This window comes from Protomyctophum parallelum (genome assembly GCF_964188405.1).
Source record: "Protomyctophum parallelum genome assembly, chromosome: 8".
NCBI lineage: Eukaryota > Metazoa > Chordata > Actinopteri > Myctophiformes > Myctophidae > Protomyctophum > Protomyctophum parallelum.
In genome coordinates, this window is record NC_139703.1 from 29883841 (window position 1) to 29938514 (window position 54674).

Sequence of the window (54674 nt, forward strand, 5' to 3'; positions counted from 1 at the left end):
TGCGGTCTTGTTTCCATTTAGGCCCTATGCCTAATCAGTCATCACTCGTTTCCTGTAGCTTTTCGCCTATAAGCAAAAATCCCCAAATAGGCATACATTTTTAATATCTTTTACATTATTTGTTTATAATAGATTTACTGCACCCCTTTTTAAAAGTAATTAGCCAGTAGAGTGCTAATGTTATCCATAATGTGCTGCTACAGTGCAGTGCATGCAGGGCGGGGAGACTTGCCTGCCACGGTAACTAACCAGATAATCACCTAATTCCTCTGGGTGGCCTGACTTCAGCTCATTCCGTTCTACCCAGTGCCAGAGCGGAGCCACTCCCGTTGTTTTCACATCATGTGGCCTTTTTTATTTGATCTGAAAAGGACCGCAAAGACACGGCCTGGATGTTCAACCACATGAACCCTTATAGCCGCCCTATTTTTGGCCATGTCATAATATAGGCCGGTGGTTCTCAACCTGTGGGGCCGGCGGCCCACTGGTGCTGGGCCGTGACGATGGTGCAAAATGGGCCCTCAAATAATTGCCAAATAAATGCTAATGTAACATTAATATATTGAAGAAATGAATGTAAAAAAGAAAACCTTCGTGGTATGTTTTCTTTTAAAACCTCATTGTGATAAAAACGTAAGGAACTTATAAAACTTAAGGAACTCATAAAGCGTATAAGACCACTTAACACGGCAGTGAAAAGAAGTGCTCGGACGGGTGGGCCGCGAAAGCTTGGACATTTTTCCAGTGGGCCATGATCCAGAAAGGATTTGGAACCGCTGTAATACGCAACCATTCTGCAAAAAATAGGCAAACGTTCCGCGAAAATAGCAGATCAGAGGGACTAAATGAGGGGGGCCAAGTGTGGACCCCTGGGGGACCCCGGGCAATGAAGTATATAAGGTTTAAGTGGTTAAAGATGTTTAAACCTATACGTATGCTATGCTCATAATTGTGCACGCACGTGTGTGTGGCGCTATGCTGTGAGGCAAGGCCCTTGAAAAAGAGAGAAGCAAGGACTCAGACAAGTAGTTCACAGTATACATGGTTGATGGTTCTGGTACAAATGGGACTATAGAAAGGAATACCAGCACTCACTGGTATTCCAGTGAGTGCTGGAATACCAGCAGCAGCAGAACATGCAGATGTTTCGGCCCACAGGCCTAATTCAGCATCAATCATGAGGCAAGGCCCGTCGCACACTATCCTGTGGCAAGTTGCCCTAACCGATGACTGTAGGCCCTGAACGCACGCACGCGCACGCACACACAAAAATTTAGTGACTCTAAAAAGTCACTCAATAACAATTCACAGTCAAAACAGTCCATAGCAGTGGTTCTCAAACAGTGGGTCGGGACCCATTTTTATAGTTCACAAGTAAATATCCCTTTTATTTTTGAACAAGTGATGTTGGAAGTGATTAAACAAAAAAATGAGCGAGGGGGGGGGGTAATAACTTAACCCTGTTACTAAACAAAAACTATAGCAATTATTCCTCTCAGTAGCCTATAGACTTCATCATACTCAACTGTACAAGGGTGTCACACAAAAGTGTAGTGAAAATAGCAGATCTACAAGCTCACAACACGTCTCAGTTTTAAAATGTTTTTTAAACAATAATAAAAAAGGAACGGTTTAGGATATACAAGGTTTCCACCCGACATATTATAACTGGACCTAAATGGACCACTTTCAGGCTAAAACAAACACTCCCGGAGTTTACTGTGAAATGTTGAGTTCCACGGCTCATTGTATGAGAAATAATAAGCATACAGCAGCTGCTCTTATTATGGGAAAGGTACATTTAAAATCAATTATAAATTCATAAATCCCCCACACCACAGCGTGAATGTAGGTCAGTGCATTGCCAAAACGTATACACATTCAGTAGCCTACTGACTAAGGTATGTGGTCCGTCAATCTTGACTGTAGTATAACAAACGCACAGACACAGACACACACGCGCACGCGCACGCACACACACCCCTCCTCCTGTGTAAGTACTATACTACAGCGGTTCCATTGACTGGCTCTTCCAGTTAGTCTGACAGGGCAGAAGGCTGCTGGTGACTCAGACCACCTCGTCTCCGATCAGCACTCTCAATTAAAACACACGCCCTCTGCTGGTGGATGTTTTGTGCATGCTCAAGAAATGCATGTGTGACATTCTATATAAGTAATACATGAGTGAAGCAGGGAACATCTCTGTTAAGCCTACAGGGGGAGTTCAGTTTCAGTTCATGAGGAACGAATGAATTGAATGAATGAATCTGGTCTGCTTGTGGTATTTGTCACATGTATATTCGCTGCTCAGTGGCCTTGTGGTTAGAGTGTCCGCCCTGAGATTGGGATGTCGGGGGTTTGATTCCCCGGTCGGGTCATATCAAAGACTATGAAAATGGGACCCAGTGCCTCCCTGCTTGGCACTCCGCATCAAGGGTTGGATTGGGTCCCTGCGACATACTAGCGTCATGTCCTGGATGTCCAGGGGGTGATCAAGGTTGGGGGGGGGGGATGTACTTGTACATCAAGCTGCCTCACGCTACAAAAACAGATTGTCTGCAAGTGTAGACTATGCTAAGCGAGCATTGGGACATAAACCAGAGTGGCATGCCCGATTATTTTAATACATTTTTGGAACATATTGACAATTACAAATCGATGCATATATCTCCGATATACACTATTTGTTTTGTTAAATTCTATCTATATATTGTATGTCGTGTCTCAGAGGCCGAACTTATTTTTCTCTTCCTTCTGCAGCTTCTTAGACAGGATCGATGTGGTCAAGCTGAATGACTACACACCCACAGATCAGGTACCGTTTGACTTGTTTTTACAAGTATTACACACTATATATATAAAATACACAACTACTGTACATACTTTAGCATGTGTGTGGAAGCACCTTACTGTGCACACCACCTTACTGTACACACCACTGGTTGTCAACGTGCGGTCCGGTGACCCTCGGGGGTCTTGGGACGGGATTCCAAGGATTCCCTGACAAATGATTGATAGTTAGAACCAAACTGACCTTTAACGGTTCCGTACAATTGAAACCAAATGGACCCCGCAAACAGTTAAACTAACATGACATCATTTGTTATGTTAGATATTATCTAACATAACCTACATTGTGCTGAGTAATGTTTGATGCCTTACAGGAATGTCATAGGTCATTGCATGGTTCAACGCAAATCAACGCTTGTCGGGCAGAAACGTCGTATCAACTTTTTATGTTTTTTTCATAAATTAATTCTGTACTTAGTCAAACAAGAGTGTCAAAAGTAGTGAAAATAGCAAATCTACAAGCTCATGTCATTTTCCACATGACATTGACAAAATGCTCATTTGATTCAAGTGTATTTCCTTTTCTTCCTTGCCTTGAATCCCTTATCATGTATCACCCTCTTCCATCCCTCCCGTCTCCTCCCTCCTTTTCAATCTCTCCTGGTCCTCCTACTCTCTGCTGTCTCGTCCATCTGTAACCCTCTCCCTGCTTTCTGTTTCTTCTCTCCGTCTGACGTTCCTCCCGTGACTCTATTCTTGTCTTCTCAGGACCTGTTGAGATGCAGAGTGCTGACATCTGGGATCTTCGAGACGAGATTTCAAATAGACAAAGTCAATTTCCAGTGAGTTGTTGTTGTCGTTTGCCCATTGCTGTTATGGTCATCAGTCAGCCCTGGACACCTCAAAAAAGAGATAGCTCCTGCGTTTTTAGTTGTTCAGGGATATCAGCATTATTCACAGCAGTAGTGTGAAGAAAGGGGCACCTCACTCCTTTAAACAAACTTTAAAAGTGCATAGACTTGGCTGCCACATGACATTACGTTTAGTGCTCCAAACAAACATTGAACAAGTCCATAGACTTGGCTGGCACATGACATCACGTTTAGTGCTCTAAACAAACATTGAAAAAGTCCATAGATTTGGCTACTATATATGACATCACATTTAGTGCTCTAAACAAACATTGAAAAAGTCCATAGACTTGGCTGCCATATGGCCCCATCATCTATATTCTATGATGTCAGTCGTCTATGACGTATACGACATATAACTCCACATTTGGTCAATGTTTCAGCCTGATCACAGCCCCTTTGACTTCCATTATCTATCTATAAATGCACCACGTCTACTGTGTACAGTACGTGTTGTGTACGCAAGTCTGTAATCCACTCGAAAACCGTTCCTCCCACCAACTTCGAATTCGACACACGCGTTCCACACCCTCACAGGGAGTGCAGTCGGATAGCCGGTTGTCCAGAACCATCACAAAACCTCTGCCCGGGCTCTGGACCTGATCACCCCTATATCTCCATATATGGAGCTGGCCTGTTCTGACATCACAATGTTGTTCTGACCATATTTGGGCATGCCTGACAAAGAACTCCATCTATGGGCATAAAAGGGACACAGCCATAATAACTGGGTGGGGGAATTCATTTCCAACTTGCATCTTTTCAAGTAGGCCAGTGCCCAACTGGCACCGCTCTAGTAAAATTTAAGTTAAAGAATGTTGAACTTAGAATAGAAAAGAATATCCCTCCAGCGGTTTGGTTTGACACAAGATACAACAGATGCACAGACAGACACTTTTCTAGAGACGGTTCACCACTGAGTAGCCACGCAGTAAAAAAGTATGACTTTTTGATACAGAAAACATGTAGCATTCCTGCAAATACTACGTAATCAGTCCCACGTGTGTTCATTACAGATGTGTTCCTTCTCTATATCTCAGGCAGAGATAAGATGATGGCGTTCTGAATCATGGCCAGTGTATCTTACGCCACTAAGAGCATAATAAGCCTGATTTAGACTGGGAAATATATAGCTTATCTTCAAACTCAATGTGTCACGTTGCCACAACGTGATCTTGTAGATAATAAGCAATGTACGAAATACGAAGACTATAAATTAGAAATAACTTTTCACTTTGCCTGACTGTATTCTTATAACTTTTGTTTAAACACAGTATGTTTGACGTTGGCGGTCAGAGGGATGAGCGTCGGAAGTGGATCCAGTGCTTTAACGGTATGGAGTGCTAACCTACGATATGCTAGTTCACTGTCCTGATGCTCTGGGCTATTTAAATAATACATACATTTAAATAAATTATGAGCAGCAAATCAACAAGACGTATCTATTACGTTTTGTGGTGTTTTTGCAAATTGTTTGAATTGATCATGTTAATACTATGTTAACCCATTAGAACCGGGAAAGCATTTTTATTTGCTCCTGGCCGGAACAAAATATTTTGAGATGGGGGTCCATGGCCAAATCCATATCATTTTGGGGATCATGGACATGAAAAGGTTTGAGCTCCACTGATATACAGTAGAGACATAAGTTTTTCAGAAAACGGATTTATAGAAGACATTTGTAGGATGGACCTCAGGTCTTAATGAGTTGATGCTGATGTATTGTGTTCATACGTTTGTGTGTGTGTGTGTGTGTGTGTGTGATGTGTGTGTGTGTGTGTGTGTGTGTGTACGTGCGTGCACAACATAGATGTGACCGCCATCATCTTCGTGGTGGCCAGTAGCAGCTATAACATGGTGATCAGAGAAGACAATCAGACCAACAGGCTGCAGGAAGCCCTCAACCTCTTCAAGAACATCTGGAACAACAGGTGTGTTACGCCTGCTGTCGCTCTTGTCTCGCCTCAAGGCAAAAGTGTAACTTTTCTCAATTTTTGCTACTCTTAATTTTTGCTGGCTCTGCCTCCTACCCAGTGGGGTAAACGCAGGTCCCTTCTCTCTGTATAGACAATGCATTGAAACTTCGCCGCTTTCTCAGACAGCCAAATATTGCTGCCGATGTTAATTCGGCATAAAGCGCTTGGCCCCACAGGATCACAAACCAGTTACAAAACGAAATGTCATAATGATACCATGATGTGAGGGCCTGCTGTTGCTCATAAATTATACGTAGCTTGCGGAGTTAGTTCAGTCAGATATCCTCGAGTGGCTTCATGCTATGCTCAAGGGTGCATACTTCCTGTTTGTTGTTACGTATATGATGTTTTCTCCCACCGCCACCCCAGCACCACCAGTGGGCTCTGCCATTTCTGTTCCCCATGTGGGGTTGTTATTGTATATCTAATTATCTATCTCCCTGCTCTTTATGTTTAATGATGGTGTTTAATTGTGCCGAGCAGGGAGAGAAATGTAGCAGAGCCGAACACCAAAATAAAATATTATAGGCACACTTGTATACACACTTGTATTCTATAATAAATATTTGTTAAATCTATTTGTGAGTTATCTGACTGAACCATAGGGATATTATTATTATTATTTCACTCATTTTTTATTCATAATTTATAAGTAAGTCCTATACTCGGGAGTGGCTTTATTGTCGGTATCAGCCGGTAACATGTGGGAGTCTATCCCCGTTACAATGCTAGACCCCTGGGAGATGGAGTCTATCCCCGTTACAATGCGCTAGACCCCTGGGAGATGGAGTCTATCCCCGTTACAATGCTAGACCCCTGGGAGATGGAGTCTATCCCCGTTACAATGCTAGACCCCTGGGAGATGGAGTCTATCCCCGTTACAATGCTAGACCCCTGGGAGATGGAGTCTATCCCCGTTACAATGCTAGACCCCTGGGAGATGGAGTCTATCCCCGTTACAATGCTAGACCCCTGGGAGATGGAGTCTATCCCCGTTACAATGCTAGACCCCTGGGAGATGGATTGCTGAGGTGCAGCGCAACACCTACCATCACAACTCCCAGTACTTACCACACGAACCCTGTCGGGGCTCAACAACAATAAGCCTGTGGCCCATTTTGATTCAGGCAAGGTTCCAGAAACAAGGCTCTAACCTGACCCTTTGTGCTCACCCGCAGATGGCTACGGACCATTTCGGTAATCCTCTTCCTGAATAAGCAGGACCTGCTGGCAGAGAAGGTCCTGGCAGGGAAATCTAAAATTGAGGAGTATTTCCCCGAGTTTGCACGCTACACTACACCTGACGATGGTAAGTCATTATAATGGTTGGTACGTGATTTCCAGTTCACATCCATTTAGATCTTTGTGTTATCACATGTTATGACATGTCAAGTGTACTTTGGATACTTATATAAGCTATTATTATTGTCATGCTATTTTCATTGCACGAAACGGTGCGCAAATCACTGCAGCTCTTACACACGATGATATGCTGTAAAAACATTTTCTCCTCTTCTACAACAGCAATACCAGAGCCAGGAGAAGACCCCCGCGTCACAAGGGCAAAGTACTTCATACGGGATGAGTTTCTGGTATGTGTGCACCTTTCTTTTTGTCTCTCTTTTTTACTTTTATGTGGGGGAAGGGGGGGGTATGTTCTTTTTTCTCCCCAAATTAGTCGTTACGCCAATTATTTCCACCCCACACACATTTCTGTGTTATTGTCACCGCAGTGTTGTATCCGGGAGGACAGAGAGCCTCCGTCCTACTCCTCCCGCTGAGTGTTGGGTCACCCCCAGCCCGTAGGATTATATGCTACAGTAACATAGTACACCATCCTTTTCAATTAAAGGCTGATTTGTATTTGTAGATTTCCACAAAGAATATTTGAAATTATGTTTGACTAAGCCTAATTTAGACTTCATCGTATGGCTCAAACCGCAAGATAGCCTGATGAAGGTCGTATAGGCCGAAATGTTGCCGTTTCCTTAATAAAGTACTTCACTGCATTTGAAGACAGTGTGCGATAGTCCCTTCTTTTTCAGTACGTCGCACACTTGGATGTCCTTCTCCTACACACCTGTCGCCTGTAGGTGTGCAAAAGCCTTACTTTTTATAAGTTGGCTATTAAAACAGCTTAAGTGCCGGGCCCATAAAGACGAGCTTACCGTAACTCTGTCCAGCTTGCCATAGCCGTAAAGGCGAGTTTTGTTTAATCCACGTTAATCCGCGATTGATTATCATCACGTTAGCATGTTGTAGCATTTTTAGCTAGCTTCAGGCCACGACCACGTAAAAACAGCCAAAAATCCTGCGTGCACACCCGTGTACGCACACCGGTCTTTATATGCATTATGGCTCATAATCTGAAAAATATATCGATATTCGGCACTTGATTAGAGCTTAATTTGACTTAGTTATGATTTTAAAAAGCTATCGCGCTAATACACAGGCCCAAGATGACTTGTGAGCTGGCCAACTTTCAGTTCCGGTTCAAACTGGTGTAAATATGGTACAGTAGCCTAACTGTACTTTGTCTCCTGTCTCGTGTCCAATGCAGAGGATCAGCACGGCCAGCGGGGATGGAAGACACTACTGTTACCCACATTTCACCTGTGCCGTCGACACGGAAAACATCCGGCGTGTCTTCAACGACTGTCGGGACATCATCCAGAGGATGCACCTACGGCAGTACGAGCTTTTGTGATGGGAAGTGGGATGGGACACTTTCTCCAACCAAGCCCCCCCCTCCCACCCCCACCACCACCACCACCCCAATGCTGTCTGCCTACACCTATGTTACCCTCATGACCAGTTAATCCATTACCCACCCAAACCCCGTCTCACCCCCCACACGTCCCCGAGCGAGCCGACAGCAAGACTCGGAGTCGTGAACCAACAACTTTAAAGATAAAATTTGCAACATCATCTACAATAACTATTAGCCATGACTGCTGCAATGTCAACGGACACACTTTGGGACCCAGGACCAGGGTCAGGACTGGAGCCATTTCTACAGTTGAGTTCAGGCAATCTGCCTCTCCCTCTCTCTCTCTCATACACAAAATGAAAATATACAAACATAGCCACTTGCAGGTACATAAGAGCCCTTACTTCATAATGTTTCAGTTTCTCACACCACAGATGCAGACACACACATCATCTACTGTTTTTATGGTTCTGGAAAGCTGAATTTATACAAGTGCGTTGTTGAGCTCTGACTCCGAGATAACTTCAGGAGTCTGTGAAGTTATTGAGTTTGAAGTTCAGGAGGGGAGAGAGATTCATGCACAATGTGGAGGGGAGAGAGATTCATGCACAATGTGCCAGAGATGAACCCAGTGGAAGGGAAGCGCCAGAACGATGGACACGCTGAGGAGGATGGAAGAGGAATGTAATCAGTAACAGAGGACGGCTGTGAGCCTTTTTCCACCCTGGGGACAAACGGACGGACGGACGGACGGAACGACAGACTGACTGACGGCTCCATGTGGAAGTGAGCGTGACCCCAAACACAAGACCTGTCACATGACCCAGCTCTTCAAGAAACCATCGAGGAGGGTAAAGGAGAAAAAAAAGAAAAATAAAGACGATGCATAAATTCGTGCATACCAGTAAACTTCATGCAGTGCAAAGAAATAAAGAAAAATAAGTACGAGCTATATATATATATAGATATTTATATATGTGTGTATATAAATATGTATATATATAAATATAAATATTATATATTCCTGTTAACACAATTCAACCTTTACGTTTTAAGTTTTCTCCATTTTGTGTGCGTCTGTGAACACCATGTGTGATCTGCCGCTGTGCACCATGCAAGCTCCTCTCACGCCCCTCCCCCTTCCTGTTGTGGCCCCTCCCCCCGCTAGAAGACATCGTGAACGGTAAACCGTCGATCATATGGCGATTTAACGAGCCTTTAATGGAACCAGGACTAAAGGTGAAAGGACAAATATGAAACAAAAAGCAAGAATGAAGCGAAAGACTGGACCTTAATCGCATCGAGATGTTATGGACAGGGACAGCATTATTTAACCTGGAAACACACATTTGCACACTCTCACTCGCACACACACACAAGCAAGCACGCACACACACACACACACACACACACATGCCTTCATCAACCCCCATGTTGCGCACCAAAGATAGCTGATCTACAAGCCCTGGCTTGTAGATGGTCTGTCTGTCTTTGGTGCGACTCTCATCGTGTTCCCCACTCCCCTGACTACTCCCCTCCCGGCTTTCAAAATATGTCTGTCTTTTATTATTTTAATGCTGGACTATTATTCTTGTACAGACTGTAAAATGTATTATTTTGTACAACTTTATTGAAGAAAAAAATGAACTTGTAGAAGATCCCTGTGCCTTGATCACGACTGTACGTGTAAAAAAAGAAGAAAAAGAAAAAAAGAGCTAATATGTATAGCCTAAGTTATGTTTCACTGCGCTGTATGGCTATAGGCTGGTCTCTCCCACCACCTGTCTATGCTTACTCACTCACTCCCCTCCCCGAAGTGAGGGGGAGAGGGAGACCCCTAGTGGGGCCCAGGGGGAAGACATGATTACTTAGTTTCCATTCTCCCACACTTTGTCTGTTGATTCATTTTGTTCTGCTTTATCTCTCCTCTGGTTTATATAAAGATGGGGGGGGGGGGGCAATCGGACATGCCACCTTAATGCTGTGTAGTGAGATATTCAATCCTAACACAATTTAATATATATAAAATATATTTCATATTTTATATATATATGCACTGTACACCTAAATCTGTCTCCTTTGTGAGCTCTTCCCCGGGTCTTGCGTACATTTTCAGATGGAGTGGGTGGAATCAGGGCACAAAGGAATGGGTATAATTTTCTTTCTAACTTTATCTGTCTTCTTTTTATTATTATTATTATTTTAGATTAAACTCTTTTAAAGCAGAGGGAAATAACAAATTGCAAAACAATGCTTGTTTCTACATAAACCAAATTCTTTTTTGCTTAAAAAAAGGAAACATGTGTTCATTCCTTACTGTTGCTCCAGGCTCACACTCAGATCAGTGGTTCTTAACCCATTAAAGATGGAATGCCGTGATTCTTTCCACCCCTAAAACACGATCATCAGGTACTATGATTATACTAGGAGAAACTGTACAGAAAGTGTTAAAATTATGTTTTGATGTGGCCACACCCATGAGTTCAGGGTGGGGTTATGGGAGGGGATGATATTGTGATGTCACTAACACTGTGTATTTCGATTGGGCCTTTTGAGTCAAATGCTTTCAGCTTTCAAGAAGAAACCAAAAATACACAGAGAAGACATATTTAAATATTCTAACCACACCTACATACATACGAAACAGAAAAAGTACAAAAATCACAGCACTCCATCTGTAAGACCTAAGGCCCATTCTACAAATGCCTTCTGAACCACTATAAAAAAAAATAACAGATGAGCAAATATTAGATGATTGACACAGGGGTGAAAAATGGATTACAAAATCGTGGGATAAAAAATATAAAAGAAAAGAAATAGCAGATGTACAAGCTTGCAGTGCGGCATCAAGTCGACTCGCTGTGAGCTTGTACATCTGCTATTTTTGAATAGCCATAAATCTAAAATAACACAGACGCTTTCCTGGTTTGAATGGGTTTAAAAGTGGGTTCCTTGAGTTCGTTACAGGACTGCGTTGTCACTTTCACTCAGAGTGTACAGAATAGATGTACATGTTATTGGGGTCCTTCAAATGAAACGTTTGAGAACCACTTGATGTTCACCTGAGGCTGAGGATATATCATGGCAGTGACTGACGATGCCACATATTTAGGTCCAGAGAGTCGGAATGTTTTGTAAACGCACGCGCACACACACACGCACGGGTCGCATGCATGCACGCTCATGTTGTGAGCTTGTAGATGGGCTATTTCCTATTCGTGAAAAAATCTGTACATTGCCGTACATCAGGGGTTTTCAACTGATTTTGACCCAGGGACCACCATCCTGACCAGACTAAGAACCTGGGGACTACCACGATTGTGTTGGGGGTGAGTCCACTTGACACAATAGTGGTGGGGGTTCATGCACCATCCCATGGGTTAAGAATGATTCGTGTTTTTCTTCCTTGTTACTCACTAAGTAATCACAGGCTACATTCATGAGCTGGACAAAACAAATCTATAGTTTTCAAAGGCACAACATGTTTGTTGGATACAGCCACATTTGAATGCATCAACTATTTAAGTATATAGTAGCGAATAAAAGTAAATCACAGTTGTGGGGAACCCACTGGATTTATATCGGCCACATGACGTCTTTAACATCAAAGTCCATAGACTTTGCTGTCTCTAAACAAGCATTAAAGTCCATAGACTTTGCTGTCTCTAAACAAGCATTAAAGTCCATAGACTTTGCTGTCTCTAAACAAACATTAAAGTCCATAGACTTCAAACATTGTAATATCCTCAAAGTCCACAGACAATTTACGTCACTCATAAGTGCTCCAAACAAACAAACATTGATAATCATGTAGATGTGGCTGCCATTCAAAAAGCCATGCATTGGAGGGGCTAAAAAAAGGAATAGATTACTTATTACTGAGCACATCTGTACATATGAGGCCATATGAGGCCACACAATCAAACAAATATTTTGTCATTGTTTTAGTTTTTTTAGGACACCACAATGCTTTTCCAATAGGAGTCACATGGTTTGACCAAACATTTGTTTGATTGCATGGCGTCCCCCCCCCCCCCCCCCATCAAACAAAAATGGTTGGTTAAACCATGTGACTCCCATTGGAAAAGCATTGTGGTGGCCTAAAATAATTAAAATAAATACCAAACATTTGTTTGATTGTGTTTGATACATGTGAATGAGGCCTGACACTTATAATCATAGATATAATAATCATCTGCAAGGAATTTCTTGACAGGAAGTAGCTCATAACATGTCTACGGTGGAGTTTTATGAAACAAACACTTTGCAGATAGTAAAAATCAAGCTTTTCGTACAGCTGCAATGTTGGTGAGTTTGACATTATTTAATAAAAATTAAATAGGACTTTTGTTTGGATGAATGGGCTGTCTATGGGAAATTGCACCTATAGCACCTTGCTGGCAAGATGGCAGCTGTGTGCATATCATCAATAGGCTCGCGCGAGTACATGAACCACATGACCGGGCTGTTATTTGCCCCCCTCAATATCGCAAATCTTCTATTAGATGGCTCTGCACTCAGAGAGCGTCTACTTGTCTTTCTAATCTACATGATACAGTGCAGGCACACCTGAGGGTCACGAAGATGTCAAAAGCCACCGCTGATTTTTAGACAGCTTAGACATTTTTAGAAGCTCCACCCACGCGGCTGAATGGGGGGCTAGCTTTTCCGGGAATCTGAATCAGAATGCCACGAGCGGCTTTTGGCATCTTCGTGACGCTAAGGTGTGCCTGCGCTGATAAGCTGTTGCCAGACTTGAGCGTCAAGGCGCGGATGTTTTCCGCTCAGAGCCGGCGTCTCTTCCTGGTTTTTAGACAGCTGGTGTTTGGAAATTAAGCTCCACCCACGCGGCTGAATGCTGCGACGGCCAGATTCCTGGAAGAAAAGGCTTGCCCCCGCGGCCGTGTTCGAGCTTCATTTTCCATCCACCAGAGCTGTCTAAAAACCCGGAAGAGACGCTGGCTCTGAGCGGAAAACCGCCACGCCTAGACACCCAAGTCTGGAAAGGGCTTAGAGTGATACCAAAAACGGCCGATCTTTCAGTGAACAGCCATCATCAACTGGGGCCTGTTTCATGAAACTTGGATTAACTAATCCAGGATATAAACCAAAACCAGGTTTGTTAAATCCTGGTCTGTACAGCCTGGTTTATTTAATTCCACTAAAGCCAAGCGAGGCTTAGAATGGGCGGATTTAGCAAGCCAGGATCACAAAGCCTGCCTGGCTGAATAGACCGATTCAGAAACGGGTCTCATGGTCGCAGGCAACGTATTTCCTGTAGGCGGAGACAACATATCTGCGGTTTCCCCGCACCTCCTTCTACTACAGTGAATGGAAAAGTGACTGATGTTAGTCTGCCTCAAACGTTACTCTTTTACCTGCTTTTTACTAACACTAACATTACAAAGATGCCCAGAACATTGGGATGAACCCGTGTAGTTTATGGCTGCTCCAACAGTAGTGGCAACATAAAAAAGAAAAACAAAACGGAATGTCAAAATATCTACCGCGGTGGCTGAGACCAGAGCCATATAGTAATGGTTGAGACAAAGCAGTGAAAGGTCCTGAAAGATACACGTCAGTCTTACCCAATGGCCAATACCCAATCTTTCTGTTTTAGGAACACAAGGCTGCTGTACTTTATACCTCATACTAAGCATTAAAGTATGAGGTATAAAGTACAGCAGCCTTGTGTTCCTAAAACGGAAAGACTTTGTAGATAGGGCTTAAATTAGTCCTTTAATGGCAATGTGTACCAATATGTTTTAATGCAGACCAATAAAAATAAGGCAACAAACCCATAATTGAATAAGTGTGGAAAAAATCATTGGTTTGTGATCAGATTGACTGCTTGCCTTAAAACATCAGGATTAGGTTAAACCTGGCTGTTAGCCTGGTCCGGAGCAGGCTAAGTACACAGCAATAGTTTCCATGGTAACTAGTGTGGCATTCCTTTCATGAAACCGAATCAAGCCTCAACGTATGCAGGTTAACTGGCTAAATTAATCTGGCATGAAACCGATTAATCGCTGATCCAGGATATGTTAAATCCTGGTTTAACCTCTAATCCAAGTTTCGTGAAACAGGCTTCTGGTAGAGAGAATGGAAGCTGAACATGTTGTCCTGTCTGGACGTTTATTTATAAAGTTTCATCCCAAACTCCAGTGGGTACAAGGAAACGACGAAGCTGTGATTCACCATGGTTAGTGTAATTCCATATATACCCACCATAATAGACCCAGTCCCAGACATAGACAGCTGGTCTAAGAGTGCTCCTTGCCGATCCGACAGTCAACGTTTTGCTCGAAATAGGGCTGCCAATGATTCTCTCCTTTGCAAGGATTCTTTTACGGTCCTCCAATCGACATGGTCTCTTGAAAGTTTGATCTTTTTTATTTCAATGCTGTTTTTATTTAGTTTTTATTTGTTTTTTTTAACAGAAACACAAAAATAATGGGTTGAGTTCAAAATGGGACACAGTAAAATAGTCTGTTCATATATAGTGGTTACCTTGTCCCATTGTAAAGCCTCAACCAGCTCTATTCATTCCCACAAAGTCCCTGAAGTCCAGCCTTAAGTCATTTAAAAAATGACAAAGAAGACACCCCCCCCCATATCCACCTCCGAATCACTCTGCGTGGTCAAGTGTCCATTCCTCCCAACATGGCCTCCTCCTCTGTTCACGTCCTCAATCCTTCAGCTCATCCCATTGAAATACAGAGAAAGAGGGGAATTATGGATAAGTGCATGTCTCTCTGTCTTCCTTGTCCCCAGTTCATTTCCCCCGTCTAAACCATCATTACTCATGTTTAGGGAGTAGGCGGGGGTCATTTCTTTGATGTTTCTCTTCTGGGTAAATTCACTATGAAGCGTGTACGTGATGGGGCTAACAGAGTGGCGCAGTGGGGTTTTGTTGATAAGGAGAGGGATGTGGGTGGAGAGGCAGGGCTAGAGGCCGACAGACTGCAGGACCCGTCTCTCGCTGTCATTCAGGTGACCCGAGAACATGCTGTAACATGGCTGCTGTGCGAACTGCGTCAGGAAGTCTGTAAGGTAGGGCTGGATGAAGACAAACAATACAGGTTCAGTACTCTGTTCAGGAGAAAAACAATACCAGGTGCAAACTACCCCACTCAGACCAGAAGGGTAATCGACAAATCACAAGTTTGCGCTGTTCACGACAATGTATTTAAAAGAAATCACACCCGTGTGAAGTGAGGGGCGCTCTTATCATCATATCATATCATACATCTTCTCATTCTTGCCAATCACAATTTGGGTCCTCATTTTTCCATCTTCACTTTTCTCTTCAATATGTAGTTTGCTCAGCCAATCAGATCATCGCTATGGGGTGATCAGCCAATCACAAGCCAATGTTTTTACAAAAACCCGGAAAGCTGGGCATAGGATTTCTGCTAAGCAGCCAGTAAGACTTATTCAAGCGACTTTTTAATTTTTTCAAATTGAGGAAGATCTAAAAGGATCAAAATTTAATATTATTTATAAACTTAAATAGCAGACCTACAAGCTCGTAGCACAGCACTTGGTGCCGGGCTATGAGCTTGTAGATCTGCTATTTTTCAATAGCTTAAAGTGTAACATAAGGCTTAAAACACCTTGGTGGGTTCCTGCCCAAAATGGGTTAATAACGTGAATAGACGTTAAGCGACTGTTGTACCTGTAGGTCGATCTGGTATATGGGGTCCTTCAACGCATCTGGGTCATCGTCCTCGTCGTCCTCGTAGAAGTCATCGTCTGCGAGATACAACGACAAAGCTTGATTATGCGATGAAATATGCATGTTTTTATGTGATTTTATGCGATGAAATTGCACGAAGTTGGGAAATATGCGGAAAGTTGCAAAAATATGTGGAACATTTTGAAATGCGAAATATGCAAAAAGTTGTGCAATATGCGGGGTTGTAGCTTATATGATTTTATGCTGTGAAAGATGCAGGAAGTTGTGAAATATGTGGGAAATTTGCGCGATTATGCGCTCTTTTTGAAAAACATTTAGCCCTGCACAATCTGCGCCATTATGCGATCGCATTTTCCTGGAGGGTCTAATTCACAACATTTGGAAGGTAAGAAAAGCGCAAGAGGGAATGTCAGAAGAGAGGGGAGAGATGTCGGTACCATATTTGTTGGAGGCGATGAGATCGGAGAGCAGCTGCCCCGCCAGGCCTTCATCTTCGTCATCATCGTCCTCAGCCTCCTCCTCCTCTTGCTCCTCCCACATCCCACTGGAATCTACCAGGAAGGACCACAACAGTTGGTGGTTCAAACGTTCGCTGTTACGGCTGGGCAAATAACCCAAAATATACCTAAAGTGTTTACCAATAACCAACTTAATCTTGCTCATGTAGGTCAAATAATTTGTGTGTGTGTGTGTGTGTGTGTGTGTGTGTGTGTGTGTGTGCAATGGTGGTGTACAGAACTTGAAATGTGAAATGTTCAGAACAAGGGACAAATGAATTGATTGACAGCATCCAAATTCTGAGGGGAACTTTAGTGAAAAATAGCAACCTATATCTACAAGTATTTACTAAGTATTGAGGGTTTAGTTGGTTAAATGTATGAAATCCAACATGAATCCAACATTAATGGAAAAGATAAGTCAACAAACCCCAAAATATTGAATTAAACAACATGATAGTGCTGTCAAACAAATCTATGCAGCTATCTATGAAATCTAAAAAAATGTTTAACATCGTTTCGTTGTAGTGAGAGGTCCCTGCTTCAGTTCTCTCTCCGCCAAAAGGGTCTGTGGCCTGAAAAACAGTTGAAGACCCCTGATCTACAGTATGTGTGTGCTGGGGATAAGTATATATACTGTACCTTGACTCCAGTCTCCAGCATTGGACCTGCTGTTGTTAGCCTCCACAACAGACGATAGCTCGTTCACGATCAGTTTGAAGATTTTGACGAGTAAAGGAATGTTGGTCCACCTCTCTGGGTCTGTGGGAGGAAAATAAATAAAATAAACAGAATATTCACATTGGAAAAGTGAGCCATTCAACCTGGCATGACTATTTTGGAATATACCTGTACAACATATACGTGGTTGATAGCTAGATGATGCTGAGATTGTCAAATTATTGACTGTTTAGAGCTAGGATGACGTGAAAGGGTTCATATCTCACTTTTGGCCGATTTGGAGCGTGTGCGGATGCCTTCGTCGGGGGTGAAGATCTCTTCTCCTTTGACCACAATGTCTTGGAGACGCTTGTCATTGCTGTTGAGACCGTGTTGGAGGAGCTTGCACAACGCTACCGTACTGCAGGGAGAGGTCAATAGAACATAGTGTGAAAGGTGCCAACAAACGTATCCGTGTCACCTTAGCTTTTAACCACTTTAACCATTATTTGAAACTCTAGCTGTTGAAAAATAGCAGATATACATGCTCATAGCGAGCATTTTTAACTCAAATCTTTGCTTCTGGGGGTCCCTGGAACAAAATGTTTTGAGATGGGTGTCGGGCACTGTCGGCGAGCAAATACATACATTTGTGGGGCTCCTTGACATGATGTAGGAGTACGTTTTGAAATAATACTAATTAAAAAAGAAAAAACTAAATGTACGAAACAAATTATCAAGGGGACCCAAAAAATTGGTCCCGACAGACTGTTTGAGAAACAGTGGGTCTCCAAAAACTGGCAATAGTCATATAGTTACAATACGGCTCTAGAGACAGGATATGTTCCAATAGTTTTCCACTGGTCATACTCCTAAATGTATTTCCTCAAGCACCATTCTTTTTTTAGTAACGTTTAGTTTTTTTTATTTGGTTCAAAATGGTACCAAAAGCAGTGTTCTGTTCTGCTGTCTGACCTGACTTTGCCCTCGTACTGTCCATAGAAGAGATGCTGTCTGCTCATCCACTCCGTCATGACAAACTCCAGAGCAGGTTTTCCGGTTGGCCCAGGAAGACTGCACAGGAACTCCAACAAGGGCTCTAGCTGGGAGTGAACCAGGTGGGCAAACACCATGATGAGGGACTGTAACAGAGAGAGTGGAATGGAAGAGAGGAAGGGAGTTAAACCATTTAGGTTCTACAAAATGTCTTCTAAATCATGGACCGGCCGCCGACCCCCATCTGAAAATATGTTATTCCACGCACCCCAGAAGCAAAGATATGAGTTAAAAATCAGACGCCGTGATCACACACACACACACACACACACACAAGTTTCCTCCCATAAACTTCAATTGAAAATGACGTTTAAGAAACTTTAATAGTTATGTTGCTTCAATGCTTCAGTGCCAGGCACAGTGCGTGTCACTGTCTCTAGACTCCTCGACAACTAACTCCATGCAGAGAGATAGCTCCGCCTCTGCAAGTAGGTTTGTAGATCAGCTCTGTTCCCTGCGCGTCTATTAAGTGCAAGCAAAATGGCCGTGGCGGTGCGAACACGGTGTTATCATCCTAATTTCCACCAGCCGCGCACCTGCATGACGCTCAGCGTCTCGGCCTGCTGCATCTTGCTGAGGATGGCTCGGAGGATCTGGTCCAGCTGCTCTCCCAGCTCCGTGCCGGCCCGCGAGATGAGCGTGGACACCAGGCGGCCCACGAAGGCCGCCGTGAACTCCGACGTCCTGGGGTCCAGCAGCTGGTTGACCACCTGCATGACGTACCAGAGGCCACTGTTCCCCTGCTCGTCCCTCCACTGGCCGATCTGCTCCAGAGCCACCGACACGTACGCCCGCAGACACTCGCCGCCGTTCTGGGGAGAAAGACAGACAGACACACAGATACACACGTCACGAGACTAAAAAGACTAAGGCCTATATCTTACCCCTAAACCTATTTGCATTTGTTAAATTGAGTGTTAAATATGATGAATACTAATAACGCCTGTGGAAATTAACTTGGCTACGTCACTTCAGAAATTAATCATCATCCCATTTCAAGTGACAGTATAATGCAGTCACTTGTAGTTCCTTTACAATACTTCAGACTTTTCAGTGGTTGTTGTTGTTGTGATGACATTTCGGGCGGGTTCTCTCACCTGCATAATAGTGTTATCGTCTGTGCGCAGTGTGCACTGTGCCACCACAGGGAAGGCCTGGCACACCAGCATCTCCGAGAGAGGAGCTTTGGTGTTGCGCACCACGGTGGTCAGGATGTCTATGGATGTCTGGGAAAAAGAGCAAAACACGTCATGTATCACTACAGAGCAGCAAGTGTTACGTTCATTGATGCCAACTTATATATAACATTTTATATGTCACACAACAAAATAAAAGGGGAAAGGGAGTATTGCTATTTACTGGTCCCCAGGGGGGATGGCAAATTACTTTTCCTCCCAGCTGATGGCTGATGAGCACACAGTGGCAGCTGTTAAGGGTTAGGTGGCTCAGGGCGAGCTGGCAGTCGAACCTGGCATTGTAATGTAGAATTTGAAGATTCTACAGAGCAGTGACATTTATTGGAAACAAGCTATTGAAGTAAAGGCATGGGTGGTCACATAGAAAGGAGGACTTTTAACAAGAATGAAGAATCTATACAATACAGTACAGTACGTAGGCCAAAAGGGGACTTGATGGGTGGGATATATACCCACTGGGGTGGTGGGGGGGGTCCAAGTTTGAGAAGCACTGACTTACAGCACAGAGTCCAGAGGGGATTTTGTCTGTAGGAGCCTGCATGATGCTGACCAGGGTGGGGATGAGTCTCAACTGCATGGGCCCCTGGCACCCCTCCACCTGGGCCAACTCCTTAAAGATGTCCTGCGCCAGAGACGCTACCACAGGGTCTGGAAAGGAAAAGAGAAAAAGGACATTTAAACTCATTTAATCTTTCTGAAAAACATATGTTTCTATATCAGTGGTCCTCAAACTTTTTCATGTCAAGTAGGCCCAAAATTACATGTATTCAGCCTCCGACCCCCATCTGAAAATATTTTGTACCGGGGACCCCCATAAGCAAAGATTCACTGTGAAGTGGCGGCACTCGCGTGCCGCGGAACGAGCTTGTATATCTGCCATTTTTTCAACAGCTAAAGTTTAAAATACTGTTTAGTGGTTCAAAGCTACGTTGACACAGATGCGTTCCAGGTCTTAATGGGTTCAAGTACAAACGTACATGGGAGTCCATGGGGTGTAGAGTCATGGAAGCCAAATCCGGCTAAAACACAATTCCAATTATTAACCGCAATAATTTGCGTGAAATCTTCAACTAAAATGTCATGATCGTGAAAGACAGAATAAAAACTGTCAACTTTGCAAAGCAGAAGCAAAAATAAATGTTCCTGGTGTACTGCAAAGAGTAGGGCTGTCACAATTATGACATTGTAGTCGACAGGTTGTACCGAGTACTTTTTCCCACCACTGGTAATAATTGTGAATAGGCCTAGCAAAGCGAGACTCTATCCCATTCTGTGCTGGAAGCCCTTTTGGTGTTTTAAACATTATGTTATAATTAGCTATTGAAAAATAGCAGATCTACAAGCTCATAGCGCGCCACCGAGTGGCGCGCTACGAGCTTGTAGGTCTGCTATTTTTTGTTAAATCATGAAAATATTTATTTCAGATTTTATTTTATTTTTTATTTATTTTTCGAGGTCAGGCCTCTAAATGGGCTATATAATATACCGTTGTTGTATTTGAGGAAGATGGCGATGGTGAGCGGGCAGATCTTGTTCTCGGCGCTGGTGGTGAAGGCTGCGTCCACCGTGCAGACGATGCAGAGCGTCTCCATGACCAGCGTGAGCACCTCGGAGCTGAACTGCGCCGCCAGCTGCACCAGGCCCTCCAGCACCGCGGGCAGGAAGGGCTGCAGCACCTGGGTGCTCTCCGACAGCTTCAGCTGCTCACAGTACCTGGTGGTGTGGGAGAGAGAGCCACAGGGAAATCCGTGTTGATTTTGCCCAGCAAAATTTGGATTTTAGTTATAATCAAAGTATTTTTTTTTAAATACATTTTCATTTAATTTTAGTCACATTTTAGTGATTTAGTCTAGGCCCTAGACCAGGGTTCCCCAATTAATTTTCCTCAAGGACCATATTTTGACTACGGTACCAGGCTGGGGGCCGAGTTGGCACGCGCGAGGTCGAGGTCTTGCCCTGAAATTAATGTTCAGGGCAAGACCCCATTTGAAAAGGACCCCCAGTTTGACATGCAGAGGCTACTGACCCCAATTTAATGCCATTTATATCCCACGGAAATTCTTCCGTGGGCCACAAGGGGGCGCTCCGCGGGCCGCAGATGGCCCGCGGGCTGCTAATTGGGGAACCCTGCCCTAGACTAACACTAGACTCTAGCGTAGTGTTCTGTTCTTTAACTATATAGAAGTGTCTATTTGTACGTCTCTAAATGTTTTGATGAATTGAACAAAGTGGACCCTGTTGTAAACAAGTGTAATGCTTAATTGGGTCGTCCACTCACAGTTAACAGTCTTTGCATTGAGTTTGTGCTTGAAATGTACTGTAATTCTTCAAACTGTTAATAAATATTTAAATCAATCAAATCAAGGTTAGAGCATATGCCTTTCATAAGGAAGGTTGTGGGTTCGAACCCTGCCTGGGGTCGACGTCAGCGAGGGCATGCGGTCGCAACGGGTTCCTAATCCTAACGCCAAATCAAATGGGTTCAGATCTGAGTCTCCTGAGGAGGTGCGTCTGGGCACAAAAAAGAACAAAGGAAAGAATAGCAAAATTGCATAAAATATGCAGTCACATCTGTAATTAAAGTGTTCTATATGATGACAGCTTTACATGGCGAACAGGATAAGAAAAGCGACCATCAAACACAAAGCTCAAAACGCACCTCGTTCAAGCTTGTGGATCTGCTACTTTTGATGCTTTGGTGTGACGCTGTAGTATGATCAAGTAGGGCATTAATTTAGGAACAAGAATGCTGCTGTCATAACTGCTACAGTAGGTGCAACAAGCTCTTATAGCGTCCGTTTACGTTAGTTTCCGACGTTCGTTTGTTCGTTCACCTTTGTGTTATAGCCTTCCTCTAGCTCCAGTTAGTTTATCAGAGCAACATTAGCATCTGTTGCCACTCGCTCCGCCTTGCGGCGTTCAGACTATGGGTTTTATGGGAAAGTCTCCCAAGGGCTTAGAGGCAGCCTAGAGGCAGCCAATCATAAAGTGTCCATTACGGTCGTCTTTATGGCCGTCAGCAGTGGTGCGTGCAAATGTAGTCCAGGAGCTTTTCATGCACCTGGCAAAAAAAACGTTATATGGACATAGGAGGTTTCTGCCGGACAGAGACAATATTTTGCACACATCATTTTCAACGTGTTAGCCCGTTCAAATCTTTTTTTTTTTGTTGCCAAGAAAGCATTTGTAGAATTGGACTCAGGTCTTAATGGGTTTGTTTAAACGCACCCCCAGATGGCCCGGACGGCAGAGATGCGGACGGACGGCGGCTGGCTGTCGTGGAGGCCGCTGACCGTGGCCTGGAGGAACTGCTGGATGAGCTCTGGAGACATGGCCGCCGTGAAGCGACTGGCGGCCCACAAGGCCCGGCCCAGCAGGAAGGGAGACGCCGCTGGGGGGGGAGAGACAGACAGAGACATTGTTAGATCCAGTGGTGGAAAGTAGCCTCGGTACCCAGACTTTTTTTTTTTTGGATTCAGGCTAAAAACCCTGCTGAAACCCATTGGAAAATCTGGTAAAGGTCAACTAGTATTTAGCCTGGGGTCCACCTATGCTTTCTATGGCATAGGCAGCTCCCGGCAGGATCTGCCAGGAGAATCTAGACGCAGCTGCGCGACATGAGACTAATTAATTAGAGCGACAGAGAGAGAGAGAGAGGAGTGTGTGTGTACGTGTGTGCATCAATTTAACAAAGACGATCAGAAATCAGCAGAGTGACCGACGTTTGCGCTACAAATTGAAGTGGACTCGGTCTCAGACTCTCAGCCTCTTTTTCTTTCTCCCTGGAAATAAAAACGTCTGGGACGGTTTCCGAGGCTAACCAAAACAGTGCAGAGGGGCGTCGCTCCAAGATTTGGTGACGTAAGTGTTTTCGACCGGGAAGGGGAGGAGGGGGCGGGGCAGGCTTGCAGATCAGTGAACCAACAGGATCCACCAGATGTTTTCGCCGTAGTTGAGGGACATTTTAATGTTTTTAAGGACCACTCCACCGCTTTTCAACCTTCCTTCATATAATAGGTCCTCACTCCTCACGAATGTTCATGATAAAATGCCACAATTCTTTTCTACTCTGTGGGCAGTTCAGAAACTCGTCCACCAGTGACATCATCAATGGGGAATCCAAGCTAATAGAAATTGCGGGCTTTCTATACTTGAAAAGTTGCAATGCGATAATGGAAGCCATCGTTCTCACGATAATACAAATCCTATATATATATGTTTGTTTTAAAAATAATGTGGTTTCTGAACTGCTCACAGCCCTCATATGAGACAGACATTGGCTGCGCTGCACTGTTTCAGCCACGTTTCGTTTGAAGTTACAGTATATCGAACATTGCAAACGTGTCAAATAACTGTAGCATGCGCCGTGTCGGGGTGAGCTCTTCCTTCCCCCTCATTTCATCATGAACATTAGTGAAGACCAATTATACGAAGATAAGTTGAAAAGTGGTCCTTTAAGGCATATTTGTCTTATTAGCCAGGGATCCTATTAACTGAACTCTGAGGGAGTGTCGTTTATAAGGGGGACCCACTGGAACGCCCTCACGGACCACCCCATTGAGAAGCAGTTCTCTAGAGTGTCTGTCGAAGCCTCACCCGGCAGGTTGAGGTCAGCCAGGATGACGTTGGCCAGGAAGCCGTGCATGTCAAACTGGATGCGACCGTTCTTCACGTTCTCCGTGATGATGGTCTTCACCGAGCCCAGGGCCAGCATGCAGGCTTCATGGACCTTCCACCTGGCAAGCACAGGAGGCTGCGATCAACTCAGAACCAGTCTTCAGAACCAATAGCATTGCAGCGCCCAACCCAATACGGATATTACGTTTGGGAATTCAATAGTATGCATGGCCTAGACTGGATGACACTCCGCAACATGAAGCAGACTTTCTGCTGTGTGGAAAGCCTGGTGATGTAAGCTTACTGGTGATGAGATGAGAGCAGAGGTTTCTGGTGTTTAAGGTCTGTGATAAACACATATACAGTACTATACTATATACACAACTAGAGCATTATCTTTGCCGTCGAGTAGAAGCATACAGTATGGCCAAAATGGTTACATTTGAGACTGTGTTCCAATGGATATATACGGTAGTTATATTTAGTCACAAGCTCTTGTTGGTTCAATATTTATAAAACCCTTACTTTAAAATGAATGAAAAATGAAAATGAATGCATTTCTGCAAGCTCAAGTTCACTTGAAGAACTGGGGTTGGGGAAAGGGCCTTTCAGAGTGGAGTTTGCATCTTCTCCCCGTGTCCCCTAGGTGGAGGTATACCCTCACAAAAAAATACTGGTCTATACTGCCTCCCCCTGGCCAGGAATAGGTTGGAATAACGTGTTTCTTCCACGAGCTATGTCCTACAGGAAAAACTCCCTCCTGTCAGGTGATAAGGGGCCTGCTCCCTCCTCATGCAATGAGCCCGGTACAGGGCTCTCCCCAGGTTGGCAGACGGAGAGTAGCGCCCAGGATTACAGCTTAGGCAATTCACTGGGTGAAAAATGGGTTACAAAATTGTGGGATAAAAATAGTAAAAAAAAACAGTGTGACATTGTAGTATGGAAAAGTAGGGCATTAATTTACCCCCCTAAAAGAAGAAAGAAAAAAACAGATGGAAATATGGAGATAGGAGGTTTGTGCCCGACAGCGACGCTATTAGAGAGGAACAGAAGTGTTTAGGACCTCTCTCAGTGAGTGTGGGGTGAGTCTCTCTCACCAGTGCTCATTGCCACTGTTCTTGGCCTGCTCTGCCTCCTGCATGTGCCTGGTGGCCGCTGCTGCCAGAGCCACCGCACTCTCGTTCTGGAACTCTGTAGCCACAGCCTGCGCACACACACACACACCACCCACACACACACACACACACACACACACACACACACACACACACACACACACACACACCACCCACACACACACACACACACACACACACACACACCAGAACATTATCAACACTGAGGGCACGCACATCAACCAATACATGCAACACAGCGAGAGTTTGGTTAACCCATCTTGACCTGAGATCAGATTCTAAAAAGACAGTTTTCTGAAAAAGCTGTTTCTATGTCAGTCGTTCTTTTTTTTTTTAAATAGCAGACCTACAAGCTTGTAGATCTTCTATTTTTCAATAGCTATAGCATGACATGCTAACACCAAAAGGGGTTACCGCCCAAAATGGGTTAGGAGTTGGTGGGGGCTGGGTTAGGGCTATGATTCTCAAACCTTTTTTGTTTCAAAGACCCCCGTTACAATGAGAGTGTCTCTCAGAGTTACAGACATTTTAAGGGTCCATTTGGAACCCAGAGGGTCTGCGGACCCAAATATTGGCTCTCATCTTTTTGATACAAATGACTGAATCTAACCCATCCCATAAAAGGTCCATTTGGTTACATTTGTACATTTGCACAGCTTCAGACATGCAAGGGTACAGTTGGGGACCCCTGGAACCCCCTTGAAGACCCCGTGGGGGTCCCCGGGCTGTACTGTAAGCTCATCTCACCAGAAGAAGGTCCTGGGCGGAGATCCTGACTGAATAGGAGAACGTGTCATCGTCCTCATCCTCAACAAACTGCTGGGGGTTCGCTGTCCACACCTTAATCTGAGGAAACAACGTCACAAACCATCAACCATGACATTTGTGATGCCTTCCTCTTCCACAATGGAGATCGGCTGCATATCCGTGGCGGTCATTTGTTCAATCGAACCTGGTCACACTTTCTTGTCGTGGTTTGTCACTTTTTCAGTGAAAGTGCATATTGAATATTGACATTTTCTGCCCGCGCCATAGGTTATGGCGATGGCTGGCGCTAAGCGTGTTAAAAACAACATAGTTGTTCACACTAGCAGCAAAGAAACAACATGATGAAAGTTGTGTTCAATGGAGGCCAGCGACATGAAGCTACAAACTGTACAAAGTGACACACAGCTGAGCTTGCCTTAATGGGGAATTATTTTTGAGGGTTTAATATTAGTTTTTAGTTCAATGTTTGTTTTTAAAACGCCATTGACAATGAAGGGAAAATGTACGTCATCTTGTCCCTAACACAAACATTAAATGCCATTAACAATAAAGACAATTTAATGTTTGTGTTTTACATCAACATTAGATCACCTAATCAACATGAGTTAGACTTTAATATATTAGCGCCCCTCACTTCACACAGGTGTGATTTTTTTCATAGTTATGATTAAGGTGTGCCACAGGCCAATGCTTGCACACTCACACACACAAATTGAACACAACCAGCAGTTATCTCCTACCTGGTCCTCAGTGATCTGCATGTAGAGGATGATGTAGTAGATGAGTTCAGGCAGGGCTTTCTTCACTGTGCTCTTGAACTTGTTGTTTTCAAGTAGTGTGTGAACAAACTCAAAGATGCTAAACACCAGATTCTCAAAGCCCAACACCTCACCTGCAAAATAAAAAAAGAGATTAAAGCAGAAAAATGGGAGCATGCATTTAGATTGCATCTTGCATCATCTCTACTGTATAGAGATCTTCTCGAGCACAAAGCAGATAGAAAGACATGCAGTTGATGACGTGAACTGTGCTCACCATCCGAGTCTACAGGGTCGTCCACTTCCTCTGTGTAGTTGACTTCTGTCCTCACATAAGTGGCCACTTGGTTAAGGAATACCTGCTCCAGAAAGTTCTTAATTTGGGAACTTTGGGCCCTATTTTTCGTCAACGCTAAACCCCTTATCCCTAAGTTTTGCCTTTTTCTTTTTTTACTATTAAAAAAAAAAAAAAAAACATTAAAATTGTTCAACTAGCCGATCTACATCAGCAAGTTGTGAGCTTGTAGATCGGCTATTTGAACATTTCAAAAATATTTTCAAAATAGCAAAAAAGGCAAAGACGTTTAGGGATAAGGGGTTTAGCACTGACAAAAATAGGGCTCTTTGTATTTGAATAATAACATTGATGCCACCTATTATGTAATATGCCATGGACAGTGCTAGCTTGTATATATTTGACATTATGAAGGATATAAAGATGCGCTCTCAGTGAGAGTGTTCCACACAATGGGTAGTATCTGTTGCATAGAAGACACCATGGGTTTGGGGAAGTTCTTCACCAAAGCGGTCACCGCCTGGGATCAGGAAAAAAAAGATTGCTGTGTAAATGTATAAGCATGCAGAAATAGCTGATCTACAAGCAGACAATGCGTCACACACATTGTGAGCACAACTAACATTTCTTTTAGCGATTCCAATGTTTATGTGGTTCGGCTAAAGATCAGTCAGATAGTCATCATTATGTAGAAGAATGGTGAAGACGCCACCAGGCTAACCTTGAGGACCTCCATCTTCAGGCCACTGTCTGACGAGGCTCCATCAGGCATCTGCAGGGCCTGCACGAATGCTGCTGTGAACTGCTGTACTACTGGGAAGATCAAGGCTTTAGCTGCACCCTGGACACACAAGTCAACACGTGTAGAGTTAAAAACAATGACAATACATCCTGTAGCATCAGCACAGCATGTGGCATTACATTACAGGATAATCAGGGGGATTATCCTGTAATGATCCGCTATACAATTACAATACTGGTGGTTCTCAAACTTTGTATTTTTAAGGAGCACCATAACTCCCTGAGAGTGAGTGTGCTCAAATGGTTGCATTTGTGGTTTCAGATTAGTAAGAAACGTTGGCAGTGGCCGCAGACTGTTCTAGAGAAACTCAGGCAGTTAATGACTGTTAAGTAAAGAACTGGAATCATAGCCGTAGCCATAATACATTTAATTATGTCCTGTAGTGTGTGAAGTAGCATCATTTGAGAAGAGAATCTCTTACAATTAGCCATATGTTTTGTGTGTGTGTGTGTGTGTGTGTGTGTGTGTGTGATCTGTGATGCGACCAGTTTTTCGACCACAGGCATCTTGGTTGGTTGGACGGTGTCACGGTAGTCTAAAGTGATGAGTAAACATACCCAAGAGGATGACTCACCTTTTCCAGTTCTTCAATGGCACAGATGAGGTTGGCACACGTGGTGAAGATCTCCACTGCTCTGGAGCGGGTACGTATACTGTAGACCTACAGCGGTTTCATCAGGATCAGCATTATTATCAGTGGTGGAAAAAAGTACTCAAATGTTTTACTTAAGTAAAACGATCAATACTGCAATATAGAAACAGTCTGTTACAAGTAAAAGTCCGGAATTCAAAATGTACTTGAGTAAAGGTACAAAGGTATTGGCAACAATATGTATTTAGAGTAACAAAAGTAAAAGTACTCATTATGCAAAATATCCCATTTAAAGTTTTCAAATGTATACAAATATTTTGAAAATAGCAGACCTACAAGCTCACAATGAATGCGTCAGTGAGCTTGTAGATCGGCTATTGGCCGAAATGTATATAAGACCGAAGTGGTTAATGTATTCTTTGTAATTGTAACAATAATCAATCAATACAAACTAGTAACTAAAGATTTCAAAACAATGTAGTGGAGTAAAAGCACAATATTTCCATCTGAGATGTAGTGGAGAAAAGGTATTGGAAATTGGAAATAATCAAGTAAAGTAGGAGTAAAGTACTCAAGTACTGTACTCAAGTACAGTACTAAGCAAAAATGTACTTAGTTACTTTACACCACTGATAATTATGACACCTCAGTCAGGGTTAACACTGACAGAAAAAGGGGTGGGTGTTCACGTACCTCAGCCATAGTGAAGATCTTGTACATCTCAGGTAAAATCACAGGGGCCACCAGTGGCATCTGTGTGTCTGCCACCTCCCGTGTGAACTCTGGACACAGATAAGACACAACGGGAGGATTGAGTGCTAAAAGAACTTGAAGCAGCCAAAAGGCAACAGACTAACCTTTAAGCTCAACAGCCAGCCGCTGCAACAAGGGTTACAGTGTCTTTCAGAAAGCCAATTCACCTCAGTGTGACAGTATCACTGAAACGGTGTTCAGCGGAGTACGACCAATGCCAGATGTCTGCCGTATGATGACGTACCTGATTTTGGGGGGGTCCTGGCCCACCAATGTTTTGACCAATATTTTGTCAAAAAGTAATTTTTTTAATGGATCTGAAAAACTTTGTTTTGAATTAAGTTTCTATTTGAGAACATAAAATGTATAAGCAACCTTAACTACGACAGTACAGTGAAGAAAGACAGGAAACAAGGGAGAGTGTTGGGGAGAGACACAGCAAATAATTTGCCACTGCGCTCTGGAATATAACATGGGACACTCAGTCAAGTCATAAGCACCTTAACCAACCCAAAAATAAATTAACTTTAATTATATAAGGCCTAACAAAATAATACTTTGGTTTCCGGTGGCCGACCAACTATTAAATATGCGTGACCCAGATGATTTTATTGGCATTTGGTGAAAATAAATAGTCAGAATCCGACTATTTAGTCAGAATTCTCTTTGGTGAGACCACCTGGTCACGCAAAGTCAAAATAAAGTTTTCTTTCATCTAAAATATCACGTGCACACATTGGATGGATTGCATCATCGCGAGGAGACGCACAACACAACACAGCATGGACCTGTGTACCGTGTCTGTCGTCTGTGTACTAAATCAATTGCAGACATAATTAAGGTGAAACAGTGCCAGTGTCTGTTTTCGTCCGCAGAAGGGAGACACGACACAACGGAAATAAAATAAATTCCTTGCTACCCATCCTTCCCATGAAAATATAATAATAATAATTATATATATATATATATATATATATATATATATACCGTAATTTCCGGACTATAAGGCGCACCTGATTAAAAGCCGCACCAGCCAAATTTAGGGGAAATCCCAAATATGTCCGTATACAAGACGCACCGGACTAATAGCCGCAGGTGTTTTAATGATTAATTACCATATGTAAAGGTTTCACCATGGGTACGGTCGCCCCTTTTCCATCTCGCCCCACTATTATACTGATTATATAAAAGGTATTATCATATTAATTTATCATTGTTAAGTTCACTCTGCATATCCATGGGCATAATGGGCTAAATCAGGAGAAATGTGTTTAATAAAAAGAAATGAACTGGTCCTAAATTAATTTAATTAAGCAGTGACCGTCTCTGTGTCGTTATTCTTTCTTAATTTTAAAGAGTATAGAGATCGACTACTATACAATCAAATACATATGTATACAATATCATTTCAGATAGGGAGGGAAATTCAGAGAGGGAGAGAAACAAACATTAAAACACTTTGGGTGCGAGTAGTTTGGTATTCCGTGCACAGAGGGGATTAAAGAGAAGGCTGTTGGTGGAAGCTTCCATTTTATTACAATTTTAGCAAACAAGTTGCATATTTGCATAACTTCAAGTGTTACCATGTAGTGCAATACGGAACATGTACTGTGCTGTATAAACTGTACTCTGTACTGTATGTATAGCGTTTCAGAAACAAACTTGAACATGTTTAACAGCATTCAAGAAAAGTGTGCGCTCCCAGCGCATCACTTAATGAGGCAATGTCAATGGCAAAATTACCCGTAAATGTAAAATGTAGTGCTATTAATTAAAAGCATTCAAATGCCTGTAACACGGCAGTAGGCCTACAGGTGCAGTAAACACGGCTGCTTAAAATATAACCAGCCTACCTCGTCTTCAACTTTTAGGATAAGGTGCAGTAAGAATGTAACAAAAAAAAGTCAGTCATTAATCCACTCGCGAACCGCCAGTAATGTGATCCGTTGTCAGCGTTGTGCATTGGTTCGAGTGTAGGATAGCGTTAGTATTACTCCTCATCTTCGTCTTCGTCCTGTGTACTAAAACCAGCAAAGTCCTCTTCTTCAGTATCGGAAACGAACAGCCTCAGGGTGGCTTCGACAGCCGCACTCCCTCCTTCGTTGTCGCTCTCAAAACCAAGGAACTCCTCTTCGTCATCGTCACTGTCGGATTCGAACATCCTCTGAAGGGCCTCGTCAGCCGTGGCGGCGTCCTCCTCTTCATTGCGCAGCAGTCCAGCCTTTCGAAACCCGTTGATGATCGTGGTTGTTTTCACACCTCTCCATGCTGTTAGGATCCACTGGCAGACTTGCGCAAAAGTTGCTTTTCGCATCCGACCCGTTTTGGTGAATGATTTGTCGCCGCTCGTCATCCATGCCTCCCACTGAATGCGTAGTCCCACTTTGAACGCACGATTCACACTGATGTCGAGTGGCTGCAGATGCTTGGTTGTGCCCCCAGGTATGACAGCTGGAATGGAGTTTGTTGCCTTGATGGCTGCTTTCACAGATTCTGTTATATGGGCCCTCATGCTGTCCAAAACGAGCAATGCTTTCTTTTTGCGAAAGAATCCCCCGGGCCGCTTCCCGTAGCACTCTACCAGCCACTCCTTCATGACGCTTTCCATCATCCACCCTTTCTTGTTGACTTTAAATGATATGCCGTTCGGGATCTTTTCTTTTGGCATAGTCATCCGCTTGAAAATCACCATTGGCGGAAGCTTTAATCCGGACGCGGTGCAGCCCAGAACACAAGTGAAATTCGTTCTCTCGTGGCCAGTGGTTCTCAACGTGATGGTCTTGTCGCCCCTCTTGTTAACGGTCCTAGTGAGAGGCAGATCAAACGTCAAAGGCACTTCATCCATATTTATGATCTCGTCTGGTCCGATGGAATGTTCGCCTATGTTTCTTTGTGTGAATTCGCGGAAGTTTGTTATTTTTTCCTCGTAGTCGGGAGGGAGTTGCTGACACACAGTCGTCCGCGCCCTGATGGACATTCCTTTTCTTTTCATAAATCTGAGACACCAGGATGGTCCACCTCTAAAATCTTCGATGTTCATTTCGGTGGCGACTGTTTTGGCTTTCAGTCGGATCTGCACGGTGGAAACACCTCGGCCGTCCGCTCTTTGTGTGTTCAGCCAATCTTCAAGATAGTTTTCAAGTTCGGGCCATCTGCTTTTATTGCCTCTGAAAGCTTTTTTAGCCTTCTTGCATTGAGCCAGTTCTTCACGCTGGCCTCGCCATCGTCTCACCATTGATTCGTTTATGCCCAAGGTACGTGCAGCAGCTCTATTTCCTTCTTTAACAGCCAGATCGACTGCCTTTAATTTAAAAGCTGCATCATATGCACTTCTTCGTTTGTTTTCCATTTTGCGCAAACTGCCTCGCTCTTGTAATGTCTATCTTTCTTTGCTAAATTGCTCTCGTCCTGTCTCTCTCTCGTGCTGCTGTTGTTGTTCTCGGAACTTCTCGCGATCTGACTATCCCACTCTTTTCCGCTCTCCGACCTTTCCTGCCCACAGCTTAAAGGTGATAGGCCGTTAGCCGGGCGATTCCCCGTAATTTGGGCGATTCCCCGTAATTTGGGCGATTCCCCGTCATACCCGAAGTGACCGGATCGGTTTCGTTCACCAAAAAGAACTAGTTCTTTTGATTCGTTCGTTCATGACCGACTCATCTCTAATAGTAGTGGGTTACCCGGATGTTCTTGTCATGTTATGATGATGCGATCCATGCTTGTTGTTGTTACGTTTCTAAGTCTAAAGTAAAGTACCGTACAGATTGCCAACAACTGAGTCATTCTTTCAGACACAATATATATAATCTACAAAACTAGCGTCATTCGCATTGTTGACCTATTCAATTTTGACCCCTCTTCACATGGTACTATTTTCTTTGTGTTCAGTATCACTGCGCCGCATAGAACACCATAGTAGTGCTGCCGTGCCGCGGCAGGATACATTACCAAAGCTAGGTGCTATGCAGCTGCCCCGGGCCAGCTAGTTAGCTGGATAGCACCTAGCTTTGGTAATGTATCCTGCCGCAGTGCCGTGGCAAGGCAGCACTATGGTGTTCGATGCGGCGCAGTGATACCGAACACAAAGAAGCCACATGTGAAGCCATAGACGGCGCTACACTATATAAATTAACGTTATTTAAAATAATAAAAAATGCTGTGCAAGTTTTCGTGAGACGGTGCCGTGGGTAAGCGTTGTGAGCTAGTAGATTAGTTATATTTGGTTGGGAAACACTGTCTTGTGATGGCTCTGCGTTAGCTGTAAAAATCCACAGATAAGCCTCACCGGACTATAAGACGCAGGGTTCAAATCATGGGTAAAAAGGTGCGGCTTATAGTCCGGAAATTACGGTATATATATATATAATAAAATAAATTCCCTACCTACTCAGGCCAAAAATTACAGCCAATCGGAAATCGGAAGTATTTTTTGTTAGGCCTAATGAAACAAACAACATCTGACAAAGTAAATAAAACGGAACTTATGCCCCATCAAAAAACATTCTGAGATAGCCGATCTTCAAGCTCAGTGCGTAGCATTGCGTTGTGAACATGTAGATCTATTACTTAAATAGTTTTTTTGAATAAAATAAGTTTACGCTTAAACTTTTCATCTATATACAGTAATGACATGGCCCAAAACAGGAATGTCGGGTTTTAAAGTGCTTCAAATAGAGATGTCGTCCAAAACGTTATCGCTATATGGCCAATATATCTGCCAGACTGATACAACGGCCGGGCTCTAGTTCTAGTGAACACAAGTCTCTGAATGTCTAGTTCCAGTGAACACAAGGCTCTGAATGTCTAGTTCCAGTGAACACAAGGCTCTGAATGTCTAGTTCCAGTGAACACAAGACTCTGAGGGCTGTATTTTGCGTGTCTTAAGTACCAGGTCTTATTCCCTAACTTGAGTAAACTAAAGACCTGGAGGCGTGGTCAATGCTCTTTGGCCACTCAGAATAGCCAAATGGCATTGATCACGCCTCCAGGTCTTTAGTTTACTCAAGTTAGGGAATAAGACCTGGTACTTAAGACACGCAAAATACAGCCCTGAATGTCTAGTTCCAGTGAACACAAGGCTCTGAATGTCTAGTTCCAGTGAACACAAGACTCTGAATGTCTAGTTCCAGTGGACACAAGGCTCTGAATGTCTAGTTCCAGTGGACACAAGGCTCTGAATGTCTAGTTCCAGTGAACACAAGGCTCTGCATGTCTAGTTCCAGTGAACACAAGGCTCTGAATGTCTCGTTCCAGTGAACACAAGTCTCTGAATTGTCTCTGCTGTGTGCTGGACATGCTTGTCACGTCTCCCTGCATACACATACGGTACCTGTGAGGACCCTCATGGCTCCGTGCACGGCGTTCACGTCTCCGCTGACCAGCATGTCCATCAGCAGAGTGAAGAGCTGCGGCCAGGCCTCGGGCCAGTCCCAGTGGGCGATGGCTGACACGGCATACGCCACGCTGGAACGCACCTTACTGATAGCCTCCCTCAGACCACCTGGAAGCAGCTCCCTGATGGCAGCTTTAGCCTGAGTTCAAAATGATTGCTTTAATTAGAGTTGTTCCGATACTGGTATCGGTTACTCGGGCCGATACCACCCTCAAGTACTCGGAACCGGCCCCGATACTTTGAGCCGAGTACCAAAACATCCAATTGACACTAGGGCTGAACGAATGCAACAGGAGTATAGATAGGAGATCCATCTACAATTCTACATCTATGAGAAAAATGAGGTGAAATAAAGTAAAGTAAAAAGAATAAAGTACTCGTATCTGTACTCTGTATCGGTGAGTACTAAAAAATGTTATCGGGACAACTCTAGCTTTAATATATATATATATATACTGTATATATATATATATTGCATACATTTTCACGATTCTTCAAAAAACAGCAGATCTACAAGCTCAGTCACTTTGTGCCACATGAGCTTGTATATCTGTTATTTTTTTAACCCACTAACCCAGCCAAGGGAGAGTATACTCGTCTTTTCAAATAGCTCAGGATGAGTATACTCGTGTTTTATATTGATTAATGGGTTAATACTGGTTGCAACTTGAAAGGCTGTTCTCTTACCCGATCGGTGGTTTCTGGAGGCCTGAACTTCTCTGACTGGGAACACCAATGGGTCTCCACATACTGCTTCAGGATGACAGACGCCAACTGCACACACAAACAATGCAGCAAACACATTTGCTTCAACTGACGGGAACGGAGTGGTGAGCAACATACAGCAACATACAGTTGAGTAATGCCAGAGACAAACTAAAAAAGTATGTCAAAAATATGGCAAAGCTTATAATTGAAGTCTAGATATAGAGCAGGTGCTTGCACAAAAACACATTTAATTTCACCCACTGATTTACACCTGTAAACATGTGATGTGACAATAAAGTTGATTCTGAGGTGCGCTTCTTCCGTCAACTATTCAAATAATTCAAGTGTATGGGGGCTGGGGGGGTTTTAAATCATTATCCTTATATACCGTAGGCTATGTGGGTGTTACATACATGTGGGATTCATGTATGTAATTGGGAACTGGGAATAGTACTCAGTCAATAGAGTCAGCTCTCAGCCTCAGGTCCTGTGTGTGTGTGTGTGTGTGTGTGTGTGTGTGTGTGTGTGTGTGTGTGTGTGTGTGTGTGTGTGTGTGTGTGTGTGTGTGTGTGTGTGTGTGTGTGTGTGTGGTAGGAGTGGGTCTGAATGATTTTGATTGAAAAGTTTTTAACACAAATAGTTCCAATGGCATCTAAATGTACACATGGGCTTGTAAATATATGCTTATCGGTGTTGTGAGGATGAGAGAGTAGTTGGAAAGAAAAGTCCCCTCCTAGGAGTACCTGGGCCAAAACGTTTTGAGAACCTGTGATAGTCCAGTTTGACTATTGTGTGTGTAGTGGAAATAAACACAACTGTGTAAAATCTATTCACTGTTGAGGACATCAAACCCCCTCCCTCTCTTTACCTGACGGATAGCAAGAGCCCCCTGTGGATCCACTGTCAGTTCAGCCAGGTGAACACCAAACTCTACAACACAAACACAACATAGTTATCACTCAGACGGCAGAGCCCATGCTGAATATGACTAAAGCACTCATGGTAGTATACTATGCAAGATACATATTGTATCTTTTGTATAGTATTTAAGTGAATACTCAGACATATGGTTGTTAGACAAATGGACAGTTAGTATTGCATCATAACTGTCTTGCTTGAAATGCTATATTAAGAATGGTGAAACATTATGATACCTATGCTATCTGGACATGTCACAATGACCAGCCAATGACACTTGTCTACAATTAAAATAGAAATGAGAGAACAGACTGGGCCTATTAGGACTGTAACATGACTTGTGAGGAGGGATGCAGGATGCTCAAAAAGAAACACCTCCTGATTGGCCGGTTAAGAATAGATCTGACTCCGTCTGCATGATAGGAAAGGTAACAATGGCGACGTATTGCTAAGAATAACTGGTTTGTGTGAAGTTTCTTGGCAGGCAGACCAGCTGAACCCAGTACATCGACGCTTTCTTCAATCTGCATGGCTAGGAGCTGGCAGGACCACGCCTATCAACGTGGGGGTGTTAAACTGTAATGAGCATGCCGTGCCACTCATCATAAAACAAGAAGCTACATATGCAGTATGCATGCAATGTGTATGGGTGCCCTTTGGGTGCCATTCCGCAAGCCGTGGGCCTTGTTGCATACCCCATTTAAGAAAGATGATGGCCACTGTTTGACAACACAATGAATTTCTTTCACCTTTTTCAAGGTTGCTAGGTCAATACCCAATCAAGCTACAGGCGTTTCCTCTTCTACAGCACGGCTCTATGCAACAACAGCTCTACTATGTGATGAGCTTGGCTCTCAAAGCAAGTCACAAACTTTGCTTAACAACATTATCCCTGCCATCCCAATTTGGGAATGTCATTATAGGCAAAAACAGCCGATCTACAAGCTGACAATGCTACGCGTTGAGCTTTTCGAATAGCTCAAGTGGTTATTTCGGGCCCTGGGCTGGGGGGAGTTTTTGGGTTGAAATCTACACAGGCTGATACTACACTGTATATACAGGGTACATATAAAAGCTAGCCAGGGAGGCAGACAGGAGGGATGAATACACAGTGAGGTACCGAATTATCTACCTTATCATTGTGCCATCTCTTTCTCTCAGGGTTTAACTGAGAGTGACATCAGGGGACCAGTGACAATGTGAGTGCTGACAACTCTAGCTCTCTTAGAAAGAGGCCAGCGTATGGGTCAGTCTAGCTGCGACACTGTAGTCCAACTAGACAGACAGACCGCTTATTATTCAGTCTTTTACCAATGGCAGGAGGAATGCAGGAAGAATGGACAATGAAATTAGGCACCATGTATGCATGTATAGACATATAGTATTATTATATCAATATATTTCCGATACTGTAGTGTTTGAACAACAATGTTTTGGTTAGCCGCAAGCAACTCTTAGATGCTATTTTCAATATGGCATAGAGTTGCAATAAAAACCCTTGACCGTTTTGGTTTCATAAAATCCACCAGTTTTGGTTTCATAAAATCCACGCGCAGGCAGCAGGGCGTTGCGTTATTGAAAACGAGCACTTCCAAACTCCAACACTTATAATAATGAATAATAAACCTGCACAGGATTTATTGAGAGAAAGTAGCTACGGTGGTCGGTGGATGTTTATGAAACAAAAACTTGGGCAGATACAAAGAGGATAATCCAAGCTTTTCATACCGATAGAATGACGGTGAGTTTAACTTCATTTTAATACAATCAGATTGGACTTTTCTGATTGGATGTACTGTATGGGCTGTCAAGAGTTAATATTTCAACTCTAAATGCCAGATAATTTATAATAGCATCCAAGAGTTGCTTGCAGCTAGTTGTGTGGGCCCTACACTATGCAGGCCATCTGTCACTCACTCATCATTGTCCATACTATGTCAAGGATGGCATTCAGCCATCATGATACTTGAAGTTTGTGCATATACTATACAACACATTACACAAGCCGCAGCAGTTTCATTTTCAACAAGAGTGGGTAGACAACAAATTACATATATGAACCAAACAAGAAACAGCAAAAACGTATAATAATCTTTGCTGTCAGTGATGCTGTTGTCAGCCCGACACCGGCTGCTGCTAGGCGGGATTCGCGGGAGAATCACCCAGGAAACATCTTAGCGGGAATAGCGTGTCATTCCATCTATCAATGGTCACCATGGAAACCATAGGGTCGGGGTTACTCCAATTTAAAAATGACTATAGACTAATTATACTGTTATTATTATCGTAGCCTGGCCCTCTACATACAACTCAATGTATCTTGGACTTTATACGTTCAGCTGACCATGAGTGTTGGATGGCTAGGCTACCTGGCTTGTGTTGAGTTTACTAATAATAAAATAACTGCTGTCAGTCATCGGGCCACCGGGGTCTCAGTCCCCGTCATCTCACACATTGCCTAGCTATCGGGGTGTACATTCCGGCCCGATGTACATCATCAAAGCAATTTATAACATGACCCACAACTCAACTCAACATTATAGAACTTGGCAGTGAGCGATGATGGGGGTGGGGGTCTTTCTACTAGCTAAAGTTAGCCCGACACTAACAACTCGTGGAGATGTGGCCTGTGTGTAGCGGTATAGGAAATACAACTTATTAACGCTGGATAGCAACGATCAAATAAACGTTTCTTGTCACCAGTGTGTGTGCATATGGCTTTTGCTTGTTCAAACTGGCCCGTGTCAACTGTCAAGAGTACTGTGTCTGTGTCCCAGGCAGCCTGTAGATCTCTTACTTCAGCAGCTAACCAGAGCTAGCATAGATCACCATGATCACCAACACCACTCACCCTCTGTCACTTCCAGCACTTTGATCTGCTCCTCCGCTGCAGCGCGCACTTCTTGCACCGGGGACAAGATCGCCGTCAGGGTCTCGATCAGAGCCTCTTTCAGTCCTTGTTGAACCGGGCCGGCTGGCCGAGCCCCAGCCGCACTCATGCCTGCCATGTTGTGTCAGCTCAGCACAGCACTCTGGGTGGGTAGCCCGCTTCAGACTCGAGCACACAGTCCAGGCAGCGCCGGGGAGCGGAGCAGAGCGCGCCAATGCATGGAAACGTGGAGGTGGGGTTTCTGGAGGCGGAAGGAACTCCCGTCTACATCCCACAGCCGGGAGGGATGAGGCGGCTGTGATTGGCTAGTTCGTTGTCAGGCAACGGCTATACAACTACAGCTGACACCAGCCAGCCCATTATGGCATTTAAATCGTATTAAAGTTCTATTATGTAACGTGTTTTATAAAAACAATTTATTAAAAGTAATTTTGTCTGGTATGTGGTCTTCTCTTTGCTCTTCTATTGAGACACATCACCTGTCATTGCTAGAGTATAATAATTATTAGAAATGTGTACAAATGGTTGATGTGCATTCATCAATGAGTTCAGGACAAAATAGAAAACTGAAAAAGGACTGGATTTATTATATTACAAAATATGATAATGTCCTTTTTGAGCCATGTAGAATAAGACATAGCATAAGCATGTGGCATAGCTGTACGAGAAAACAAAAAATTAAAAAACAGCATGTTAAAAATACAAAATACAATTTTAACTAAAATAGGAGGCAGGTGGTGTTCAAATAAATGAAACACATTTGACTCACTACCTTGACACGAGTCATTGGCCAGTGGCCTTCAAACAGATCTGTTAAAACCACAGATTGATCATCAGGACCAGAAACGCAACCGAAATATGAACACATTAGATAATCAGATTTAACCTCTTTCCTCCTGGTAATGTTTGTGTAAGATAATTCCCAAAATGATTAATGGCAATGAAATAAACCATACACAGCTGTGCCGTTTAATTCACTCATCTTTCATATTTTGAGACTTCTTTGCAGGCAACCTGGTTAATATGTGGAGAACCTCCCAGTTGGCCATTGTATAGCAGCAGCAACCAGTTCTACATGTTTATCCAGGCAGGGAGATAAATAAAATGGCCTACTTTTACATAAATTCTATTCAATTCTATCATAACATAGATGAATAGGTAATTTGAACCTATATTTTAAGATTGCGAAGTAAAGAACATGGAGTAAACGGTGCCTTCAGAACACTTTGCAACTCAACACTTATCTCACAATACAAATTATCTCACAACACATCGCTGGTGTGACGCGATCTGCGATGTTTGGGGAATGATGGCGTAGTCGTAGTGCGACAGACAATAAATCACGCTTCAGGTTGCCTGCTTCAAAACTACTGTACCAATACCATCCACATATACTGAACTGCAGTGCTCAGTCAATAACTGTTAGGTTACTGCAGCATACTTCCAACAAAATAATTGATTTCCTAAAAAGGAGAAAAATCATGTTTAAATGCATGGATACAGAGCTCTAGGCACTGTTCTCTAAATGCAGAGACATCAGAATTTTGTCTTCACACCCTCAAAATCAGCATACGAAACCTTACGCTGCTACCCGTTTTGCAACGTATAAACAAGAGATTTATGGTTTAATTGACACAAACCATTTATAATTTCTCAAATGCTTACATCAGTTAACTGCTGATATACGGCCCACTTTGCCCAGTGAAAATACTCCTGCTAAAGAACACAAAACAAAACATCAATAATAGTGGCATATCTGAAGCCTGCTCCCAGGATCGTTCTTTCCAGGGCTGAAGAAAGGGTAGACGGGCTCATGAAAGCAGGTGTCAAACACAAACAGCTTCTTCATGGTGACGGCATCGTAGAAGCTGACACGGCCGTTGTCGTAGTCCAGGTACACGCCGACGCGCGGGGAGTTCCAGTAGTCGGCCACGGGGACCCGTTGGTCCTCCTCGTTGGCGTACAGGCGGTCCTGAAGGCACAGGCTCCAGTACCCATTGGCCGGTGTGAGGTTGACGAAGCCCTTCCTGTTGCTGTTCTCGGAGGTGACTCCCAGGTACCACACGCCCTTGTCCTTCACGTCCACCTCCCAGTAGTGTTGACCGGCAGAGTAGTGAGCCGTGGCCAGGACGCCACCAAATCGATTGAAGCGAAAGGGCAGATCGGGAAGATCGTTCAGCCGCATGTGGCCCTCCTCCACTTTGGTGTCAAAGTCTGTGATGAACAGGTTGGGGTGAGCCGTGTCAGGGTCCATGGTCAGGTTCTGAGGCATAGTGTGTAGGACATGCATCATCTTCTTCCAAACGATGAGCTGGAAGGGCTCCGGGAAGTCCGACCAGTCACTTGCACTCTCGGACGATTTAGGAGTCACCAAGGGCTTGGCACGCGCACGTACGACGTCGTTGTACGTTTTCGTGAGCTTCTCGAAGTTGGTTTTGCCAGTTAGGTGGGTGTTGATATCATCCATCTCGGAGTCCACCTTGGCCAACTCAGTGTCCAACATATCCAGGTTGTCATCTATAACATTGACGGCTGCTCTTTCATCGGCATTAAGGCTCTCCAGCAACGAGTCTCTCTCGTCCAGCAGGAACTGGACAAGCACACCGACGTCTGCTTCGATCTTATCCCTAAGCCTCCGCTTCCTCTGCTTGGCTTCACTTTTGATGCTTTCGTCGGCCACCTTCACTTTGACACACTGGATCTTGTGCCGCCTGAGCACCGTCAGCCTGCTCTCCAGCTCTGCTTTCAGGTCGTTGACGATCTCACTCACCGGGGCTACTTGATGTCGTCTATGGAGCTTAGATTCCCTACAGACCACGCAGATGGGCCTCTTATCAGTGTGGCAGTACAGCTTCAGCTCCTCGCCGTGTTTCTCACACTTGCCATCCATTTGCACAGGCTTCTCCGGCGCGGAACTGGAGCCCAGCATGTCCAGCTTGTCCACCATGTTCTGTGCCAGGAAGTTCTTGGTGAAGCTGGCCTTGTTGAACACCGCTCTGCACTGGGGACACGCGTAGCCTTCGAAATGATCGCGATTTTCATCCCAGTGCATGCAGATGCACTCCCGGCAGAAGTTGTGGCCACAATTTAACATGACGGGCTCTTTGAAGTAATCCAGACATATTGGACAGATCAGCTCTTTCTTCCAGTCTTCGTTGGTACCGCCGGTGGCCATGTTGTTGTTTTAGCTCTTCGCAGATGGCGTTGGCTAACGTTATAGCTTTATAACACGACGCGGATCACGTTTCTCCAGTCTTTATAACAGCCTGGGAATAAGCTTCCTAAGCTCAAATATGATCGACGGAACTTGTAACCTATCTGACATGAATTTTAAATGTCAAACCCTATATTTGACTAAGTTCCGTCTTCAAACCTTCTCTTGTCGTCTCACATTCCAAAGTGTCCGGAAGTATCCTACCAACTCGCAACGTTGGCCTTCGTCGTACGACGGAGTCGCGTCCCGGGAACAGCAGAGCTACAAGCTCACAACGCGTCGCAGATGTGACGCGTTGTGAGCTTGTTGTCTGCTGTTTTGGTGCGCTGCACGGTCATAAGATGGAACTATATACATGTCAACAACCAACTAGCCAATCACACAGCTCGACCGTCCCTCCCGGCCATGGGATCCATACAGAGCCATGAGTGGGGGGAGGGGGGGGTACACATGTAGTCTCCCTCTTGTGGAGCGGAGGTTAAGTGAGAGTGAAAAGCCACTCATGATTCTCTCTTTTTTATAATATATATTTGAGCATAGACTTTAATTGACGATGATGTATATTTTGCCTCTCAACATATGTCATAATTGTACACATAACACTTCGGCCTATAGGAGGTCACATGCAGGGAAGCCTGAGTGAAGACGTCATCTAGGATAGCAAGTCACTAAATAAGCCTATAGGGACACTTTAAGATAGTCAGTGTGCAACAGCTGTGAGTTCATCCTGCTATATAGTGGACATTGTGAGGTTTTATCACTCAAGAATGCTTTCAAAATAGACCAGAGGCAATAGAGCCTTAAGGGTGAACTCACGTGCACGCACACACACAGCTCTGCCTGGGACGAAGGCCTCAATATATGCTGTAACCATGGAACGAATGCTTAGTTGTAACCTGTAGATTGCTGACCAATAAATGTAAAGAAGGAAATGTGCCTGCTTGGATCTCCTATTCATTTCAACAGCAACTTCAACAAAGGAATTAGGTAAATTAATCCACAGAGCCCTGTAAGAAAATACACATCAACATCCCAGTGGATCTAACTCATTTGGGAGATTTGACCCACTCATGTCACAGCATGTAGGGTGGGTGTGGTTGCTTTAACCAAATACTCAGATGACTCTTTATGAGCTCTTCCTCCATTGTGGTGTTTTAAGTTTCATGAGGTGACTTCTCATTCTCACTTCTCCAGTCTTTCTATAGTGTGGCAGTAACATTAAACCACTGGGTGGAGTGAAATAATAGTGGAATTCTTTGTGAAGAGTGACCGGCAGTTCCTACCACACACACACAAGAGGTACTGGGTTAGGTTACTCGCGATGAGAAATGTACAGCTTCACCATGTCAGTCTGTTGCTCTAACCACAGAGACATAATGTTGAATTGATAAGTTGTCAGTGGATTGTGTTGAATCGGTGGAAAATGTGACATCCCCTCTGGAAGGTATATCCACACAGTGAAAAATAAAAAGGAACACTACTGATTTAAATTAACACAGATCTTACAGATGCTCAGTGACATCATAGGAGGTAGGTTTGTTTCCCTCAATTCCCTGCCACAGTGCCACATCCCTGTTTTTTTCTACAGGTGTTCGGGTGAATTTCACACACGTTTAGTTTGTGAATTCAATGTAATTATCAAAAGAAATGTATTCTAAACTTGATGAAAATTGATGTTGGTGCTTCATAATAACAGTGAGAGACCTTTTGTTTAATCAAATTTCACTAAATGCAATATAACCAGTAAGACCCCCTGAGGGAAAGAAGCGTGCACGCATCCGCCTGGGTAGGCAGACTGTGCTGGGCAAATGCTGGCACTGGCGACATATATGGAATCAATTCTGTACTAAAAGATAAAGATTGTGCTGTGTACAATCTAGCACCACAAGAATAATGTGTTCATTGACCTTCAAGGAAGTTTGCTACACCTAGTGAGTTCAATGATACAGAACTTTATCATGATCATCACATAACAATAAGAGTCCTGTTGAGGTTTGCTACAAATGTGCTCAGAATTGCTGCCACCAGAAACTGGAGAAAGATCAGAGGATGGAGAAAAACAGTACAAACTAGAAGGTCTCCACCAGGTCAGGAATGTTTGTAATGATTGCATAAAACGTTTTGTTTGCAGTAGCAGCTATGAACTGAGTGTGTACGTACATGTGACGCGTGTGTGTGTGTGTGTGTGTGTGTGTGTGTGTGTGTGTGTGTGTGTGTGTGTGTGTGTGTGTGTGTGTGTGTGTGTGTGTGTGTGTGTGTGTGTGTGTGTGGGGGGACGGACTTGGTCCATACATTTTCATAAATCTACCATCGCAGACGTATTTCCTGTTTTGTGTGACTTAATTCAATTAAACCAGTTTACTGTATTTTCGTGGTGCCTTTGTTTTGACCTTAAAAACTATCCTTGCAATGATCCATGGCAGTGTGAAAATTGATCTGACTCTGTATTATCCACTTTCCACCCCCTTGTTTTTAATGTGCACAATACATATAGGATTGTTGGCAGAAATGCGTCATTCATGCAGTGGTACCGAGTGCCAAAAAGGGCCAATCTTTTGTCTTTTGATTTCTCATATTAGTTCATTCATTCTACTGCCCTCATCAGCTACACATTCCTATATTATAGTAAATGGCATAAAAACATTTCCAAATTGTCAACGTGACTCTTCATTTTGCAATGATACTGACATGTACATAACGCCGCAATGTGACATAGCTCAGTTTACCCCTACAACTGTATATATTTTCCCTATTTTTAAAGTTTTTTATTATATTTTGACACTTGGTAATGTAAACGGTTTCTCATGCCAATAAAGTTCCTTTGAATTGAATTGTAGTTTGTCTATATGTGGTGCATGGAACTGATACATAATAAAGTATAAATCTTAGATAATGCCCATACACAGGGTGGTATGCTACCCTCAGTTCATGATAGATAAATTGATAGAATGGTGGATATAATCTTGTTAGTACGGTATGTTATTTCATTGTTAAGTAAATCAAATAAAGCAAACAGGAACCAATGAGCTTGTTTTTTTTGTTGCATGATATTTCCTCAATGGATTTACAATAAGCAAACAAAGGTGTGGACAACTATCCCCATGATTCAAGATTACAAATTAAATGTTTGTACCTTCCTTGTATTGCAGCAACAATTTACTGGGCTCATACTGAGGACAGTCTACGGCGAGTCATTGGTGTGGTTTGGGCTTAAGTCAGTTATGTTATGAGTTATGTCATGCTCTCATCACGTCCAACTGATTGCCATTGTGTAAATATTGCATTGAATATTTAATTGCATATTTAATTCTGTAAAAAACACATTTAATCATTGCATACGATAACCTTGAAAAAGTCCAGGGGTGTCCAAACCTTTTTCAAAGGGGGCCATATTAGAAAATATGAAAACACCCAAGGGCTGTATGTCGGACTATAACAAAGTCACATACATAACATATGCATCGCATTTAAACGATTCTATTTAACTATCAATATTTAATATCAATGGTCATTTGTCAGGTGTGTGCTGTGAACAAAAAGTGTAACTCAGCCATATGTCACATTACCAAATGTAACCAGGCGAGCATGGTAAAAATAAATACAAGGAACACTGACAAATTATACTCTGGGAAATGCCCAGGTAAAAAATGTAAAAATGTCCCATACTGTTGGGTGGGCCGTATAAAATTCGTCCCACAGCCGCATTTGGGGCGTGAATCTATTCTACGTCCGAGCATAGAAATGGTAACGCCCCGCATGCCTCTGATTGGCCTACCGACACTGCCGGCCGCACCAGACTTTCCTCCGAGGTGGATAGCTATTTTGTTGGATAGTCTCACACGAGGTTACTCCGTGGTGGTATAATAGAAGTAGGCCTACCATATAACACAAGAGAATGACAGCTTGGCATGTGCGACAGTAACTTCTATTTTTGTAGAATTGAAAAACGAATATTGTTTATGCCGTAGTAACCTCGGTCTGTATGGTCTATTTGACCTGATACATTTTGCACACAGTTCTTAATTTGTCACTGCTGCTTTGTATACATGTGTAAACTTGGAAAATATCTCTTTCCCCTTCATCTTTATCCTTTTTAGTATAATAGTATTAGTTTACTATATTAGATTAATACACGATAATCAACACAAACACTTTATTTAGAACACAGAACGTACATGTTCAATCAATTATTCAATCAAAGCAAACGGCATAAACAATATTCTGTCGTGTGTGCCAAGCTGTTATTCTCTGTCCCTCATATTATACCGTACTTATTAATATAACTTTAAGTTGTATTATTCACCAAACTATCCACCATCTCCACCTTAGCTATTCACCTCGGAGGTCTGGTAAGATGGGCAGTGTCGGTAGGTCAATCAGAGGCAGGCGGGACGTTACCATGTCTATGATCGGACATAGAATAGATTCACGCACGGGCCGCACTTTAGACACCCCTGCTGTAGTCAAAAGGTGTTCAGCCAAAGAAAATTAATAGCTCTTGAAGTATATTTTCACGGTCGAGGCAGCGGTTGTTGTACAGACGGCAGTGTGGTCTCTCTCAAAGAACTTCCAGACGGAGGAAACCCAAAGTTTGTAATATCAAGTTTTAATGATCAAAGTCTCGGCTCACAGGAGTTTTCAGGAAACAAAGGCCCCAAAACGGAGTTGACATTAGGTATAGCCTCTTCGAATCAACTTTTACGTAATGACAACACACCGACATTAGTCTCAAACATTGTAATATATTAGGTTCAAGTCCCTCCTCCGGATCCAGCAGACAGCCTCTGCTTGGGTTAGCCAATCAAAACGTTGCCTTCACAGGATCTGCCTGTGAAGATAGGCGGGACATCTGTAGCTGCATGTCCCATACTTAACTATACGGTTTATATCGATAGGACTAACTAAACATCTTATACTATATTATGAAGTATTACCTGAACCTTATTTAACACCAGTAACTATAAGAATGAAATGCATGTACCATATTAAATATACAGGACATTGATTACCATATGTAATGAATTTAAACCTTAAGTAATAAAAATAGGCAGAAGATATTATTAACTTGATTTAGACCCAATTATACTTTAGGTTAAAAAGAAGAATGACATTAGGCTACTGTCTCCCCAGGACCCCAGGACCCGCCTTCATACCGTTCCCAGTGTAGCCATGACTTACATGTAAGATAAGGACTGTCTCCACCCCCCTGGAGTGCAGACGGTCACCTACTGAAGGCCCCTTTGTTTGACAGAAACAGATGGTAACCATACAGTGTGCAATCTACTGTTTTATCACTGTATGACTTCAAACAAAATCAATTGGGGTGTCTTAAATCGTACTTCTAAAGGCCAACAGATGGTAACCTGTATTTAGTATTTAGCATGGGAACCTTCCTCAGGCTAGGTTTCCCGGGCCCTCCTGGGGAGAGGCCTGTGAGACAGTAAAACAATATGACCTAGGTTTGTAGACATAAGCTGATAATTGGAACTAAACTATCGAATTTATACATCACTCTATTAATAGCAGTATTTGCGCTATGGTGTTGGATGTCTAACTTCTTGAAGTATTACAATGATCAACATTTGAGATGGGTTTGTTTTCAATTATGCTAGCAACAATAAAACAGAATAAAACACACCATTTTTAAAACTATCTGTCAAAAGAGACACAGGTTTATTATCGTGGTTGAAATTGTCCATCGAGAATAGATTTTTAGCATCATAATAGCATGTGCTGAAGATCATTCGAAGAAATTGGGGCATTAAAAAAACCAGCTGAACTTCAGGTTCAGACCATGCTCTGGGTCAATTTGAATATTGTCGCTGTCGGAAGGAAACCACTTAACTCTGTTTGTGAGGTTATAATTTTATAATTTTCTTCCATGAATCAATGCTATTGAACAGAATGAACACCCTTTATGTCTGTGTGTTGGTTAAAAAATATTGAACCAATGAAAAGTATTAAAAAGAGCTTTTGAAAAAACCTCTTAACTCTATTGGACCGTCAAACTCCACCACCTCTCCCCCTCTCATGCAAGTCATTGACAATATATAAAGTCACAATACCAACTTTGATGAGGCAGTATTGCTTTGTTTAAAAAGAAAGAAAAAAATCTGTTCATTTCCGGGAAAATGAACATTTTGGAGTTAGGTGGTTTCTCCCCAACAGCAAAGTCTCAACCTGTCATCATTGCGATACAAGTGGTAGCTTTCCAACAATAGGCACTAGCCTTATAAATAAAACAGATTCCAGATGTAATACCCACACACAAACGTAAAGAGTATTCTAGCACTGATTTATTAAAAATAAAAAATTGATGAAAATGGAGTTAGCTGGTTTCTCTGCCCGACAGCTATATACACACATATATTGAAGTGGATTTTTTTGAAGTGGAGCGCAACATTTCTGAAAGGGAACACAACATGTTTGAATTCGAACACAACTGACATGATACTGACCATGGTATTGGTAATGACATGATTAGTGTGTGTGTGTGTCTGTGTGTGTGTGTGTGTGTGTGTGTGTGTGTGTGTGTGTGTGTGTGTGTGTGTGTGTGCATGCGTGCGTGCGTGCGTGTGTGTGTGTGACGTGTGTGTGTGTGTGTGGGGGGGGGGGGGACGGACTTGGACCATACATTTTCATAAATCTACCATCGCAGACGTATTTCCTGTTTTGTGTGACTTAATTAAATTAAACCAGTTTACTGTATTTTCGTGGTGCCTTTGTTTTGACCTTAAAAACTATCCTTGCAATGATCCATGGCAGTGTGAAAATTGATCTGACTCTGTATTATCCACTTTCCACCCCCTTGTTTTTAATGTGCACAATACATATAGGATTGTTGGCAGAAATGCGTCATTCATGCAGTGGTACCGCGTGCCAAAAAGGGCCAATCTTTTGTCTTTTGATTTCTCATATTAGTTCATTCATTCTACTGCCCTCATCAGCTACACATTCCTATATTATAGTAAATGGCATAAAAACATTTCCAAATTGTCAACGTGACTCTTCATTTTGTATCATGGTATCAAGTGACATGATACTGACCATGATATTGACAATGATACTGACATGTACATAACGCCGCAATGTGACATAGCTCAGTTTACCCCTACAACTGTATATATTTCCCCTATTTTTAACGTTTCTTATTATATTTTGACACTTGGCAATGTAAACGGTTTCTCATGCCAATAAAGTTCCTTTGAATTGAATTGTAGTTTGTCTATATGTGGTGCATGGAACTGATACATAATAAAGTATGAATCTTAGATAATGCCCATACACAGGGTGGTATGCTACCCTCAGTTCATGATAGATAAATTGATAGAATGGTGGATATAATCTTGTTAGTACGGTATGTTATTTCATTGTTAAGTAAATCAAATAAAGCAAACAGGAACCAATGAGCTTGTTTTTTTTTGTTGCATGATATTTCCTCAATGGATTTACAATAAGCAAACAAAGGTGTGGACAACTTTCCCCATGATTCAAGATTACAAATTAAATGTTTGTACCTTCCTTGTATTGCAGCAACAATTTACTGGGCTCATACTGAGGACAGTCTACGGCGAGTCATTGGTGTGGTTTGTGCTTAAGTCAGTTATGTTATGAGTTATGTCATGCTGTCATCACGTCCAACTGATTGCCATTGTGTAAATATTGTATTGAATATTTATTTGCATATTTAATTCTGTAAAAAACACATTTAATCATTGCATACGATAACCTTGAAAAAGTCCAGGGGTGTCCAAACCTTTTTCAAAGGGGGCCATATTAGAAAATATGAAAACACCCAAGGGCTGTATGTCGGACTATAACAAAGTCACATACATAACATATGCATCGCATTTAAACGATTCTATTTAACTATCAATATTTAATATCAATGGTCATTTGTCAGGTGTGTGCTGTGAACAAAAAGTGTAACTCAGCCATATGTCACATTACCAAATGTAACCAGGCGAGCATGGTAAAAATAAATACAAGGAACACTGACAAATTATACTCTGGGAAATGCCCAGGTAAAAAAACTTGAATGTAAAAATGTCCCATACTGTTGGGTGGGCCGTATAAAATTCGTCCCACAGCCGCATTTGGGGCGTGAATCTATTCTACGTCCGAGCATAGAAATGGTAACGCCCCGCATGCCTCTGATTGGCCTACCGACACTGCCGGCCGCACCAGACTTTCCTCCGAGGTGGATAGCTATTTTGTTGGATAGTCTCACACGAGGTTACTCCGTGGTGGTATAATAGAAGTAGGCCTACCATATAACACAAGAGAATGACAGCTTGGCATGTGCGACAGTAACTTCTATTTTTGTAGAATTGAAAAACAAATATTGTTTATGCCGTAGTAACCTCGGTCTGTATGGTCTATGTGACCTGATACATTTTGCACACAGTTCTTAATTTGTCACTGCTGCTTTGTATACATGTGTAAACTTGGAAAATATCTCTTTTCCCTTCATCTTTATCCTTTTTAGTATAATAGTATTAGTTTACTATATTAGATTAATACACGATAATCAACACAAACACTTTATTTAGAACACAGAACATACGTGTTCAATCAATTATTCAATCAAAGCAAACGGCATAAACAATATTCTGTCGTGTGTGCCAAGCTGTCATTCTCTGTCCCTCATATTATACCGTACTTATTAATATAACTTTAAGTTGTATTATTCACCAAACTATCCACCATCTCCACCTTAGCTATTCACCTCGGAGGTCTGGTAAGACGGGCAGTGTCGGTAGGCAGGCGGGACGTTACCATGTCTATGATCGGACATAGAATAGATTCACGCACAGGCCGCACTTTAGACACCCCTGCTGTAGTCAAAAGGTGTTCAGCCAAAGAAAATTAATAGTTCTATTAATAGCAGTATTTGCGCTATGGTGTTGGATGTCTAACTTCTTGAAGTATTACAATGATCAACATTTGAGATGGGTTTGTTTTCAATTATGCTAGCAACAATAAAACAGAATAAAACACACCATTTTTAAAACTATCTGTCAAAAGAGACACAGGTTTATTATCGTGGTTGAAATTGTCCATCGAGAATAGATTTTTAGCATCATAATAGCATGTGCTGAAGATCATTCGAAGAAATTGGGGCATTAAAAAAACCAGCTGAACTTCAGGTTCAGACCATGCTCTGGGTCAATTTGAATATTGTCGCTGTCGGAAGGAAACCACTTAACTCCGTTTGTGAGGTTATCATTTTATAATTTTCTTCCATGAATCAATGCTATTGAACAGAATGAACACCCTTTATGTCTGTGTGTTGGTTAAAAAATATTGAACCAATGAAAAGTATTAAAAAGAGCTTTTGAAAAAACCTCTTAACTCTATTGGACCGTCAAACTCCACCACCTCTCCCCCTCTCATGCAAGTCATTGACAATATATAAAGTCACAATACCAACTTTGATGAGGCAGTATTGCTTTGTTTAAAAAGAAAGAAAAAAATCTGTTCATTTCCGGGAAAATGAACATTTTGGAGTTAGGTGGTTTCTCCCCAACAGCAAAGTTTCAACCTGTCCTCATTGCGATACAAGTGGTAGCTTTCCAACAATAGGCACTAGCCTTATAAATAAAACAGATTCCAGATGTAATACCCACACACAAACGTAAAGGGTATTCTAGCACTGATTTATTAAAAATAAAAAATTGATGAAAATGGAGTTAGCTGGTTTCTCTGCCCGACAGCTATATACACACATATATTGAAGTGGATTTTTTTGAAGTGGAGCGCAACATTTTTGAAAGGGAACACAACATGTTTGAATTCGAACACAACTGACATGATACTGACCATGGTAATGACATGATTAGTGTGTGTGTGTGTGTGTGTGTGTGTGTGTGCGTGCGTGAGTGCGTGCGTGCGTGCGTGCGTGCGTGCGTGTACGTGTGCATGTGTACGTGTACGTGTGCATGTGTACGTGTGCGTGTGTGTGCGTGTACGTGTGCATGTGCGCGTGCATTTCAAATGACATGAAACCAACTTCAGAACCATGTCAGTACCAAGCCTCAATCATTTTGAGGGTTTGCCAAAGGTGTGCACTAGGCTGGCTATATCAACATCGACCTCAGTCCACCACAGTTGATCATCGATGACGCATACATGCAGTATACTGTGAATTTCATCTTACATGTATACAGAATGTTGATATAGCCTAACTTAAGGATCAAACTTTGGATACCACAGACCATCAGACAAGTGATCTTAATCAATATGACAAAGAAGAAGTGGTTGTCTTTGGGACCCTTAAATTGGAAAAGAGTGCTTGCCCTTCTAACAGCCCTTACCTGTTTGGTAATTTTAGTGACTGCATTGAGTGTGTTCTTTGCAGAAGAAAGAGGTAGGTTGATATATTTTTATTTCCCATCCAATTTCTCCCTACACAGAAATAAGAGTGTTTTTGTTAATATAGTTAGCAAATAGCCGATCTATAATTCACAGTCATTAAACTTGATTATACTATTGGTAATAATTCTGATGTAATAGATAATTGCAATTAGAGTCCTGATTGCAATGCTATCACTCTGAGATTCATCATTACTTGGAGTTATCCAACTGACGAATGTCAGTCGATAATTTGTTCATCACATACCCATAGCATTAAATGCCCAATGCCTAGTGCTCCAGAAATAGCTGATCTTAGGTTCACAAAACATCAGATCTGTGATATGTTGTGAGCTCATACTCACTTTTACGCAATTTCCAGCGTGTGACAATGTTGTACGACAAAGTATGAATTGGGGTTTATTTATTGAGTATGTAATTTGACAAACACATTAGACTGCCATATAACCTCTTGGAAAGATCGCTTAATGTAATTGTTACAAAGATAAAGGACAATATTTACCACTGTGCAGTGTGCACATGTCCTGTTACTGAACGCGGTTAATCTGTATTGTTTCATGTTGTTTTAAATCGATATTCATTTAGCTGTTTCATTTACTTTATTTTATGTGAAGCTTCATCTGAAGTTCTGAACCTGTCTTGGCCAGAACTCCCTTTAAAGAGACTTTTAATGTCAATGGCACTTCTCCTGGTAAAATAAAGGTGGTGAAGAAATCACTCGTTTACAGGTGTAGATGTAAGACTATGTAGGTGCCTGATGGCATCACCTGCCGGCAGCAGCACAAACAGATTGTGCCAGGGATGGTCATTATTGAGCCGCTTATTGTATAAGCTTATCACCGCTCCAGGGCAAATAAAGGATGGGTTGTGATATACTCTACTGCCACACCAGAGCGGAAACGGTTTTGCGCTGCCGACAGTCTCGGCTGTCGGCAGCCGAAAAAACGGGTTTTTAGACAGCTGGTGGATGGAGAAAATGCTCCACTTCCGCCGACGACTTGCGTGACGGCCAGCTTACCTTGTTTCCACACAGGAGCGGAAAAAGATTTTGCGCAGCCGACAGTTTCGGTTGTCGGCTGCCGACACTTTGACTTCTTCCGGGGCTTTGGGCGGTCCCGAGAGGAGACGCACACGGAAGCCTATTTATGGCCTGTAGTCCTCTATTTCTTGGTTGGCGAAGTGGGCGTGAGAGTGACAATTGAGTGACAAGATGTTGACACAGACAAAGGCGCATTCTAGTGTAGGCTATACGGTGCTGCGTTGCTACTTGGCTATCGAGTCATGACTGTCTAGTCGACTGGTTAACTTACGTGCCTTTGGAACGGGGAACCCGGGTTCGCCTCCCGGCCGAGGCTACACTGGTTTTGTTTTCGCCGACGACTTGCGCAACGGCCAGCTTACATCTGACGCTCTCCTCCGCGTCAGATGTAAGCTGCCGACAAGCAGAAAAATGAAGTGTGTCACCCGGCGGTGAGAAGGAGATTTTTGATTGATTGATTTAAATATTTATTAACAGTTTGCAGAATTACAGTACATTTCAAGCACAAACTCAATACAAAGACTGTTAACTGTGAGTGGACGACCCAATTAAGCATTACACTTGTTTACAAGAGGGTCCACCTTGTTCAATTCATCAAAACATTTAGAGACGTACAAATAGACACTTCTATATAGTTAAAGAACAGAACAGGAATTCATCATAAAACAGTGTTCCCTGACCGGGAATCGAACCCTGGCCGCGGCGGTGAGAGCACCAAACACTAACCACTAGACCACCACGGAGAAGGATAATAATGATGATGATGAGAAGGCTGTGTAGGCTGAAGAGAACGGGCTATTTTATAAAGTATAAAGTTATTTTCAATGTCATCAAGGATCAGGGTTACAGTAAATGACAATGTAATTCAACCAGGGGTGCCATGGATGAAAAGATTACAGAGGTGATCTGAAGCAAACATGAGAACC

At 42.9% G+C, this 54674-nt stretch overlaps 3 protein-coding genes across 5 annotated transcripts in view; 1 reads left to right on the forward strand and 2 right to left on the reverse strand.

Annotated features, from left to right (window-relative positions):
• Window positions 1–10735, forward strand: part of LOC310863532 (guanine nucleotide-binding protein G(s) subunit alpha-like) — a 43619-nt gene extending 32884 nt beyond the window's left edge. For 2 of the 3 annotated variants that reach the window (XM_083771944.1, XM_083771945.1), the window contains exons 8-14: window positions 2761–2815; window positions 3559–3632; window positions 4976–5034; window positions 5512–5632; window positions 6856–6986; window positions 7202–7269; window positions 8238–10735. In XM_083771944.1, coding sequence (XP_083628070.1) covers window positions 2761–2815; window positions 3559–3632; window positions 4976–5034; window positions 5512–5632; window positions 6856–6986; window positions 7202–7269; window positions 8238–8384 — 655 coding nt within the window. In that variant the 3' untranslated portion in view covers window positions 8385–10735. The remainder of the gene's footprint in view (window positions 1–2760; window positions 2816–3558; window positions 3633–4975; window positions 5035–5511; window positions 5633–6855; window positions 6987–7201; window positions 7270–8237) is intronic. The other variant, XM_083771946.1, reaches the window with a different exon arrangement.
• Window positions 10736–13175: 2440 nt separating this feature from the next.
• LOC310863818 (importin-9) lies at window positions 13176–39327 on the reverse strand. Its single transcript, XM_083772310.1, has 24 exons — window positions 39083–39327; window positions 36182–36243; window positions 35293–35379; window positions 34543–34744; window positions 29157–29245; window positions 28446–28532; window positions 27791–27910; window positions 27480–27589; window positions 27052–27101; window positions 26757–26908; window positions 25996–26094; window positions 25210–25316; window positions 24092–24231; window positions 22724–22886; window positions 20982–21208; window positions 19995–20143; window positions 19397–19525; window positions 18836–19111; window positions 18219–18385; window positions 17531–17664; window positions 17226–17345; window positions 16524–16637; window positions 16066–16142; window positions 13176–15446 (listed from the first exon to the last, which is right to left on the reverse strand). The coding sequence occupies exons 1-24, from the start codon at window positions 39237–39239 to the stop codon at window positions 15336–15338; spliced, it is 3129 nt and encodes a 1042-aa protein (XP_083628436.1). The 5' UTR covers window positions 39240–39327; the 3' UTR covers window positions 13176–15335.
• Window positions 39328–39682: 355 nt separating this feature from the next.
• On the reverse strand, window positions 39683–42531 carry LOC310862635 (zinc-binding protein A33-like). The gene has a single exon (XM_083770628.1). The coding sequence runs from the start codon at window positions 42294–42296 to the stop codon at window positions 40860–40862; it is 1437 nt and encodes a 478-aa protein (XP_083626754.1). The 5' UTR covers window positions 42297–42531; the 3' UTR covers window positions 39683–40859.
• Between the last annotated feature and the right edge of the window lie 12143 nt (window positions 42532–54674).

Bases quoted from the DNA above. Each gene is read 5' to 3' on its own strand.
- LOC310862635 (XM_083770628.1), bottom strand. From the start codon at position 42,296: ATGGCCACCGGCGGTACCAACGAAGACTGGAAGAAAGAGCTGATCTGT.
- LOC310863818 (XM_083772310.1), bottom strand. From the start codon at position 39,239: ATGGCAGGCATGAGTGCGGCTGGGGCTCGGCCAGCCGGCCCGGTTCAA. The intron at 26,909-27,051 runs GTGAGCACAGTT...TTTATTTTGCAG, and splicing joins CGACCCTGTAGACTCGGATG to GTGAGGTGTTGGGCTTTGAG. The intron at 24,232-25,209 runs GTGAGAGAGACT...TGTGCTTGCCAG, and splicing joins AACAGTGGCAATGAGCACTG to GTGGAAGGTCCATGAAGCCT.